This window comes from Varanus komodoensis, unplaced genomic scaffold (genome assembly GCF_004798865.1).
Source record: "Varanus komodoensis strain SLA01 unplaced genomic scaffold, ASM479886v1 scaffold4, whole genome shotgun sequence".
Lineage (NCBI taxonomy): Eukaryota > Metazoa > Chordata > Lepidosauria > Squamata > Varanidae > Varanus > Varanus komodoensis.
Window position 1 is genome coordinate 43,779,533 of NW_025335941.1, and position 72,089 is coordinate 43,851,621.

A 72,089-nucleotide genomic window follows, 5' to 3' on the forward strand; every position below is an offset into this window, starting at 1 on the left:
CCAGAAAGGCTTTCGCATACTGTGTCACTTACATGGGGAAAAAGTTCCACCTCACATCTTCCATTGTGACAGCTCTGAGACTGAATATAGGACAAAAAAAGAAAATATGTATCCTGATATATTTTCCCTGATCAATAAACACATAGATATTTGTCCACATATACCCAAGTCCCAGCCAGGGAGTGAGGAGGAAGAAACACAATCAGTGAGTAGGAATCCATCTGATCACAGAAGACAATTACTAGTCACAATGGATCACCAGAGAAATAGCTATTTACAAACCCAATATATACAGGTTTCTACACAATTTTAAAAACTCAAAACACTTTGGAAATGTTCCAAAATAAGATGATTGTACTTCTAAGATTTTATCATCAATTAAATACTAAGATGCTTAGATACTCAGATATTGAGATCTTCCCTGAAGTCACAGATTGGGAACCGTCTCTGAACAACACTTAAGGGTGCAATCCTATGCATGTTAGGACAGGAAATAAAAGACCTAGAGCTCCCAGCAGTCCCCAACCAGCCAGAGGAATGTTGGGAGATGTAGGACTTTTTTCTGACTAAACATGCATAAGACTGTGCCCTAGCTTGGCCCCATTCAGAGGAATTATACACACATTGAACACATGGAGAGGAGTGATTGCTGCAGTAAGCTCCACCCCTGATCTCCATGTGTAGACTGTGCCTTCAACACAAAGCCTACATACATACAAAATGCAGGTCCAAGATCATACATACAGAGCTTTTGCATGTAAAGCTTGCAAACACATAAACTCTGCACAAGGCACAAGCTACACATGGAGGGAAGAGATAGGACCCAACCCACAATCCCACCCCTCACATTAGGTGTACCCTGTCTACAGTCATCTACAAGAGCTAACATTATCCGACATAATATAACAGTAAACACACCATTTTTTCACAAATTTCACAGAATTAAACAGAAAAAGAAAAGACTTGTCTTTCATAAATGTTTATCAAAGCCAAGTTACTGAACACTTCACACCACAGTTACGGTTCCCTGTTGGAAACCATTATAAAGTCCAAATCCTTCACAACTGTGAATTATACTAGTTCTAACAGTAGACACAACAGCAGGAATAATATTAATGATCTTTTCCTTCTTTCTTTCTTTGAGGCTTTGCAAATCCTCGATTTGCTTTTCTCCCCCAATAAATATAAGGGGGTGGGAGAAATTAGTATCTTACATACATACAGGATGAAATTCCAGACCTGGCTTTCTTGGTTCACAGAAACTCTCTTTCAAAATAAAGCCCATTTGAAAGCAACATCTCACAATAAATGCAGCTTGCTCTTCAAAAAAGAAAAAGTCCCTATGTGAGGCCTTGTTGCAATATTTAAGAAAAGACCAGCGGCCACACTAAAACCAAAAGATGTGGGTCTGTTATGTTGGAGGCACTCGGCTTACACGCGCGCGCGCGCGCACGCACACGCACACGCACACACACACACACTTCCTCTGCAAGTGGAGAGATCCGCCTCCAACGCCTGGCAAGTTGAGAGAGTATAAAACAAGAGGGAGGGGGTGAACCGAGCCAGGAGTCCCTTCCCCCGCAACCATCCCTATTAGGCCCCAGCCCAAGGCAGCAGGAAGAGGCTGAGCTGGGTCAGGATGCCTCTGTCGAGGGGCTTCGGCGGCGGGGACTAGCCTAACTAAGAAAGGCAAAACGGCTGCAGCGGTTTTCTGAACCATTTAAGTCATGGAAGAAAAAGCGGCTCCAGGGGCGGGCAGGGCAGGCAACTGGAAAGGAGGAAGCCCGTTCACAGTAGCGCTTCATTTGAGGGAAAGCTTTGCGAGCCGCTGCTCCTCCTCCTGCCTCGCTTCAGGAGAGGATTGAAAGGGGACCCAAGCAGCGAGGGAGGGCTGCAATTCACGGCAGAGATAATATAGATATATAGGAAAAGGCGCCTCCGACAAGGTCACCCCCACCACCCTCTTCCACCACCCCACACATAAACAAATACGCGCAGCCACACCGCTGAGGAAAGGGCGGCAAGTTCAACATGCGGGGAACGGCTGAGGCAAAGGGAAGGATGGCGGCGGAGGGGGGAAAATAAGGAGGTGGGGAAGTTCCCGGGGTCGGGATCCTCTCCGTTGCCCGCCTGCCCGAACAACCGAGGAGGAAGAGGAGGCGCGAAACGCGCTCCTTGCCCACTCCTCCCAGAAAGAGAGGAGGCTTTTTTCTCCTACCTTCCCCTGGCCGGCCGGCCGCCGCTGTCCTCCCGTAAGCGTATCCGACAACGCGCAGCGAGCCCGTCCGCTCCTCTCTGGCCCGCCGGGCTAGGCTAGGGTAGCCGCCGTCCTTCCCCGCCGCAGCCAATCGCCGCCAACCCCCTCCCTCCCCTTCCGCAGCTCGCCGCTGTCCCCCCCTTTCTGGTTGGCTTCAAAATGGCGCCAACTAGTCTCCGCTTACTGCTCTTCTGCGATAGATCCTACCGCCGAACGGTAGGGAGAGGCCGGTGCCAAAGTGAGGCAGTAGCGACCCCTGCAGGAAATAGACGGAAATGAAAGGGAAGAGAAGTGGACGCCCCGCCAAACATTGAGGTGCCGCCATAAGGCACAGGAGGAGCGTTCTATTTTCTCTCCCTTCCCCCGCGCCCCGGGACAACGCCAGACTTGGGCGCGGAGGGAAGCCTCAAGGTGTGTGGCGGCAGTATGACAAAGAGGGCTCTCAGAATGTAACAAAGTGTTCAAAAAGGGAACGGCAGAAGCATTAAACTTCTGGTATCTTCTGCAACATCTTGCAGTCCTAAACGCGTTGACCTAGAAGTCTATCTTACTGTGTGTTTATTGCCATATGTATAAAGCTGCATCGCACCTACGTTCCCTCAGAAGTAGCTTCAGCCATCCTACTATGTAGTGCCTTGCTTTCTGGCCCGTTGATAAGATTGCAGCTGTATAGTGCAACCCTACGTATCTATCCAGTAGTAAGTCCCACCGTGTTCAACAGTACTTAATCGTAGTGAAGTGAGGGATTGCAGCTTTGGAAGTTGACAGGGTGCTCCTGTGTTAAATGGGGAAGTTAACAGTAAGTTACTATTCTTCCTACTTAGCCTCGTTTGAAAAGTGCATCCCATGTACCAATGGCAGGAAAACTTTTGGAGGTAAAGTATTGTAAAGATCTGTGGAAATCAAAACACCTAACTTCACTTGCATATCACCAGCTATCCAATTAGAAAAGATCACAGTCTGATGTCTTATTACAATATGCATGTCTCTAGACATTATGAAAGGGGAAACTCAGCTCATGTGAAAGGTACTGAAAAATACTGATTGTAAACTTTGTCAAAGTAATTCCAGTGTCTGCTCAATGAACTAACTGATCCATATTAATTAGAAACTTACTAGAAAATGAAGTGTTACCTTGCCCCATGAACATGCTCTGTCTATGCCCTATCATCGCTATATTAAAATATTTGACATCTCCATATAGAAATCTAACTTTCACTTCTGTCTCTAGAGATATTTCAAAAATAGTTTGGTGTAAACCAAGAAGTGACCTATCCAGACAAGTTTGCACAGCAGGACAACCCACCCCTGCAAGTAAGCCACAGACATTTGGACAAAATCATGGGTTCACCTTCCTCCTTGCTCCCAGTCTTCTCTCTCTTGCCTGCTCTAATTGTGACTGTTTCACATTCACAGTTGTTGTTTTTCCTTGGAGCCCCAGTGACAGCCACTCCACTGATGTTCAAGTAGCCCCCTGAAGTAATCATGACTAGTTCATTACCTTTTTGTTGGGATACCACAAATTTGTGCAATTTCATTTATATTGTGTATGGTGAATGAATTTGCCCTTCACAGGGCCATTTCTTGGAGTCAGGAAAAAATTCACCACTTTTATGTTTATATATTTCCCTGTCAAACCAAAAAGTTCAAATTTGCTATGTAGGTTGAAATAAATACTTGCTCTTTTGACAGCTGTTAAAAGGAAGTGGTGTAGGAGATAGATCTTCCTTTTCCAGAGTACCTAGAAGTTCAGGGAAATGTAGTGGGAATGTGAGCAGTCACAGCAATAGTTAAAAAAATAGTAGGGGATGTACTCTAGAATTATACTCTATACCACCTTTGAGGAATAAAATTCTTTACTGCTCTGTTTTTTCAATTGACAGCTCTCCAGAGTACACAAAGCAATCCCTATGCAGCCTCACTTGGTCAATGTCCATGGATGTTGCTTACTGCCCTTTGACATTAGCCAGGCAAGGATCTACATTTCAGGCAATTGTAGGTGCACATTCACGTACTTATGAAAGACTGAATGTCATGCATGCAAAATTGTCCACATCTGTACCAGCTGGAGCAGTTGTCACTGGTGGTCATATACCTGAGGTTGTCAAAAGAGGCACGAGATTGTTGACATTCTTGCCAAGTGGCCTGCTTGTTGCTTCCTGTAATCCATGATGATATCGCCTGGATTTGGATGACACGGCAATCCATAATGGCTTGTTACCCATGATGTGTGTTACTGTGCCAAGTGAACCCTCATTCACTGACCTAATTCACATGAAACAAAGGTGGTTAATAAGCTATGGTAGTTTGTAAGCACCCCAATATTGGTCAGCTGATTTCCCTAATCACCCTCACTAGGAAAAGATTGTCATGGCATCTGAACCTGAGCGTAGATGGTTGAGGTCCTTAATAAACCACCCAGTAACCTTACAACAATCAGTGGAGTCTAAGTGTTTTGTTAACCACCTCATCCACCCTTTCATTGATTTTGAACATGGGCAGGTTCATACAACATTTAAACACTAATGTTTTGCAATGGAGTTTTAAAACCGTTTTTTTTTTTTTTTTTTGGTCAGTCATGTCATCTGAACCCTATTGTGGTATTTCAGCATGGTACATTTGGTTTCAGAAACTACCAAAAGAAACAACAGTCTGTTCTAGGGTTTCTTGGTATGACAAGTGCATGTTGACAAATCCAAAATGCAACTCCGCATGGTACTGACACGAGAGCCATCACGCTCCTTGCCCACTCTTACCAAGCAGCTAACAAGAAAGAACCACTGCTAACTGCCCTTTGGCACAACGGTCGAAGGTATGCCTGCCTCCTGCCCTGAAGTTCTTCGAGCAGGAGCAGATAATGTAATCGGTGCTGGGAGAAGAGTAGCACTGCTTGTTTTCTTGATTCCTCCACTGCCACTCCTATATGAGTAAAAGTGGTAAGAATCCAACTGGGGACTGTATGCCACTGTGAATCCCCCCATGCTACCCCTCTCAGGTGGGCAGCTGGTGAGAAGCAGCTGGAATCCATTTGGGAGCTGTGTTCCTCAGACGACTGCTCCTGTGCCCCTTTGCACATGCCAAAACAAAATGCTTCACTCCCATGCAAACAAGGCAGTAGCAGGGACTAGAATTTGCTGAGCTTTGCGTACACCAGAGCAAAGCACCTCATGTGGCAGGGGTGAGAAGCAGCTGGGTGGCGGTGCCCAATTGCTCCTTTATGGACCAGCTGCTTCGTGCTCCTGACACTGGCTCATGAAGAGAGTGCAAGGAACATTACTGTGGCACATGCAAAGGCCCGAGGGGGAATCAGTTGTGTGCTGCTGCTGCTTTCCACAGCGCTCCCCAATTCCCACCATCATTTACCAGAGCATGGATCAGGCAACCCCTCCCCCTCAAGCAGCCCCCTCTAGAGCAGGAGGGAAGGGAGACTAACAAGATCCTTGTCTTCTGTGCTGTGCTTCAGGGCACAAGCCCTGTTTGCGCAGCTGAGACTGCTTGACAGCTGCAGTGAGCCACACAGTTCGCAATCATGGCTGTCAAAGTAAAGAACCTCATTCCTCCCTGTGGTACCTGCTGGAATACTGCCTAGAGGACTGAGAGGGAAGAAAATTGCAGACAGGATGAAAGTTACCATTGTTTTTCAGGCTCATCCACAGAAAAAGCACGTGTGGTGGAAACTGCACGGTACTGCTTGTCATGATGTGTGAACCAAGCCCATGACAACCCTTGCCCAGCAAAGGTAATTAGGAAAATCAGCCAACATGTGATGGGCACATGTAGGGGTGGTTAACAGCCTTCATGTTGTGCAAACCCAGTCAACATGCCAGATGTTTTTAGCCTTTTTCAACAATATCTGTGTTTCTTCTTCCTTTTGTACCCATACCGTTCCACTCCTTTTTACTCCTTCCCAGTTGCCAAGTTTTTCTCTCTGTCTCCCAGTGTTCCATGCCATTGTGTTATTTGGTTGTTGTTGAGGGGTATTTTCCCCATTAAACTTTCTTTCCTAAAGGTTTTTTTTTACTATTTGCAAACCTCAAATAGTACAAAACCTTGGGTCTGATTGCTCTATGTTGTGAAATTCCCCCGTTCTCTAAGCAACAGTCCATGGAGACTTGAATCTGTAGGATTCTTTAATAGACTACACAGGAAGATATAATTTAAAGGTTTAAAAAGAAAAAAGCTTATTGTCAAAAGTTTGAAAGCTATGACTCTCCCATTCCAAATAATTTTAAATACATGCTTCTCAATTGTAGAATATTTACTTTGAAGTATGTCCCAGTATGTTCAATGGCTTTGCTCCAAGAAAAGTAAGAAATAATCTTGTAGCCTTTGACTTCTGTCCCATGCACACTTATTTATTTATTAAAAGTATTTCTATCCCATCCACTACAGAACGTCACAGGACGGCTTACTTATGTGAGCACCTTGCATGCACAAGACAGATTTGGAAAATGCTGGGGTTTCCAATAGTATAAAGCAGGGGTCTCAAACTCAACTTACCTGGGGGCCGCTGCAAGTAGAGCTCATCCAGAGGCTGGCCCGGGTGCCGCCAGTGCTTTGAAGGCCGCAGGGCCCCTCCCCTGTGCCCCGCCCGTCCCGGCAATTGGCCCGCGGGCCGCGAGTTTGAGACCCCTGGGATAAAGGCTAGTTAGGGGCAACGCTCCCAACAGAATTTGTCCAAAACAGACCCCAGTGATGAATGACCATGGTCAGAGGACAAAGAATGCAGATTGACTGTTATCAGGGGACAGAAAACCAATGTCAGAGAGGGAGATCGGAAAGGAGTAGCTGGAATCCTGAACACTGAGTACTCCACAATGTGACCTTTGCAGCCTTCCCCATGAAAGAGACTAGTGTTATAATTTTTAAATGTTATGCCTTTCCCATTAGCTTATTCAGATCACCTGACAGCACTACATTGAAACTCTGAGCTATTTTCCTGTTTTATTCTGCATTTAAGTAGATTGTATGGTATTATGCAATTATAAAGTATATTCCATCAGTGTGCCCATGGTATACAATGTAAAGCAAGAGTGGGGAACTGTTTTTCAGCCCTAGGAGAAAAATGTAAAATGGGAAAGGTCATGGGACGAAAGGCTAGATGTGATTATTACCATTTCAAGCCTACCTAAAAGTAAGCATAAGGCATTTTCATTCTAATTCAGAAGTAAGCCAAACTGAATAATTCAGCAGCCCTTTCAGATAGTATCCAAAATACCAATTCTTTTTATGTCTACTCACAACTAAGCAGGATTCATGCCTACAAAGCACATATCTCAAAATCTCATTTGCATGCTATTTCCTTTAAATATCTTCTTATGCTTGATAAGTGATCAGAGATAATGGGGGGTGGGGGAGTCCTCTCAGGACAGATTGAGAATCCTTTGAGTTATGTCTAGAGAAGCAGAGTGTCCCCATTCCTGATACACAAAAGCATATATCTATACAGTTAAATGATAGGATTTACTGATGAAGCATCTCATGACAATTGGCTGAACTACTATGATGTCAAAGAATGTTAAATCACACACACACATGCCATAGATGGGAGCATGTTAGTTTGGCTGAAACTAAAATCCCACACCAGACCTAGAACAGAAATAGCAGTGGTGCATGTTGGAAGTCTAAATAACAGAGTAGGAGGGAATCCCAACATTTAGGGAAACTGAATAGCAAGAAACAGAAAGACAAATTGTTGGAAGCAGCATGCATAGTATGTAAGATTTCCGCACAAAACCTGTTTTATCTTCTTTTCTCAACTCTTAATCTGCTTAATTCTGTTTAGGCTTCTGTCTCTTCTACCTGTCTAGACTTCTGGTTCTATGTCTTATACACTGGTGGCAGGTAGTATGTATGAGAGTGGGAGAGAGAGAAGAAAACAGGAATGCTGGGTATGAGTGTTTAAATGAAGTATGGCAGAAAAGGAAGTGAATTCAGAAGCCTGAATCATTGGCAGCACCCCAGAAGGTGGATACAATGGGTGAGCCCATGTGACATGGCAACTCAGCCCCTGAATACCCTACACAGTGTGGGTATTGGGCTGACTGTGGGTTGTTCCTCCCTTCTTTTTGGTTGCTGCAACAGCTTTTTCCCATTTCCCCTGTTTATGATCTTATTTGCAATCTCTGCCAGTAATAACTCCAAAGTGCCCATGTGGCACCCTAGAACGGTCATCAATGGTTTACCACTTTTTAAAAATTATTTTTTCAGGTGCCAGAAATAGATGCAAGCATTTTTGTGATTTTTAAAAAAGATGATTTGTTGTTGTTGGTTAGTCATTTGGAAGTGTGCAAGTGCATACTTGTAGATGACCAAAATGAAAAGTCTTGCCTACTCAGTGTTGTGATAAATGCCTACTGTCAAAATGCTTTAGTTACCAGGCATGGACATTAGGTTTCAAATAAGTTATTTTGTTACTTAGCTTCTCATTTGACAGCTGTCAAATGGCAAGTTGTCAAGTGAGAAGCAAAGCTGCAATAATATTTTTGTTTGCAAAAGGGATATACAGAATGTGTATTCTCAGTTTCAGTGTCCTCCAACTTTTCTGTCCTGTCCAAAGGCTCTAGGTCCTCAGGAAAGGGCAAAACTTCATCCCACCCCATGTACAGGAGCACAGAGTTTTGATAGCTCTGAAAAGACAACATCTCTTTTAAAACAGTTTTTTCATCACCACAGTGTCAAACAGCGTTCTCTGACAGGGAAATAGCTGTTAAATCTGTATATTTCCCATGCATTGGGACAGATAAGTTCTAAGGCAGGCTCACAACTAGCATGATGGGCATGACATTCTGAGCCACTTCTGATAAAATAGGCTTAGATTTCAACTCTGCAAGCTTTGGGGTCCTCAATATTACATTGCAGACCACTTCAGTCAGGGGAAGTATTAGGCAGCAGGGTGGGCAGCACATGAACAGAATCCCAGACTTGTGTCCAGTGCCCAGAACCAAATACAGACATGTAAAACTCACTGACTGTTGGATGCATATCTGGCTATAGAGATGGGATCTCTGTAAATCAAGACTATTTCACCTCCCTGATCCTTTAATTGATCTTGGTGCTGCACAAGAATCCCCAGTTGACACATCGGAGAGTTGTTAACTTCAGCAATACACAACTTTTCTTATTAGCAGAACTAGCATTCATCAACACCATCTTCAGACTAGAGGGGACTACAGGCCAGTCACTGAAATTACTGAGGTTGAGATGTGGCTTGTTTAATATCTGAACAACTCTGGGTTGTTTAATCCATTACCAATCCACAGTTTCAGGGTTCACATATCTTGAAACACCCCAAGAATGGGATATTCCTCGGTTGCTGATTCAAAAGAGGAGTAAATATGAACACATCCACCTGCTTACTTCTGCACAGGCACCAAGAACCCATACTTTTAAAACGATGATTTGTCTGATTTTCCAGGAATAATCGCTTTTAGATACTTAAAGAATTTTAGTATTTAATTCTAATTCACACCCTGAGTCTAAACACATTTAATTGGAAACAAGACCCACTGATTTAGGAGAAAGTTACTTTCATGTAAAGGAGCTTAGGAAAGCAGCTGTGTAATAGCACAGATAGCTGTGGCTGATTTGATTTGATGGATTTGATTGAGAAAAGTTGCAGCATTTTATATATTTGTTTCATTATATTTGATTACAAAATGAGCAGTGAGATCCTAAGTGTGTTTACTCAGAAGTCTCAGTTCTACTAAGTGTAGTGTAGTAATTGCATAGGATTTCATAGGATTCAAGATAATGTGCTTTAAATGCTTCCTCTTGAGATGTTACATTAAAACTATTGAGATTAAAGGCAGATATCTGTAGCAGCCAGAAAGCATGTAACAAGCACACAAATGTTTCTGCTACAGCAGTTGTGATACTGTTTATAATATGCAGCCAGCTAACTTCAATAGTTTCAGTTAGCAAACAGGTATCTATACTAGTCTGTGAAACATTAACCTCTTGAGACAGTAGATACATCAGCTATGGCAAAGACATTAATACTGTTCACTCACCTTCCAGCTGCTTTTTAAATTCTTTACAACGAATAGGAATCTGTTTCTACAGAAGAACAATTAGGTTGTTTCAATAACCAACAAACATTTGATTTTAGATTGTACTGTAGTTTTAAAAATCAACTCATTCCTATTGCAAAAGGGTTATATCAACTATCCTCTTTTGTTCTTCTCCACAAAACTGTTTTCTCTTTGTGCCATTAACAGAATTTTCTAAGACTTCAGACATGTCCATATTTATTAGGAAGCAATTCTATGGCCCCTAGAAGGCTCATAGGATACTGGGGATTCCCTCTTCCAAAGCTGGAAACAGTGCTCCAACCTGGGAAGAGGAAATCAGAGATCCAATCCTGTCCACCAATACCTTGTAGCCATTGCAGAAAGAACTGTGTCTCTGAGGTCCAAAAACCGATCCCAGAGAGTGGGAAGAGAGGCATTCTGGTGGGCAGAGTGGGAAGGATATTCAGGAAGCCAGAAAACAAGCTGTCTTTAGCCTTTCTCAGCCTCCTTCCCTCCCTCTCTGAAACACAATTGCTAGATGGATTAATATGCAGGACAGGAGGATAGGGACGCAAAGAACACCCTGCTACTCCTATTGTTCCACACCGGAAGATCAGAAGCCGTGGGGAATTCATCATCAAGGGCATCATCACTAGGACCCTTAGTCTATTTCTATTTCACCTTTGGTCCAAGGAACTTAAAGTAGCATCTTCCACCATCACAATTTTATCCTTAAAGAAATCCTGACAGGAACATTAGACTAAGATCCACAGTCATCTGGGGGCCTTCAAGGCTGAGTTGGAGCTTGAACCTGGATCTCTGTAGTCTAGTCAATGGTGTAATGGGGGGGAAATGAAATGCAGAAGCCTATTGTGACAGTACGCATAGCAATATATCTGGATTGGGATGTTTTTTTCCTTGATACCTTGAAAGAAGGCAGCAGCTTAAATAACATTAATTTTATGTAGCAATTTTGGTTTTATTTATCTGAAAATTTACGCTAGCAGTGATAATAGGTACTACAGCAATTGTCGCTTAGCACAGTATAAAAGATGTCATCCATGTGCTGAAAAACAATTATAGAATGAAATTAATGTAAAAAAACAGTTATGTTTTCTGTGTGCTACCTCTGAAGTAAGTCAAAGAAAATACACATTGAAGAAGCATGCTTTTATTGTGACTAGCATTTGCAAGATTGTGCCCATTATCTCTAAATTTTATTGAATTCATTTAAACTGCAGCAATTTGGGATGGTCTCAAGAGAAGGAGAAATTGATTCTCTAACTTAAGTGCAAGTAAAATCTATTAAAATGTGTATCTGGGTAAGTTTGCACAGCATTATAAGCCATGGTGGTTTTTCTTCCCATTGTTGGTCTGAACCCTGTCATGTTATTTCAGCATGATACATTTGGTCTTCAGAAACTACCAACAGAAACAACAATTTCTTCTAGGGTTTCTCAGTGTCACAATGGCTTGCTATCTTGTTTGAATCCAGAAAACACAACCCTGTTGTGATATGAAGGTCAGAGCCAGCGAGTTGCTTGGCAAAAGTGACAACAGCCACTAGCCTCCAACTGCTGTGTTCAGTGACTCCAGAGTCCTCACCTCTCTGCATCTCCCCTGCACATGTACCTTTGCTCAGAACCCCTGAACCTCAAATCCCAGGGCCAGACACTGGACTCAGCACATGACAACTAGGTTATTAAGAAGGTTAACAATTAGATATGGCAGGTCTAAAAACACTACAATACACACACAACAAGGAAGGGAAGGGGAAGGGAAATTGGGAGAGCAGCACAATACAGAATTACATACAGTCCATGTTCCCCTGAGACCCCAGGGCCATTTGGCTACATTGGACACAAAACAACAAAGCTAATTGCTCCTATCGCTAATACAGAATTCAATACCTAGTGTAGCTGTCTGTCCAGCAAGACAGCACAGCATTCTCCAGCAACAACAGGAAATCTCTCCAAAAATAGGAGTCCTAAGCTGTCTGAACTCCCGTCATTTATCCCTGTTGGATCCATCAGATAACTCATGAGGTGATACCTCCTGACATATTTATTATTTATTTATTTATTAAAACATTTTTATGCCGCCCCATTCGCCGAAGCCTCAGGGCGGCTTACAACAATAAATTAATATAAACATTAAAAATCCAAAAAATACAGTATGAAATAAGCCGCCCTGGCCAGATAAAATCAGTTAATACTAACAGTTAAAATACCGCTTAAATAAAAAGGTTTTCGCCTGGCGCCGAAAAGCAAATAACGACGGCGCCAGGCGGACCTCTCTGGGGAGCGTGTTCCATAAGTTGGGCGCCACCGCAGAGAAAGCCCTCCTCCGAGTAGCCACCCTCCTAATTTCCTTCCCGGAGGGTTCCCGGAGAAGGGCCTCTCCCACTGATCTCAAGGGGCGGCTGGGCATATATGGACGTAAGCGCTCCTTCAGGTAACCAGGACCCAAGCCGTTTAGGGCTTTATAGGTCATTACCAACACCTTGAATTGGGCCCGGACTTCAATGGGAAGCCAGTGAAGCTGACGGAGAACTGGAGTCATGTGACCATAACGCCCAGTCCCCGTCAGCAGCCTGGCAGCTCTATTTTGAACCAACTGAAGTATCCGGACCGTCTTCAAGGGTAGCCCCACGTAGAGCGCGTTACAGAAGTCAAGGCGGGAAGTCACCAGTGCATGTGTCACTGTCGCCAGGCAGTCGTTCTCCAGGTAGGGGCGCAGCTGATGAATCAGCCGAAGCTGGAGGAAAGCGCTCCTCGCCACTGCTGTTACCTGAGCTTCTAGTGAGAGCTCCGGGTCGAGGAGCACTCCCAAGCTGCGGACCTTGTCCCTAGGAGGGAGTGCAACCCCGTTCAGGGCAAGGGTCACTTCACCCTCTCCAAAGCCTGATCCGCCAACCAACAGGACCTCCGTCTTGTCTGGATTGAGCTTCAGTTTATTGGCCCTCATCCAGCCCATTACCTCGGCCAGGCACCGGTTCAGTACAGCCACTGCCTCACCTGGATTGGTGAGAAGCACTTGCCCTGTTGCCTCCAAATCTCTAGCTTTCTTTGAGAGTTTGAAATTACTTGTCCTTGGATGTAATTTACAGTACCCTGTGTTTTCCTATTGCTGGCCCTATCTGGCCCTCTCACAGCCTTGGCACCTAGCTCTCCTTGAATCACTACCTGGTCTGAGCCAACCTTTGTCTGACCCACTTGTTAACCCTTTCCCTGCTGAGAGGGGCCCTGGATGCCTTTTGTTAAAACAACAACAGCCATTTTGCAAGGCTGTCAGAAACAACACTACTTCCTATCCTAAAGATCTTTTTTGGAGCAGGAGCAGACAATAAGCTGTGCAGTGGCACAGGAAGGTGTAGCACTGCTCAGCTGATTCCCCTGCTGCCCCCTCCCACCTCACACACACCCCTACCCCTAGTTGGGGGCAGTGCCACTCAGCTGATTCCTCTACTTGCACCTCTTTCTCACTCTTGCCTGAGAGGCATCCCTAACCCAGAAGAAAAAGGAGACACCTCTCTCTGAAATGGGAGCAAGAAAAGGAGGCAACTGTTGTCTCCTCATTACTGCTGCTTGCAAGAAAAGCTCTCAAGTATGGACTTGTTTGGGATGCCTCTCTCTCAAATGGGAACAAGAAAGGTGCCAAACAGGTGATCAGCTAAGTGGCATTGCCCCCACATTGGCACCACCACCTAACTGCTTTTCCCCTTCCCACCTGTGAGCTTGAGGGGCTTCTCTCAGGTGCAGGTGTGTGGAGCAGCAAGGATGCCGCTGCTTCCCACGGCATTACCCAGTGGATCCCCCACCTTTGTCTGAGTATAGATCAGGTCCCCCCTTCTGCTCCAGCAGTTTTCTCTGGAACAGGAGGCGAGGGTGCACTGTCTTCTCTGCTGCCCTTCAGGGCATGAGTTCTGTTTGTGCAGCTGGGACTGCTTGCCAGGCATGGCAAACTAAATTCAGCTCACAACAGCCATTGTCAAAGGGAGCAAATGCATCCTCCTCACAGTATCTCTTGGGATACTGGCTAGAGCAGTGAGAAGGAAGGAGATGCTGGGAGGATTTACCACCATGAGCCTGATCATCTGTCAGGTATAGCAATGTAAAAAAACTGTGAACCTTGATAACCGGGTTATTTGATGTGACATGTGAACCCAGCCTCTGTCTTTAATACCACCAATCAGCTACAGAGCAGAATTGTCATAATGAACTGAGAAATCTAGTTGCATGTCACCTCCAGCAGATGGTGCAGTTAAAAAATTTCAGGTCTTCTACAAAATAAAAAAAGCTCTAAAGTGTACTTTTAAAAAACAATTTGAAGATTGGCTGCTGCCCTTGCCATGGTAATTAGACTGCCAAAGGAGAAGAGTGAACAATGCCGATGTGTAAAAGTGGATGTAGATATCACGTGAAATAAATCTGAACGCAATAATTTTATTTATTTGTTCGTATGAAATGTGTTATAAACATATGAAACATATACCAATCATTGCATCAAATCTATGTTTATACTGAACTAAATGTGCATATGGAAAATTCAATAAACAATTTGTGTAATTAAAGACATGCTTGAGTTATTTACACTATAGGCAGCTTTTGGAGTCTGCCTGCTCTCCTTCTGGCATGCTTTTGGCATGTGGAATAAAGATGCAAGGTATTATCTTATGGCAGAAAAGCAGTTTTAATCAGATGCCTTTGTGTCTGTTTTGCATTTATTTATATATACAGCCCAATAGCCAAGGCTCTCTGCACTGTTAACGCAAGTTTAAAACACTCAAACAACAAAGGCTTAATATAAGACAATAAAAACCACAGCAATTGCAAACTGAATCAGCACAAAGGTATAGCAATGGTACAGGATAAAATGCAATCTTAACACTAACATTAGAAAGTTAACTTCTAAAATACTGGAAAAACAAAAAGGTTTTCATCAGGCTCCCAGAAGAATACAGATTAGGTGCCAGGTGCACCTCTACAGCTGGGATGCCACAACTGAAAGACCTTTCTCCTGACATGACCTGCCCCACTTCTGTTGGAGGGTATTCCTGGAGAAGAACGCCCAAAGATGACCTCAGGGTCCAGGTAGGTACATTTGGGACAAGGCATTCCTTTAGAAAACCTGGCCTCAAGCCAGACTTTGAATGTTAGTACTAGCACTTTTGAATCAGGTATGGACATCTATATTTCTATGAATTTCTATGAACACTTCCCCTACTCCCATTCATTCCCAGAAGCTGGAGAGCCTGAAGATAGCTCGCTCTGTGTTCCAGTTATGCCAGTATAATTGAACAGTTTACAAAACCCGTAAATAAATACATTGCAGTAAGAAAGTTTTAGCTTGTTCATACTTAGAGGAAGCAATGTTAATTTGCCACTATTGCAGAGCAGTGGAGATGTGGGGGGAATGAGTTCTTGAGTGGCAGAAGCTGCTGCTTCTCAGAGCCATTTAAAACAAACAAGTGAAGTTTGACATTTCACGCCCAGTCCCACTACACTGTTTTGAATGTTGATAGCCAGGATTTAGAAATTTTATAAATAATTTGTTAAAAACTGTTTTTTTAAACAAAAGTTCTTGCTTTAAAATGAACAGTAATATCTCTGAACATTTCATTCTGGAAATATAACTAATGAAGTACCACAGATTCTGAAAGCATTCTGCTCATATACTTCTGGTGAAGTAGAAAAGTAGTTCATATTAAGCCAAAATATGATAGAATATGGCAGCGGAAAAATTCATACAAACACACACCTCATTAATTGTATAAACATTGTAGGAGTTTTAGTGACCGAGTTGCCTGTTAGTACAGGTTAAGTATGGGTTGTTGTTGAATCTTAGGTTGCTGTTAAATGTGAACCCTGCACGATGTCTTGATTATGGATTGTTAAGTACAGACAACTCACAGTTTACAATATAACAACTTTTTTAGTATTTTGCAGCAAAAACCAAGAAAGAATTTTGCCCCTTATTACTTATGTATTTATTAAAATATTTATATGCTACATTTCAGGATATCAATCCTATTAAGGAGGCTTAGAAGTAGAACAATAAACATAATCATATTTTTAAATCATTGGGATCGTTCTCTCATTGACCATCATTCGGTTCTGATTTGCCAATAATTATTTTATATAATCAGTATATAGTATATTGTATTGCTTTATGGCTTGTGCTTGAAATTTTACAGATTGTATCCTGCCCTGAGATTCATTGAAATGAGAGAGGTGGACACAAATAAATTAAGTAGTACCTTCCTCCATGGATATTTCTAATGGAACTTCTCTATTTTCAAAGTTAAATGTTCAAGTTTTCTCCTACCAAATTCTTCAGAGTTATCATACATTAAGGAACCATATTTATAGCAGCTACAGCCATATCATTTGTGGAATGCTATTTATAATTCTCATTAAGGAAAATTGAATTACTCTAGGACATTACTGATTTTCCTTTTATCAGACAAATGAACATTAAGGAACTTCTAAAGTGAAAGACATCTGAGTCAGGAAACAAGACAGGGCTCTTGAGGGATTCCAAGTCTAATTACTGGAATGGAAAAGTACAGGTAAGCAAACAAATTCTGCAGTCCTAAACACAATCTTTTGGGTAAGCATCAGTTGTATCCTCCTGAAAGTATTGAATAATTGCATTTAGAATTTAAATATAAGTTACTTGAGAATCTTTTCCTGGAGAAAGAAATAATCCTGTCATAGCATTTAACTATTGTGCTCTAGAACTTCAACCCCCATTGCAAGTGTACAAGAGGCAAACTAGGCCAGCCTAAGCACAGAGAAGTATTTGCTTCAGGCAGCTGATTCTGAGTATCAAAAAAGGGCAGCAAACTGTTAAGTGATTTGTTATTGTTGTATATTTAAGGTGTGGGAGATGCACTACGGGATGCTTCATAGAATCACAGAATCAAAGAATAGTAGAGTTGGAAGGGACCAAGAAGGCCATTGGGGCCAACCTGTTTCAGTACACCATTTATACCATCCCACTCAAATGACTTCCACTTTCTTTTTGAAAGTGTCTAGTGTGGGAGAGCCCACAACCTCTCTAAGCATCTGGTTCCACTGTCTTATTTCTCTGACACTTAGAAAAATTTCCCTGATATCTAGCCTGAATCTGGTTTGTAACAACTTGAGGTGATTATTCTGTGTCCTATGCTCTGATTTGAGTGAGAAGAGATCTTCCCTTCCTCTTTCTTGCAGCCTTTTAGGTAGAGTGATATCACATCCCCCTTCATTCTTCTCAGCGCTGAATATTCCCAGTTCTCTCAGTCTTTCCTCATAGAGCAATGTATCCAAATGATGGATCATTTTCTTGCCCTCATCTGAACACTTTCCCATTTTTCTTCATCTTTCTTCTGCCTAGAAGTGGACACAATATTCTAGATTAAGTCTGACTAGTGAAGAGTATAGGGCATCTATTACTTCTCATGATTTCTATTAATGAATCCTGAAATAGCATTTGCCCTTTTTATAGCTACATTGCATTGTTGGCTCATATTTAGCCTTCTGTCCACAAAAACTCCAAGGTCTTTTTCTTTTTCAGTCTGTTGAGCCATGTATTCCCCATCTTGTATCAATGCATCTGGTTTCTTTTTCCTAGGTAGGGAACTTGGCAATTGTCCCTACTGAATCAAATTCTGTTGATTTCAGCCCAGCATTCAGGCTTATCTAGGTCACCCTGGATCTTCTTTCTGTCTTCCAGGATGTTTGCTATTCCACTCAGTTTTGTATCATCTGCAAATCTGATTATTGTGCCCTGTACTTCCTCATCTAGATCATTAATAAAGATATTGAAAAGTACTGGCCCTAGGACTGAACCTTGTGGCACCCCACTAGTTCCCTTCATCCAGCTAGAGAATATGGCATTGATGAACGCTCTTTAATAGCCAATTTTGGATCCACCTAATAGTTGTTCTATCAATTCCACTTTCTGCTAGTTGGTTTATCAGGATGTCACCCCCCGTCCCCACCGCTGCTTACTTTCTCCTGCAAGGACCAAAGGTGGTTTACAAAGTTTTTCTCCACTTCTTTTTATCCTTACAACAACCCTGTGAGGTAGGTTAGGCTGAGAGAATGTGAAACTAGCATTCACACGCCACACAACTATTCGTTGTTCGTTATTAATGTTCTATATATTCCAGGAAGTGTTTCTGGTATTGAAAGAAGCTCTTCTGAGACCCAACCCATTTTCACTGTATTCAGCACTAGCTAATCAGCCCTTTTTTAAAAAAGTGTGTAGGTGATAAATGCTTTGTTTATCCTCCAGCCTATTTTAGCTTTCACCATATCTCATGCACGGCACCTGATATTCCCGCTAGGGTTTTCGGGAGATGTAGTTCCTCATTACTAGCAGTGAGAACTACAAGCTCCGACGCAATATGCGGCATATGCGCATGCGCGGCGAGATTGGAGGCCACCATTTTGGCAAGCGGAGGTTCGGGGATTATTGGGTTGTCTCTTAGTTCAGCTGGGTGGTATGGCGGTTTCTATTTGATTGCCTAGACGTTTGGAAAGAGAGTGGAGCCTTTTTCTTGAGGTTAGTTTCTTGCAAGGGAAGCTTGATTTGGAGCGACGATGCTAAAAGGAGCGTGCGGGGGGGAGGGAGAATGGTTGACTTCCACAGTCTGTGGGGTGGGGGACAGCTGTCGATGGGTTTTATATGAGGATCGTTAAAGTGGTGTACCTGTAACGGTTTCTTTGGGGTGCGTTCTTCTACCTGAGGTACACAGCCGTCAGGGAAGGAGGTAGCGGATTTATAGTGTTTTCTGTTGGGTTGGTGGGGGGACTCCTGACAGGCAGGAAAAAATCCACGGAAGCGCAGCACTTCGGGTGCGGTAGGGGTTAGGCATGCGCAGGAACGCTGTGTGGAAAGAAAGCCGGAGCGGCTCACACCATGAAGCCGGCCTCTCAGGGTCGTTAGGCAGCTGGTGGTAGTCCCTGGGAAAAGGCCGCGCTTAAAATAGCATGCTGACTCAGTGTCTCATTCTTATCTCGCGGTGAGGAGGGAGGGCATTTAAAAGCAACAACAACATGACTGTTGGGTGTTTTGCTCCTAGCGCAAGCAGAAGCTATTGTTTGGTTGATGTTTTTAATAATTGTAGTGGTCTTTTAGTCCCGCACTGATAGAACTTAAAGTTGATATATAGTTAATGGACAGTAGTACCACTAAAATGTGAAAGCAACTTGATGTTAAAACATTTTGTTCGTTGAAAAACATGTTCATTGTGGTCCCTTCTTCATAACGTGATTAATTTTACAGTGTAAGAACAGAAAAGTCATACTGGGTGGGACCATGTTTACATATAGGCCGGCATTCTGTTTATAAAGGCAGACTGACTGTGGGAAACCCATAAGTAGGACATGAGTGCAATAGAACCCTCCTGCCCATGTTCTGCTGCAAATGATACAGGCAAACTACTTCTGATACTGTGTGCAGTATATAGCCAGCTGGGCTCATAGCCACTGATGATCCCAGGTGCTAGTGCAGGTTGAAAAATACCATCCTATGGAGTTTCACCAAGCAGCACATATTGTACACCTATATTATGATTCTGTTCACTATAGTTCTGTCATGATGTATTTAAATTATTATGTGTAGCCAGTGGATAGTACAACTGAAATGCAAAAGCAGCTTATAGCTAATACCTTTTTGTAAATTGAAAAACTATTTTTCATAATATCTGATTAATTTTATACTGAAATCCTACTTCTACTCAGAAGTAAGTTCTAATGTATTCAGTGAGACTCACTTTTGGGTAAATATATATAGGGCTGCAATCCTAATCATGAAGTGACTAAGAGTAATAGCTTGTATCATGCTGTCAACTTGGGGAAGAGTAATTGGTATCATGCTGAAAACGTATTATTTTATTGTTTTAAGATGCTTCATGCTGAGTGTAAGCCAAGATACCTTGAAAGTCAGGATGCATCAGTAACTGAGCCTTGTTCTAAAAGGATGAAATCAACAGAAGAACCTTATGGTAAATCATACGATGGATTGCAAAGACTTCATGAGGAAATACATATTAAAAAAACCCATAGTGGATTTATTCCATTGTCCCTACCTGATGATCATGAGGTACAACAAGAAAAAGAACCTGCAGAAGTTGTGGACCAATTTAACAAGGCATTCCCTGGTAAAAAAATAGTGTCATCAGAGCCTTCAAATTCAGTAAACAAGAGTGAAGGAGAGACTGAACTGTATAGCACAAGCAAAGCATTTATTGGACCTCTTTATAAAAATGAAACCAGTACCCTACATGATCAAAAGAAATTTGACAGCAGTTCTCCCAAACGGTCAAACACAACACTTGGTAGAAGTAATAAGAAAATAGTGGCACCAAAACAGGCTCTTCCCTGTGATGTACCGAAATTAGAAGATGAATTGTCCCAGTTTTATAGTGAAATTTCTCAGCTTGAAAGCAATGAAAACTGTTTGGACAGTGCCTTGCAGGGTACTGAAACAAACTCCCATAAACAACCTGTGGAACACAATAAATGGAATCAAAAAGTTTGTGAAAGCTCTCAGGAATGGCCCTGTAAAACATTTCTTAAGAATGGTGATGGATATTCATTTTATAATGAATCAAATAATCACAGAACAGGCAGAGAACAATATCACTCTGGTAACTCAGGTCACAGAAGTGGCTTTCAACGATGTTGTGACCATGAAAGAAATGTAAGGGAAGCTGAACAGTTATGTAATAGACATGAAGGTTCTAGATTCTACAACAGTTCTTTGGCTCAGCTTAGACCTAGTTGGCAACACACACATCCATTTATTGTACCCTACAGCCCAATACCTCCTCAGTTCCCTGCTCATTTTAGTTTTCAGGAACCTAATTCCTCATTACTTCATTCAGATATTTTCCAACACTCAAATGTGGGACCATTTAAAAACTCCCATATAAACATGAGCAGTTCAATATCGGATCAAAATAGCGAGTATGCTAATCATTTTGGTACTCATACTGCGCAGACCACCAGAAGTGGATATAATGTGCCTGATGAACATGTGGTTAATGGTTTCTGTGAAACCCGACCATGTTGGGAAGACATTCGATCATACCAGACTGAAGGATCAAACATAGTTTCTCAGCAGTTTCCTGAGGACAAGCTATGTGAGTCACAAAAGCTACTTCTAATTTTAAGAGGTCTTCCAGGCTCAGGGAAGACAACATTGTCTCAGTAAGTACATGCTGATATTACCTTAAAAATAAAGCATGTGAATATTTCATGTCATAGGTTCTTCTGTTTAGTGCTCAATATATAATAAAGTTTTATTGAGAACAGTGAAAACAGTCCAAGTTACACAAGATTTTATTGTACCTTGTTTTGCTTTTTCAGTAATAAAGTTGTTACGGTGTTGTATACATGTTTTTAGGGTGCAATTATGGTGGTGTATAATTCCTCCCTATTGCATCTGCAGAATTCACATTCATCCTTGTCTCTGAGTTTGCTCTTGCAAACTGGCAGACACAACCTTTTTCGTTCTGGGCAGGGGTGTAGGGAGGGCTCTTCAAGCTTAGAGACCCAGCTATGATGTCAGAGTGCTCTTCTGAATTCATAGCTAAGTCTCAAAAAATCTTATGCTTGTCTAGACACTGTCTGATTCCATAATATTGTGCTGTAAATTATGTTTTTTTCTTGATTTTGAAATGTTGGAATGATTTTGAAAGTTGATTTTAAATAATGGAGATATTTAAAAACCATAAACCATTAATAACTTATTTTTGATTGAGGATTAGATGGCTAGGATCCTTGTTGCCCTGGTTTCAAAATTCCATTATGGATTATTTGGTGTTGAATGCTCTTGTCTATACTTTCCCCATTTATAAAATGAAATCATTATTCAGTGCAAGGTTGAACAAATTGGGGTGTAAAGAATTCTTGTTTTCTTATGTGGAAAAACCTAGAAGTAAAGATGCTATGTGCAAACAAGTCTTGTGTCACCTAAAGGTAAATTATGGCATAAGCTCTTGTGGACTGCAAACTGTGAATGCTGTGTCAGTTGCTTGTTGTTTGAACTGCTTTTCTGAATTACATTTTTTACTTGATTAAAAAAAGGCTCTTTAGCCGCCCCGAGGCTTTTTGCGAATGGGGCGGCATATAAATGTTCCAAATAAATAAATAAACAAACAAACCTAGCAAAATGTAAAACTAAAACTAGTTTATATGTAGTATATGATTACAATTGATGATGTAGCATCACATTTACTATTTCTGGCTATTTATTTCCTATTCATAAAATATCTATATCAGAACTTGCAGTTTCTTTGCAGGAACAAATAGATTTGGTCTATAGCACTGGATTGTGAATTACACACTACCACACAAATGTACCTGTGTTTGATCATTTAGTGACTGGCAATATTATGTAACAAGTCTGGGGAATAACTTGAATTAAAATAGTAACAAATCTGTAATTATGAAAATTCCTGTGCAAGTTCCTATCTGGGGTAGGCACATGTATTCTCTTATTACTGTGATTTAGAGTTCAAACATACTGCTTCTGTTGGAATACAAATAATATTGCTGAAGCCTGAGAAAGCAGGTTAGGTTCTTGGAATGTTAGACTGGTTGTGCTCTTAGACAAAGGGTTCCTAGCACTACCACTCCAAAGACATTGTGTAGCTATTCCATTTTTTCTTATGTAATGGATTTTCTTTGGTAAAGAAAAGACAGAAAAAGTAGTGTGAAAACAGGAGGGGGCTGTGACTGGCGGACCATTGTGTGGATCCCCACACAAGTCTGTGAATAAGTTAGAACAATAGCTATCTCAGAAGTATCGTCTGGAAGCAGCTCAGGAAATGAGAGAGGCTTGATTTGTTGGTCAGTTAGAGTTTTTATATTATATTTTTGTCCATTCTTTTGAAGCCTTACAAATTTAAACCATGAGTTTGATTCAGAATTTACCAGAATGAAATAGCAGCTACCATATAAAAGAATCTAAGGCTCATTGGGCTTTCTTGTCTTTAGTGCTGTATTTAAAAATGCTGATTGTCAGATAAAATGTTCTAAGTGAATAACTGATCCTGCAGTGCTTCATTTCAAATAATTAAGTGTGATAGTTCATTTGGTTTAGCAAAGGTAGAAATTCATGTCTAGTGTTCTCTGGAATATTCTCTCATGGAAAAATACATGTGGTGACTTGAAAAAAGTAGCATTAAGCAGTGAGCATAGCAATGAGTAGGTGAGTCTTCATCATGAACTTTTAAAATATTCCTTATATGAATGCCCTGTGCTTCACGGAAAATAATGAAATGTAGCAGGGGAAAAGTGAAGTTTAGAAATTGCTATGCTTATACTGACAGCCAGAAATACCTCTGAAATTGAGTATAGATAAACTTTCCAGCATAAAATTTTCTGCTTTCCCTAAACAAGATTTAGCTATCTTGTAATAGTCTTGCTTTTTCCTTTAACAGTATTCTGCTTGGTCAGAGTCGTGATGGTATTGTATTCAGCACTGATGATTACTTTCGTCAGAACAATGGATGTTGGTCATATAATGTCTGTCAACTTGGTGCTGCTCATGACTGGAACCAGAAGAGAGGTGTGAATACAATTAGATTTGTTTGTGTTGAGTGCTGTTACAGTGAAAAATTACACAAAATGTAGGAATGTATTCATATAAGAGTTTGCCACAGAAGATCCATTGACACATGCAAGGAATCAGTGAATTATTCCTACATGAAGTAGATACATTTCTCTTTCGGTCTTAGTTTCTCAAGGCCTGGTTGCAAGATGTAATACAGAAAATGTCACCTTTATCCTTTGTGGTTGTTTAGGAGGAAGACTTTTCAACAAATTTCCTCCATGTTTTCTTTTTTTATTTTTTTTTACATTGGTGGGAGGAATTTTATTTGTGTAAATTCTTTACACAGCTATAAACGTCAAAGGAATCCTGTCGAATCTTATATCACTTACATAATCACTTGACTATGTACTAATATTAGTTTTGGGCAACTGTAGATTTTGGTGTTATATAGACTCAAGATGGCTATAGAAACATTTTGGCTCTAATAAAATTGAGATGTGGCTTAAGAGAATTTTGTTATATGAAAAGGGTTATTATTTTTATGGAAAAAAATAAAACTTCAGAACTGCCTTTCTAAAGCCAATCAAAGCATTTCACCTCTCTCTCTCAGTCAAATAAAGTAGTGAAGCATTAAAAGCAGCCTTAAAAACTAATATTTTAACATAATTTTTAAGCAGTGTCCAGACGTTTTGTACTGATTCACTCCCTGACTGCAGAAAGAACAGGGACCCATCACAACTTTGAAGGAATGTCTTTCAGAACACACAAAAAGGCTGTTCCTTGTGTGTCTAACAAGCAGTCCTCTGCAAGTGGGAATGTCTTCAAAACAGCCTCATCTGTTGATCTTAATAACAAAGCATAGTCATGCCAAGAAACTGAGTTCCCTAGATAGCCAGACCCTAATGGCTGAGAGCTCTGAAAGTTTAAAATAAATGCTATGAGTTGAAAAACATGGCTAACAGTGCATATCTTGAGTAAAATGGATTATGCAGTAGCTCCTTCCTCCTGCCCTTCAGGATGATGATAGTGTGCACAATATTACCGCATTTTACCCCATTTGAACTTCTGGGTGCTGTTCAGCAGTAGTGGAAAGCATTGTTGTAATCTTAAATGTGACCAAGGCTTTGTTAGGTTTTGGCAGATCAAGCCTTTGCTGCCACCTGAAATAGGATCCAGGAGGACCCTAAGCTATGAACCTGATCTTCCAGGAACAGTGGAACTCCATCAAGAACAAAGCTGAATTTTAATCCCCACCCAAGCTTTTTTCTGACCAGTGGCACCTCTTCTTGTCTGGGTTTAATCTCAGCTTGTTCACCATCCTCCAGTCCATAACTGAATTTGGCCAATATTAAAGGAAGTTGATGACTTCCTTCAAGTCAAGTGACAAGTAAAATAGTTGAGTATTATTAGCATACCAATAGCTTCTCAGTGATGTCTTGCAGTGATTTCATGTATGTGTTAAATAATAACAAAGGGAACCTGGCAGACTCATGTGGGAATCCATAAGCTAGAGGTTGCTCTGCTTAACAGTAGTCTGCCAACACTAACTTCTGGACAGGAAGGATAGATACCAAACTAATATACTATCCCCAAGGCCCAAGCCTGACAGGCAATCTAGAAGGATACTATGGCTGATGGTTTTGAAAGCCTCAGAGAGGTCCAAGCTAATGGTATAGTTCTCATCCCAAATTGTGACTTTTGTACCCCAGGTTCACATTCTGTACTGTAATTTACATATAAGTAGTCTTACCAATTTGTACTTTTACAACATTTTCACGGAGTACCTAGTCTAAAATATCCCTGAAATTCAGCTCTTGAAAAAATGAAAAAATAAAATAAAATTGCCTGAGTGACACTCCTGAAACACTATAGGTATAGCTGGGCATGGTGAGTTTGAGACCCCAAGTAAAGGTCCCAAAAAAAGGTGCAAAGCAAGGTTCAAGATAAAATTGCCAGCAGACAGAACGAAAATCAATTGAGGGAAAGCCATATATGATTTTTTAAATTTAGCAGGACAAAAATATTGTTACATAGAGAGAAGTCAATTGTCTTCCTACTACTGTTATACAGATTTTCTTGGGTTGCATAGCCTCTGGAAGAATTAAAACGTAAATTACTTGTTCTTGTTGGCAACTGAAAGCCATTCTTTTGCTGATTGCAACCCCTCAAGCAAAAATTCAAGCTAGAATAAAGGTTTTTAGGATTTTGCATTTTTATAACCTCAGGCATTTTCTTCTGGGGTTCTGAAGTCATCCCAGAACTGATACCTGTTGGGTTTTTTTTTTCTTTTTCTTTTTCTTTCTTTCTTTTTTCTTTTTTTTTTTTTTTTTTGAGGGGGGGAGACGACTTTTAATTTATCTAACTTTATTACTTGATGAAAATTCTGTTTATTAGTGGTATTTATATAACTGAGTTATTAATATAATCTTTATTTCAGCAAAACAAGCAATGGACCAGGGAAGATCCCCAATTATAATAGACAACACTAATACACAAGCCTGGGAAATGAAGCCTTATGTAGAAGCGGTAAATAAAGCAGCTTCTTTCTTGGTGGGCAAAGCTAATTTGTCTGCAAATGATTTAAATATTACTTTTGTCATATGCTACATGTTATACTATCATCAACTTGTTCTGTTGAGGATTCAATGAATCTTAAGATTTTTTACAAGGAAAAAACCCTGGTGTTTATTTAACTTAGAATGCAATCCTGTACATGTGTTCTGATAAGTGAGACCAACCGCATTTGAGATTGCAGCCTTAATCACAAAAAAGTTACTATTCTTTTTATAACAAAGCTGTTTGTTTGCTTAGGCCCTAGAAAAAGGCTACCGAGTGGAATTTCGTGAACCAGACACATGGTGGAAGTTTAACCCTGAGGAATTAGAAAAGTAAGATTTATATTTTAATTGTTTGAAAAAAATATTTCTAATGTTTGATTTGTTATGTTATTGTGCTACCATATACAGCTCCTGCATAGCTCCCTATATGTATTTATCTTTTCTCCCTATTCCAACATGAGGTTTGATATCAGATTCTGTGGGATATAGAATGCAAGCTGTCCTTGACAACTGATGTATCGGGTCTTAATGAGATCTGGGTTCTACACAGATGCTAGCTAGACCCTCTTTTTTACTTTTTTGGTTCTTTCTTCTTCCTGATATTTGGTGGAACTGAATAGCTTTTTGAAAATAATTTTAAATCTGCCTCTAGGCATAGATTTTGTGTAATTTCATAACTTGGAACCCATAAAATCACAGCAGAGAATGCTGTATTCCTGCTTCCTGCTTTTCTGCAGCTCCTGAAACTTACCCCTGAGGTGTGTGGGATGTGACATGGAGGGTTCTGCAGCAAAGAGAAATTGGTGTAAATTAGGGATTTGCTCTTTTCTGAACAGAAGTGCCTTCTGCTTATGCTGTCATTTCATTGGATCCAAGCTGCTAGTTATAATTCTTTGAGAATGCAGCAAGTGGAAGCAATTATTAGGTGTGCTTATATATCTAGACATACAAGCTAGGCTTTATAGGATTTAAAGCCTTTGACTTGGAGGGGCTATTTTATCATTTAAATGAAAATCTTGGAACTTTAGTATGTTATCTCTTCTATCTTGAAGTCAAATGTGATTATGCTTGCTACTTAGCATTTTAATATACATTAAATTTAATAGTACCAAAGTCCCTGTCTCAAGTCAGTTGATAACACATTCCACATTTAGTCCCAGGGATTACTAAAAATTAAATCCAAGGATGACCCCTCTCTGGTTTAGGATATCTATGATCTTTTTTCTTTTTTTTTCTTTTTGTGTATGACTGAAATATGCATTCATCCAGCTTGTATCAGGGTAACTTAAGTCACCTATTAGTACAAATATATCTCATTTGTATGCCTCCCTGCTTTCATTCTCTATCTCAAGATTACTCTAGCATTGTGTTCAGGGGGCAATAGCATGTCCTCAGTGCTAGATTATTCCTGGGGCTTATCATTGATACTTCAGCAATTCTGTAGAGGCCTGTGCCTTCTGAAGTTTCTAGTGCAATTGATGTGCAGAGTGCCACCACTCTCACTGCACCATTCCTTTTACTTTCTGTAAGTAACTTATTTTATATTGTTAACTTGTTTTATATTGTTAATTTATAGTATTTTAATTGATTTATTTGTGAGCTGCCCTGAGGCTTCGGCGAATGGGGCGGCATAGACATTTTCTAAATAAAATAAAAATAAAATAAAATAAAATAAATCTCATACTGGAAACTTCTCAACTTTCTTCCAGGGATCTGCCCTGTCCCTTTTTCGTGCTTCAGATCTCTTGTACAAACCCAGCTTGTGTTAAAAAGATCTCTTTTGCCTATCAGTTCTAAAACCCTCTTCCATTCACATATATCTTTGCCTCTGCATAGTAGGCTGTGCTTCTAGAAATCCTAGCATTTGTCCTCCTACATACCAAACTAAATTTTACTTTCAGTTTTGCTTGATTAGATTTTCCCATGTCACTGGCATGCACAACAATCGCTGATTCCACTCCAATGCTACTTACTAGGGACATCCTCAACCTTTGTATAAGGCAGACATATGTTCTCTCTTCTGGTCACAAACCCAGCTGTAAATCACCAAGAGCTCCATTGATGCTTTGGTCTCATTCTGTTGTTAAATCACCTACCAGTTTCACGTCTTAATGCCCCAGCGCTTTGTCACTGGGATTCTCCCTTGTGCTCATACAGCTGGCCTCCTTCACAGCCCTGTTCTGCTTCCTGGACTACTGCTCAACATTTTTGCTAAACTTGCACATAAAACTCCTTCATTCCGGATTGCAGCTCCCTAGGACAGGTATACTGCTTAAACAGCTTTATAGCTACACAGCAAAAGGATGTGGTGGCTCAGTGGGTTAAACTGCTGAGCTGCTGGGCTGGTTGACTGAAAGGTTGACAGTTCGAATCCACAGATGGGGTGAGTCCTGTACTCTGTCCCAGCTTCTGCCAATCTTGCAGTTCAAAACATACAAATGCAAGTAGATAAAAAGGTACCACTTTGGTGGGAAGGTAACAGTGTTCCGCGCACCTCGGTGTTTAGTCATGCTGGCCACATGACCACAGAAACTGTCTGCGGACAAACGCTGGCTCCCTCGGCTAGGAAACAGAGATGAGCACTGCCCCCAAGAGTCAGACATGACTGAACTTTAATGTCATGGGGAAACTTTTACCTTTTACCTATACTATAGGTCCTATAGCTACACAGCCCAAACTAATTCAGTGATTCATCTCAAGCAGCAGAAAGCTTTCTGACCATAACAGTATGCTAGAGCTCATGGCAGCAGGTATGGGGGTAGCAGGTTAAACAGATACAGTGGTACCTTGGCTCACAAATGCATCAGTTCACGACTAAATCAGGTTGCGGACAGAAATTTCAGGAAAAAAAATTCCTCAGGTCGTGAACTCCGCATTGGGTGATGATCACGATTGCTCCTGTCTTCCCTACACGGGTGCAATTGCGGTCATATTTGGGGGAGAGATTGTTGTGATTGCACCCATCTTCCCTGCCCGAGCGTGACCGCAATTGTGCCCATCTATGGTTGCGATGACGGTTGCGCTCGGGCAGGGAACATGGGCGTGATCGTGGTCATGCTCTGGGGGAGATGGCTACAATCATGCTTGGGGGGAGGGGAGATGGCCGCGATCTTTGTTGTTCTTTGTCACTTTGCTTCAAATTTTTGTGATTAAAAAAATAGTTGCAGAACGGATTAACCTTATTTACATTGAACCTTATGGGGAAATTTGACTTGGTTCACAACCAATTTGGGTCATGACCAGAGTTGTGGAACAGATTAAGTTCGTGAGCCAAGGTACCACTGTACAACATCAGAACACTAAGGTGCCTCTAGTAAACAGCCACTATTTCATTCCCTTCTAGGCCCCATTACCCTTTCCATATAAAACTCGTGTTTGTTGCACCCTTTTGTTTGCTCTGGATTGCCACAGTCTGCTGGAGGTGGTTCATCATTTTGCTTATTAATGGAAAACTGCTATAGGGAAACTGCTAGTTTGAGTAAAGGAATGACAGGAGGAAGGAGCTACTGCTAATCCATTTTACTCAAAATTGTTTGATGTCTGCTGTCTTTTTTACCTGTGGGTGAAAAAATATGGGAACTAGCTTGGCCCTGATATGTTTTTTGAAACAGACAGTCTGAAAGTATTTTGAAAGATTGTGTAAGTTGATCAGAGATGAACTTAACTTCTTGTTTTTGTAGGAGGAACCAACATGGGGTCATTCGTGAGAAGATTGTTCAAATGCTGGAAAGATATGAATATCAAATTTCCATACCAATTGTCATGAATTCTGTTCTGCCTTTACACAAAATTTCACAAACACCACCTCCACAAAGAAGACAGAGGTGGGGAGGCTGTTCAGACTCTTGGAATACTTTCAGTGTATTAAATAGTCGCTAATAATGTATCAAATAATTCAGGGTATGCTTAACTGAGGCCAGTTCCTCTCAAAAAGGCTACAATTCAGCACAGAGTTAGTGAATTCCATTCTGTTGAAATCAGTGGTCTTAAGTGTACCAAACTTCATGGAATTATTGTGAGACAATTCAAGTGACTTTCTTTTAAGGTTTAAATAGTTTCAGTGTAGATAATTACCTAATGGTGACTGTTTATAAAAATGTAATTAGTTAATAAAATTGAATGGTAATTTTTTAAAAAATATATATTTGTACTAATCTTGGTTTTAATGAAACCCTTTGATAAGGTGGATATACCGTGTGGTTTATTGTAGTTTAACATGGTTTTTGTTTAAATGGAAACTGCTGAGCAGTGGGTTTTTTTGTTTTGTTTTTTGAAGAACTCTAAATAGAAATAATGAATTCTTAATAAGTGCAGGTAACTAGAAGAATATCTTTTAATATAGGTATTATTTTCTCCACCTTTAATTGACATTCCAATTGTATAAGTGGTTATTTCATTTAGCAGTTCACATACGAATCTAGTGTTGACATTAACTCCAAGTTCTTGCCTTTCCATTTTTTAATCCTTGAGGTTTGTCTATACAGACAGTAAGCTAAAAAAATGTTAAGATTTTTCAGTTAAACCCTGACTTCAGTACATCTGCATGCAGAATGTAGTTTTATATGAAAACTTGCTAAGCTTGCTTTTGAATTTTGAATTTGAAGATTTATATTGTCATTTTCTAAGTTCAAACTGCTGTGCTATATGAAAACTTGCTTTTTTGGTGTGGTTATAGTTTTGTTACGAAAGAAGCAATCAGGTAAATATGTTAAAATCTGGAACTGTATGCATATATATGGACTTTAACACACTTAATGAAAACCACTTCGGAATCATATATAGGCAATAGTCAGTTCATTAGTAGGTTGAGGCTGAGCTGGCATTGGGTTTTTGATATTTTTTTAACCGTGCAGAGAAGCTTTACTAGATGTTTGCCTTCTTAAAAAATCTCAAATTATGTGCTCCCTTAACATTGTTTGAGCAATGCAGTGTCAGTGTAATACAATAAGTGTATTGACTTTGAACATTGTTGTTTTTTACTTCAATGAAAATATTAAAAATACTAATGTGATCATTAGGGATCTTCTGTTCTAGATTAAAAGGGAGCTGTATAGATCTATAGATGCTAAAAGGTTTGACAGTAAAAAAAAATAAAATAAAACAGCTTATTTCAGTTTTGCAATTTTTTTTTATGAGGCCCTTGCCATCCCATTTCACCACTGTTATTCCAAGTGCCTGCCTTTGCTCTTTAAAATACAGGAGACCTCCCCACCATACTGCTTGTTTTTTTTCTGTTAAAAATGTTTTTCCCTCCTTCTTTTTTGCTCTTCAGCATGGGAAATGAAACCTATTTGCCTCTGTACTGTATTCATGTGATCTTTAAATATTTGGGTTTCATATGAATTTCTAAACTTCATTTTTTAAAATTTGCCCAGCATGTAATTTATTTGGCATGTTTGCTCTTGTAGCAAGTGTTGTGATTTACTGACCATGTACAGTGGTACCTCGGTTCATGAACTTAATTCGTTCCACGATTCTGGTCATGACCCAAATTGGTCGCGAACCAAGTAAAATTTCCCCATTAGGTTCAATGTAAATAAGGTTAAACTGTTCAATATTTTTTTTTAACTATAAAAATATGAGCCACATCCCCGAGCTGTGGGCCAAGCCACTGTTGCCTCGCTGAGCCCAGTGGTGGATGGGCCGGAGTGGGAGTGAGGCCGCAGCTCCTGTGCCTCCACCACGGCATTGTCAGGGCAAGCCGCCGCCACCAAGCAGCTGTCATGCTTCTTCCCCTCGCAGCGGGGAGAGGCAGGAGGCGCCCCACTTGGCCAGCCACCGCCTCGTCTCTCGCCTCCCCTCGCCTTGGCCCATGAAAAGCAGCCCTTACCTCCCTCCTCGCAGCCCTTTCCCAGCCAGGGGAACTGCCCCGCACTCACCTCTCCAGCCTCCCACTCCTGCTCCCCTCCTGGAGCCAGGCAAGAACCTGCAAGGGGGGGCCTTCCTCCTGCTTGGAAGTGGGGCAGCAGCGAGGAGCCAGGAAGGCCTCGACCAAGATGAGCATTCCCTCCTGGCTCCCCCTCGTGGTGGGTGGGGATAAGGTCATTGTTTGGAGTGTTCGTGCCGGGGAGACAGCTGTGATTGCAATCGTGTTCGCTTGGGAACATGGCTGTGATCGTGGTCATCACCCATTGTGGAGTTCGTGAACGGAGGCAAAATTTTGCCAAAAGTTTTGTTTGTGATCTGATTTGGTCATGAACTGAGGGTATTCGTGAACCAAGGTACCACCGTATAAGAAGAGAAATACTAACTATAACATAAACTTCTCCAGTGTCAAGCTCCATTGAGAATAGATAAGTGTGGCCAAAGAGCACAGGACTTGTAAGCATATAGCCAGTAAAGCACATGTTTTAAGATATATTACATCTATCCTAATTGAAGAACACAACAAGGGTGTTGCAAAAATGAGTCATGGTTCAAGTTAAGAAGAGGCTGAAGATCAAATAGATTTGTACAGTGGACATTTCTTGTTCTGTTCTTGTTCTCTCAACCTCACCAATTAATATAGACTCATGTAAGAGACATTCTTTCTGTATTGTTCTGAATTTGCCAAGATCTCATAGATATGTCAGCCTTGCATTGGTGGAAGCGTATTTTCAACAGGATGTTGGAGAAGTAGAAAAAGTTGAGTAGTTATAGCTGAATAGTGCAGGACAGTATTTGGGAGAGGGGCTGGATTGCCCTCCCACCAGGCCCTCTACAGGCTGGAAGATTTTGGTGGATATTGCTGCACGGGCTGCCATCAGCTCACCCTTGAGCATTTTAGTCTTTCTCCATGCTGGTCATGGGGGGGGGGGGCATTGTGCCCCTGGGAGGAGTGGCTACTATGCATGGCACTAGCTGAGTTCCTGTCTTTGTGTGGTGCCCCCCAAAGTGCAGTTGCTGTTTCCAGTGCTGGCAGGGTCTCCTGCCACCCACATCTCCACTGTTATCTCTGCTCTGAGATTGGAGATAACTGAAAATTTCCCTCAAGGAAGGAAGCCTAGGAAGCTCTGATTGGAGGCTTTACCACACCACTTACAGGAACCCTAGGGTTTGGTGAGTTGGGGATTCCATAAAATTTTGTTAACAAAGTTAAGATAATCTGACTGGGATCCAGACTCATTCCACCTGCGTGCGGAAACTGTTAAGCCCTCCCCTTGGGCCCAACCTTGCATACCTTCTAAAAAAACTCAAGAAGGTCCTCTTGGAATTGTGGATTACAACTATTAGCAGCCCCAACCAGCATGACCAACTTACAGTGATAGTAGGAATTGTAGTCTATTACATCTAGAATGCACCAGGTTGCATGCCAGGGTATAAGACATAGGGAGCGAGTCTCCAAAGGACTAATGCCTTCTCTTATGCATGAGCTTCCACTGTACCACTTGAATGGGGGTGGGGGATACTGCTGTGAGTCTTTTTGGGAAGAATGGCTCAAAATAGTTCCATTTTTTAAAAGCCAAACAGCTTAAAAACTAACATCTACCAAAAGCATACCATAGTACTCAGTGGTTGAACTTGGAAAAGCAGAAACATTAAAGATAAAAATCCTGATCCAGAAATGCTGAAACAGAAGACATCCATTGTTACTTGTAACACGCTGATGGTTTGTAAAGGTATTGAATGTGATTATTTATTCTCACCCATGTCAAGAGACTGATAGGAAAGTTCACTGTCATCTGTCCTGTTGTCTATGGACTTGTTGCCCCACTGGTGTAAATTGATTTAATTTTTACCTTTTGCCCTAGTGCAGCAGCCTCCAGTTATTAAATGTACATACAGAACATGGATCTCTGGATCCATCCTGCTTTGCCCGATTCAGTGAAGATCAGTGTAGACTTGCAAATGAAGATTACATGGTTCTATGTGCACAGAATCTTACAATATAGAGGTGTTCACTAGATCAGATGGAATAAGGATAGATTTGTTATATAGTCATATGCTAAGGCCCTCAGTTTCTTCTGTTTGATGCGAACAATATTGTCTGCTGAGATGCACTTTTGTTGAGGTATTTTTCATTGTTGAGCATTGATTATTGAAGGTTTTTGCTAGCATGACTTTATGTTCCCTTTTGCTTTTTTTTTGTTTTTTTTTTAAAGATAAACAGAAAGGGTCAAAGGCTGCTATAATTCAGACTCAAAAGTTAGGAATAAAATCTAGATATTTAATGTCTGCTGACTTCTGTGTGACCTATTTTAATTTGTATTATTAAATGTACATGTAAGTGTTTTTAATAGAAATGTTATTAAATCTAACATTTTGAATTATAATTTTGTTGTGTAAATATTCTTCAGAAAGTGAATATAAAGTTTCATAACTTTAATATGTTAATATCTTTAACAATGTATACATATGTCTTTTAATTTCTGCACTAATATTTTGGAGATATATATACTTTTTCATTTATTTTGTAACTGTTTCACAACTGGTAAGTGAAATATGTAGTGGGCTTTGGCTGTAGCTCCTCCTGTTCATACTTGTGATGCATTGGTATGAGTATACATGGGTGGATATTCCTGTTAGAACAGAATAGTAGAGTAGAGTTGGAAGGGGCCAGGCCGTCAGGTCCAATCCCCTGCTATAGCAGGATACTAAGTTACACTGTCGCTTTCAGATGACTGTCCAGACGCTTTGTGATTGTCTCTAGCGAGGGAGAACCTGCAACTTCCCCAGTAATAGGTTCCATTGCCATACTGCCCTGACAGGAAATTCTTCCAGGTGTCTAGTCTGAATCTGGTTTCTTTTAACTTAAGCCTGTTATTCTGTGACCTGCACTCTGGAATGGACAAGAAGAGATCTTGTCCTTGCCCTTTGGGACAGTCTTTCAGATACTTGTAGAGTGCTATCATATCACTTTCCAGCCTTCTTGTCTTGAGACTGAACATGCATAGTTCTCTCAATCTTTCCTCATGATTTAGTCATGATTTATCAATAATTTGAACAGTTCTAGCAGGCATGGAGTATTACTGATCCTGGACATGAATAAAGTCTTGTTTAATATTTCCCTCATGTTGCCAAAAATTGTAATCAAAGAAGAAATTGCTTTCTGGGATGAATTGAGCAGTTGGGCAAACAGCACTTTCCAGGTTTGAATTTATTAAAGATGGGGTAGCAGTGAGCAAGGATGAAATACCTGATCTTGTAAGAGAAGGGGAATTGCCAAGGCCCCCTAACATCCTAAACTTCTGATGCATGAAATGGGTAGTTGATATAAGTAATGGCTGGTAGAGAACTATGTCATTTAAGGAAATGGTTTAGCAAAGTAATAAGATTAGTATTTTAACTAATAACACTTTTATAATAGACTTTTTTGTTCATTTAATCACATTATCCTGCCTTTCCATCTAAAAGATATTCAAAGCATCTAACAACATAAACAAATTAAAATGTCTCAAAAGGGACATTAAAAAGTAAAAATAACACCAGGCAATGCTAAAATACTAAAATCAAGTTAATCAGGTAAATTAAATGTCTGCCAGAATAAATATCTTGAGCAAATGGTTAAAAGGGGGAATATGGATGAATTTCTCCACTGGCTGCTTGCAGCACCTACTGCTGCTCTATTGCCTCCCCCTCAAAAGTACTTGCTATGGAGTACCAAAAAGGTTAATTTTTTGTGTTCATTGTTGTTGTTGTTGCTAGTTGCGAAGTTGCGTCCAACCCATAGCAACCCCATGGACAACACTCCTCCAGGCCTTGCTGTCCTCCACCATCCCCTGGAGTCCACTTAAGCTCACACCAACTGCTTCAGTGACTCCATGTAGCCACCTCATTCTTTGCCATCCCCTTCTTTTGCTGTCAATTGTTCCCAGCATTAGGGTGAGTCCTTCCTTCTCATTAGGTGGCCAGAGTATTTGAGTTTCATTTTCAGTATCTGGCCTTCTAATGAGCACTCAGGGTTGGTCTCCTTGCAGTCCAAAGGACTCACAGGAGTCTTCTCCCACACCACAATTCAAAGGCCTCAATTCTTCAGCGCTCAGCCTTCCTTATGGTCCGGCTTTCACAGCCATACGTTGCAACTGGGAAAACCGTAGCCTTGACTATATGCACTTTTGTTGGCAGGGTGATGTCTCTGCTTTTTACTATGCTGTCTAGATTTGCCTTAGCTTTCCTCCCAAGGAGCAAGTGTTTTTCAGCTTTTTAAAAATTGAAAACATTCAGTCAGTAGCAAATGCAAGTAAAGAGCAAAGCAGTTATATGCTAAGTCCCATTCAGCACATCCATTCCAAATTTCAGCTTCCTATCTTTTTATTTTAAAAAAATGCTTGGGATGACAAAATCATCCAGAAGCTCCATTGGAATGGCTGGGTAGGGTGCTTATGTGGCCCAAAGCAAAGACCTCTGAAAAAGGTGCATGAAACAAGGTTCAGTTGAGATAATCTTGGTCTCATTTTAAAGCTAATACTCTAAGCTAAAATCTCCAACAGATAGAATGAACGATTAAAGGAAGGCCATAATAATGATTTTTTTAAAGTTAGTAGGCCAAAATCAGTGTTAGGTGGAGAAAAACTGATGTTCTTGCTCTCATACAGGTTTGCTTAGGTTCCATAGCCTGAGGAAGAATTAAAACATAAATTGTCTGTGCTTGCTGTTAGCCATCCTTATGCTGATTACAACTCTTTGAGGAAAAAGTCAAGCCAGAACAAAGGTTTTTAAGATATTACATTTTTATAGTCCTAGTCAGTCTTTCCTAGGGTTATAAAGTCAAGCACAGGATGAGGGTTTAATGGTGCGCCCTTAAGCCTTTGGGAACTGGATGCATTTTTAATGCTTAAAATTGCTGGCACGAGACAATTTATATTTATATTCTCCTGGAGAAGAGGAGACTCAGAGGTGATCTGTTGGCAACATACAGGTATGTGAGGGGGTGTCACACGGAGGTGGGTAGAGAAGGGCAAGACGCGCTCCAACGGGGAACCAAGGTTCAATTTAGATGCCAGGAAGTACTTCCTGACAGTCAGGACCCCAAGGGTATGGAATGGGCTTCCATGGGAGGTGGTTGAGGCCCCATTGGTGAGGGTGTTCAAAAATAGGCTGGACATGCACATGGTGGACATGTCATGAGCGGAGCTGGCTGGAACCGGGGGTCTGACTAGATGGCCCGGGAGACCCCTTCTGACTTGCTCTGTTTCTATGTTTATATATAAATAGGAAGGACTGGGTAAGAGGGAATAAATTGGAATGCTCTCCCCAAGGAGATTCACCTGGTGCCTTCCTTATTTTCTTTTTGGTGCCAGGCAAACACCTCCCTTTTAAAAAATATTTTAATATTTAATGCCATAAGACATTTGTTTTGTATTTTCTGCCTGTATTCTATTATTTTCAATGTGGTGTTGGTTTTTATTGTGTTTTTATTATGTTTTTATCTTGTAAGTGTGAGCTGCCCAGAGGTGCTGTGGCACAATTGGGCAGCATGCAAATGTTTTAAATACATACATATATACGTACGTACGTATGTATGTACATACATAAGTTCTGGCATCCTACAATCTCGATAGAAATAAGCTGCTATCTTTGTATAATATATAGGATTATATGGAATATATGGTCTCATTTAAGGTATCAAGCTTTTTATACAAGCTTGTTTGGACTGGTTATTCTAAAGTTCACGTGTAGAAACCACTGTAGCCAAGCCATTTTGCAGCTGTTTTGTGGCACTTTGAGGGCTGACATTTTGGAGTCTGACTATCAGATACATAAAGCTTTACATACGCAGTACCCATTTTGGTTCAAGAGATATATTCAGTTCAAATGAGATTCACACTGGGCTTATTTATATATCACAGTGAACCAGTCTAGTTGCCATTTTGTATCAACAAGCCATAGTGGAGGCTTGCTATGGCTTATCATGCCTTGCAAACACTCTGCGAAGTAAATTGGGCAGAGCAGGGAGCTGCCCTAACCACCATGATGCTAAAACAGCCCATGGATTGTGCTAGGTTCACATGACAGCAAGCTGTGGCATACCTCTCTTATGGCTTGCATATGCAAAATGGTAAGTTAGCATGCAGAATGGAGATAAACTAACCCTTACAGATTACTGTGTTGTGTGAACTAGGTAGCAAGCTTAATTCTGTTGGGATACTTAATAGGGAAATAAGGAAAAGCCTTCATAAGCTGTGACAGGTTGTGAAATTTCCCCAGTGTTTCTGAGGCATGGAACGCAGTGCCAGCTGACCAAATGCCTCTAAGAAATGTGGAGATATAGTCTCTGTATCACTATACTGCAGATTAGATTAACTGTATCTTGACATATTTTAAGCATTCAGCAGTCAGTAATAACATTAATTGGACAATGCAGTTGAGGTGCAATCCTGCCAGAGTAAAGCAAGCAGGATTTTTTATTTGAATTATTGTTATTGGGAGTTTAAGATGCTTAACTTGCTGGATCATGCACCTGGTGACTGGTCAGGTTTTTTTTAAGAACTCAAACACTTCTGAGCACTTGGTTCTTACTAGCTCTAAGAAAGTGGAATCACTCTGGTATTGTTTATTTGTTATTTTATTTCTATACCATCTACAGCTGTCTGAGCAGTTCCAATATTTGTCATTCTTCTTACGTATGTACTTGTAAGATGAAATAGGCAAGTTACTGCATGTATGGAACTTGATGAATCCAAATTAGTGCAGAAGACAAGTCTTGAGTATGTGGCATCAGTATCCAATCAAATTATATCATCACTGTTCTTACAATTATTCATTGTAACCTCAGGAAATCTGAACCTTGTCGCTTCTTCACAGTGCTTGGACCAGATATTCCATCTCTTTGGACAATTGACAAGGAGACAAGAAAGTTTATTTTGAAGATTTCAACATGATACACACAATCAGATATGAAAGCAGGGGAAGTTTTTATTTCTATAGCTTAAGTTCTCTGGGGAATTTGCAACAGCACAAAAATGTAATAGAATTAGAAAGTGTATAATAGTAAAACATAATAAAAAGTATACAAGAAAATTTAGAAGCCAGCTTTAGAATTGAAACAAGTACAATAACTAGCACAGATTATGGCATAAGATTTGTTACACAGAAGACATAGCACCCCAATATTTTATTTGGGCTTATAAAATGCTTTCAAAGAAGACAGTCTTAATCTGGCACTGAAAGGATAATAAAGTTGGTGCCAGGTGGGCCTAAGTTGGGGAGCTTGTTCTGTAATCGTGGGCCACCTCTAAGATGGATTGCCACTTAGTTGTCACTAACTGAGCCCTTCATGGAAGTGGCAGTCAGAGGCAGGCCCCATTTCTTGGTCATTGTGTCCCGGTAGATTACTTGGAGAGGTGTTCTATCCAGTATTGCAGTCCTACGCCATGTAGGGCTTTATAGGTTAAAATCAGCACCTTGAATTGGGTTCAGAAACATGAGTAGACAATGCTAGCAGGTCAGAATTGTTCTTGTGTGTTCAGATTTTCTGGTCCCTGCTACTAATTTAGCTGCTACATTTTGCACAAACTGCAGCTTCTGTACAGTCAAGGGCAGCCCATATGGAGTGTCAAGTGTCCAGTGTCAAGATCACCAGAGTAGATTTCTGAAACCCAGCTATCATTGTACAAATAGGGGTGTATATGGGCCACCAGCTAATGTGAGTGGAAAACACTCCAAGCCTGAAGCATCAAAGATGACTCGGGGAGGATTCCCCAACCTACAAACCTGCTTTTTCAGCAGAAGAGCAGCCCCTTTCAGAACAGTCAGAGGAAAGTTAGTGGATGGCTCCTGCTGGCCAGAGGAGCCATCCACTAACACCTTCTCAGTCTTACCTGGATTCAACTTCAGTCTGGCAGTCAGTTTGTGCAACCTAGCACCATTTAGCACATCCCAAGCCTCACCTGCATAAAATGAAAAGAAGAAATAGTGTTGTGTGTCATCAGCATACTGATAGCAAAATACTCCACATCTGTTCTCCAGCTTGAACCCTGACTGAAATGGATCCAGATGATTAGTCTCATTCAGAGTTCCTGCAGCACATTGGCTACCACCCACTCAAGAACCTTGCCCAGGAAGGGATGTTTGCCACCAGCCTAAAAATCTTCCAGGCTGAGAGAGAATTCGGAAGTGGCCTCACCACTGTTTCAGGTGACAGGATACCATTCTCCCCACTGGCCTCACCACTGTTTCCTCCCCACTAGATTTTATAAGCCAAGAAAGGCAAAGATCCAATATGGGTGCTGATTGTAAATAATACTCTTTGCCTCGATTAACAACCCTATGCATATTCAATCAGAAGTAATTACAATTGCATTTAATGGGTTTTATTCAATTAAAAATTGTTCAAATTTTAAACTGCAAATTAAATACAGGATGTCTTTAGTGTAGGTTAATCCTCTCTTCACTTTGTCTGGTACAATGTGAGTTTTGTTTGAGTGGATTTATTTTTTTCCCCATCTTTGGTCACCAGAGAACAAAATAAAGAGAAAGATAGGATTATATAAGTAAAGCTGGACATTTAATGTAGGCATGTTTTGCCTGGGGTTGGAAACAAAATTGAATTAAGTTTTGCATTTTTGATTTTTCAAAATGGGAGAATCAAGTCATGTTTGTCCTAACTACTAGGTATAACCTGAAACCAGTTCATTTCTATCTGCCTCTTCATCTTAAGACTTTTATCATGCAGACTTCATTGAAGCAAGATCAAATCAGACTTTCTTCCTTCTACCCACTCCCCACATGAAATTTTTTGTAACTTCTTGTCTGATGAAGAGTTCTTGAGTATTTTGTGCATGCTTCCCCCCCTCAATAAAGGTGTATTGCCTGACTCTCTGAATTTTGGATTTTTCTTTTGTACTAACTTGGCAAATATATATATGTATGTATGTCATTCTTCATTCATAGAATAGTCAGAAATAACTGGGAGATAAATAAGGTAATGTGAAATTATAGCAATATTAAAAAGTCCTTGATATGATGGGCCCAGGGAAGATAGTTCATAGCCAACAGAAAACTGCTCTGTGTGAACTAATCCAAGCTAACACCTCTTTCATTTTCAAAATTGTTGTTATACATTTGAATTTTCCTTCAAGTACACAGAATGAAAAGCTGGGAGAAATGGTTATGGCTCTGTTTTAACAATTGTTAAGGATATGGATGAGATAATGTATCAGATTTGGTTTTGCCATGTTCCTTATTTTCCAACCCATAGGTTTGTTTCAGCTTATACACATCTATGTGCAAATTTGACCCCCAAAACCTACATGAATATTCTTCTACTTTTTGTGCAGTTTTGCACCTACCTTTCCTCATGAGTGGATATTTTTTCTTTGCAAGTGATTACCTTAATAAGTTCTATGCATTCTTCTTTATGCAGACTTCCCAAACCTGGTGCTCAACAAATGCTATGCACTTCCATCAGTCTTATCCAGGATGCCAATGGATATTTTTTTAGTTTTGTGAGTTGTTCAAAGTTCTGAAAAGTGCACAGTTCAGTGCATCTGGGTGTTCCAATTTGTGTATAAACCCATGTAAACAGGGTTCATATGAAAATTAGGACTGCAAATTTCTCATCCATTCCTATTAATAAGGCCATAGTCCACATAAAAATGTTATTAAATAGGTAATCCTATGCATGTTTACTAAGAAGACCTATTGAGTTCAATTGAGAAGTATACTTAGGATTGCAGCCTTTGTCACAAATCTGGCAAATCAAAGGAAGTGACCTCTTATTTTGTAGGTCAGGATATTTTCCCGAGCTTGCTCAATATTGACAGAGTTCAGCATTTCACATTACCTGCTATCTGTTCCTTTTTTAACTGGAAACATCTAGGAGTGAACTTGAGATGCTTTAACAGGATCAATGTTTCTTCCCCATATATTCTATATAACGCTTAGTAATAGAGAAAAATAGTTGTCCACTAGTACCATTAATCTGATGTAAACTTGAGTTTTTCTCTATATTTTATTACACTGCCTTTCAGGAGAAAAAAAGTGATTCACACAAAATACTAATCACACAATTACAACTACAAATAGAAGTAATGAATTAGAATTAGCATTAGAATTTCACTCTAGACTACCAAGCCATCTAAGGCAACTCAGTATGATATAAAAGCTGCAATTCTTTTATGTATTGGACAGGGTACAGAAGTTATAAAATAAATAAATAAATTCTAAGCATGGCTTGCCCAAGAGTAAGCCCTACTGAACTCCATGGAGTTTACTTCTGAATGCACTTTTACAGGATTACATTGTAAATAAAATAGCAGTGATAGTTACAAATAAATCTTAGAATAAAGATCAGTATCATTGTTTCATTTAAAGCAGATAAGAACAGTTATATATTTAATGCCCATGTATATGTGATCCAAGAATGAAGAACTTATGGGAGTTCCATCAAAGCTATGACAAGAGGCCTTGCCTCTTGTGCTTTCCAATAGCTAGCTTAAAAAGTATTGAATGCCATAAGTCCAGCTGCCTTTTATGTTTCAAAGAGCTTAAATACATACTTCTGTCCCGGAAGAATGCACTTTATTTTTTCATTAGGAACACCTTTTATTTTTATGTTCAGTTGTGACTTCTTAGAATGCTATTAACATACCTTTGTCTTGCCATGCCAGCACAAATTGCTTTTCTATACTTGCTCACTTAGTTGTCAGTATACTACACTTTAGATATTTATGTATTGGGCTTTAAATGCAAGAATTTTTTCTTTAAAAAATGGAACTGCTACATATTTTAAAATGTAGAGCTATGATAAGAATTTACTCAGCATGTCCATGGTTGGCTCCTATAATCTTTAATGGACTATTCCATTAAAGAGATCCAGTGTAGCATAAAGGTTCAAGTGCTGGATTGGGGATCTGGGAGAGATGAGTTAAAGTCCCTGCTTTACCATAAAGCTCACTTGGTGACTTTGGGCCAGTCATGGACTCATAGCCTAGCTAACCTTACAGGTTACTGTGCAGATAAAATAGAGTGAAGAGGGACTAAGTGGCTTTGGGTTCCTTGCAAGAGGAAGAAAGGGGATAAATAAGATATAAATGCAATATAATAATATTCAAAAGTAAATAGATTATAAACCACTATCCTGTTAACTTTGTAATTTATGCTTTATTAAGATTCTTAATAATGTGTTCATATTTAGTTCTTTATTCTGTTTAGGGAATCAGTGGTAAAGAAGAAGCATAGATTACACAAGATGAAACAGAAGAGGAAACGAAAAAGAAACAGAAAAATGAAAGGTGCCACTATTAAAGCAATGGAAAAAAAGTCAAATGGACAGTTAACTCCAAGTGATGAAGACACATCACAGAGTGAACAAGACGAATCAGAAGACAGTGAAAAATCAGTTGTGACTGGGCATCTGAATGTGCCTAAAGATGTTGGTGAGGATGGCTCTGCTATTGATAATGATTTAAAACCCCCTGAATTGCAAAAAGGGTTTCTTGATTCCAGTATGGTGGATCCAATAACTTTAGGTAATTCAGTCAAGACAGATGCTCTTGTAAGAATCAACAGTCAGCCTCTGATCAGCTTGCCATCTGTTCCCAATGAAAACATTCATGAGCAAAAATACAATGATCATTTGCCAGACATATTTGTAGAGAGCAAGAGCAACATTTTGGACTGTAACAGTGAAACATCTCTAAAAATGGACCACAGTGGAAAAGAAAATGGTGCTTGCCTGAGTAATATGGAAAACAAAGATACATCTCCTAATGTCATGCCTGAACTTGGCTTGGAAAGGAAATTGCTGAGTCATGAGGAAGCAACCATTCCTCATCAACATGAGACATCAAAAAATGAGAAAAATACTTGGGCATTCTTTTCTTTTGATTCTACTGACAATCAGCCCCCTGCTGACTCAGCTAAAAGTGAATCCTATTTGATGTGGCAGGAAGATACATTTAATATCATTTATGAGCAAAGGCCAAAGAAGATTAGAAGGCCTAAGCAGGTCATCTCTGGAAAAACTGCAGAATTAACTGATGATAAATCTAATAAAGAATTCAGGAGAGGAGATGCAGAAATGTTATGTGAAAAGGATGGTCTAACTGATTGTGCTTTGCCATCACCACTGACTGAGAGCATCTATAATGTACCATGCATTGAAACAAATGAATTACCCCCTGAATCTGAAACTAAAGTCAGTATACCAAATGAAGCAAGATCATTATCATCAGCAAGAAAACAGAGAAGGTGCAAAAGAATATTCAAGCTGGCCCCAAACTTCGATATACCCAGGCAGATTCCTGCTAGAAAGGATGAGGCAGTCTTAAAATATGTACATGTATTGACAGAGCAAGAAGACATTTCAAATGAAGAAACTGGAAAAGAGAATAAGCAAAGCCTTGGTTGCTTTGAGTGTCCATCGCTTTCTAGTCATGATGTAGTAGTAACATCTTCTCATCTAGATGTAGAACTTCTCTGCTATAACTGTTCCAACCAACCTACAGAACAATGTCAATTGATGGACTTTTCAGCAGAAGCGGCCACTGTTCCTATCCAGATATGTACTTCTGCTTCGTGTAAAGCTTCCATACCTACTGAAGAACAAATCGTTGCTTTTGATCAAACTTTGTTAGTTAACACAGAGAAAGAAAGAATGAAAATACCTCCAGATGCTTCAACTACTCAGCCAGATATTTTGTGTTCAGTTAAAACAATCACTGAATACCTTACAGACCCTGCTGCTGAAAACTTAGAAAATATACAGCAAGTTAATGAAACTGAAAATACAAAGTATTCTCAAATCAAAGAAGATAAAGCTCATTTAAATACTAAACCCAATTTTTTGGGGCTTCCTTTATCACAAGGATTTGCAGTTCAGCTAGTAGAACTTTTTGGTTCCCCAGGAATTCCATTGGGTAATTGCTACTTTTTTAAAGAAAAAGAAAAGAAAAATATTTAGTACAATAGCCTGGCAGAAACTTACTGCATGTTTTGGGTCTTTGTTAGTATCATATCCAATGTAAAGCATATTTAGCTAATTTAGAATAATAATTAAGGCAGGATATATTTTTTCAGATATAGACTCCAAACAGCATGAAAGCTTGCTGATGAACTTTGGACTTCTTTATCTTCTGTGTTCTTCTAATATTTTGTTTTTAAATAGAACTAAAATGCTAGTGTACTATTGTATTGTAGCTTAAAACTGATGAGGCCTCAACATATAACTTTATTAATAACATTAAATACATTTGTTTAATTAAATTGTCAGGGAGGTCAAGGAAAGCACAAAGTCTGATTGTTTAATGTATGACTCTAATTATATTATCTAATTTTGCATTATGGTTGCAAAATGTATAATCGCAGAGATGGAAATATCACAGCAAGCGAAATTGCATTGCACTGTGTTCTTCTGTGTTCGATTTATATATCAAATATCAAGAAGTCTAAAAACATACTAATTTATTATGGCAGATCAGCTCTCTGCATTTGGCTTCTTAACTGAATGCAATTATAGTTTTCCTGTGCCCCTCACTTCACATATACTCAAGCCACCTTAAACGTCAGAAGCAGGTCTCTCCCTGCCACTTTTCTCTCTCTAGCAGACAAAACATGTATTACTCTCTACAAGTGTACAGACAGCATAAAGGTTACAGTCCCTTTGTTATGTGGAAGTACTGTCTCCCTATGTGAAGAGCTGAATCCAAACAAGAACATTCCGCTCCTTTGCTCCTTTTTGGAAAAGACTGCCCTTCACTCTAGGGGTGGGTTGTGCTGCTTGAGGGCTAGGTGGCGGGAGTGGTTAAGTGGCCTTCTCACTTGGCCTGATTCCTCTTGGTAGGGTCCAAGAACTCTCCCTTGATCTCTATCCCTCCTTGTTCTATAAGGTCTCCCTCCTGTTCCAAGGGAGCTTGGTTCTCATATCCTGGCTGAGTAATGTGGTATGGTGACCTTGACAATTCAGAGGCCTATGTTAATTCCTGCACATCCCCTCCTGTTCCAAATCGGAACTAGCTAGCTGGGGAGACAGTCACCTGGGAGGGCTGGGCCACCTCTCTACCTTATGGTTGCTAAATTATGTTTTAACCTTCAACACAATAGAGGATCCAGTTAGCCCCACCCTCTTTAAACTGGAAGCCTTTACCACTGCCTACAGCCCAATCTAGCACAAGAAATGTAGCACCCAGTAAATCCAGTTACTGTTTTTAGTAACTTGCTCCCATGGTAGTTCAGGGTGGGTGGGTGTGGCACACACAGAAACATTTAAGCACTACCCATTACTGTGCCTTATGCTAATAGCATGGAAATCATCAGGATTGGCCCAAGCCATTCTACTACCCAAGATGGACAAGTGAACCCTCTGTTACTTTTCTCTGCATGCATACCTGCCACCACTGCCCGTCACTTCTCCTCCTCCCTCTGTTTAAGTAGCAAAGTACACCTGGTTCTGGAAAACAGTCACAGCAGGCAATAGCTTTTTAATCCCCACAAATGCAGAGTGAAGTTTGGCAAATGTACTTTGGCTGCTTATAATGGATTGGTTTGAACTTTAAAAGGGAGTGAGCGACATATGCTCTTCCCGATGTTTTTACATGCAACTCCCATCACCTTTAAGCAATGTAGCCAGTGGTGAGGGATTATAGGAGTTGTGGGCCACAAGCTGCCCATTTTTGCTTGTATCACCACTAGAATAGGGTAAGTTGCTCGTGGTGGATAGGAGGGTGCAAGTTGTGAATGACATGGTGGCACCGGGCGATGTGCCCTGAGCCCAGCCCATCTGGTGCTGCCACTGTAGCTACCACTCCAGATCACCCCCACTTTGCCCTGCTTGATGAGTACAACTCAACCTAACCCTAGCAGCACCAGTATTTCAGAGCAGGAACTGAATTCCTGCTACTCTCCAGAGAGCTAGGATTTTCATCAGGTGGCACCAATTCAAACTTCTTGGGGTGAGGGAAGCAATGGGAGATTTGAAATGCTAAGCTACCTGTTGTGCAGTTTAATGCTCAACTGTGATGGCTTTGCTTACAGTGAATGGCAAGGGGGCATGCTTGTTCCACTGCCGCCACCACCACCACTGAAAGTAAGGTTCATTGCATATACGTAGTAAACTATCCGTGAATACCAACAACTCCCTTTGTCCCATCCATATTATAAGAGCTGCTTGATAGAACAGACCAAAAGTCCATCTAGTGCAGTAGTCACCCAAATGTCATAGTCAATCTCAGAAATGGCTTTTCCCTGGTATCTGGAAGTTTATTGCTTTTGAACACAGACATTCCATCTAGTTATCATGGCTACTAGCTGGTGACAGGCCTTATCCTCTATGATTTTGTAGGCAGTGAATGTAATATGTCAGTGATCTGTTGCAATAAAAACATTAAAGAACTGTAACTTGGGCATTGAATGCAGAAGATCCCAGGTGGAGTGCCTCGCATCTATATCCTAAAGTATCTCACGTGGCAGGACCTCCAACCTCTGCATCTTGGAGAGCAGCTACTTACTGAACTAAAGGTGCATCAGTCTAGACAATCCATATGTTCATAGGCAGTAGCAGATGTTGTCCATATAGATGGTGTATGGAGAGCAACTATACCATAACACCTACCCATTTTCTATACTGTATTATACCATACAGTATAGTTCCATCTATGCAGATATAAGTTTCTATTCTTCACATGGGAATGTTCCTCTATTAATTCTTGACATCAAGTGATAACTGCATCTGTGAATGAACTACTAGCATTCTACCACCATATATTCAGATTTCTTAATATAACCTCTGAAACAATATTTTTAATCAGGTTAGATGTACATATTTGGCAGCCATTCACCAAGTATGAGTTACCAGAGCATGAGAGAGCAAAGTGACATAAGCATGTGTGAACCTAGAATACAGAATAGAATTAGAGTTGGAAGGGGCCGTCAAGGCCAACCCCCTTGCTCTGCTTCCACATGTAGTCATCCATCCCACTTCTTGACCACTCCTTTCCAGCTTAGCAAAGGTGACGCAACATGCCAGAGCCATTTATAGCTATGTGGGCAGATCTGTGTTTTAGATTGTATTTTAGATTACATGTTCAGGGTTGACACCAATTCTGGTGCTCACAGTGATGTAACTAGCATATTAAGTTACTGCTAACTGAAATTGCATTATTGTTATGCGTACTAATGTTAAAGTATAGAATTCTGTCAGAATCATGTGTTTTTTTACAGTGAGTCAGTCAGATAACCACTTTGTGCAAAATCCTGTTTTATAGATGCTTTACTACCAGACGATTATGTAGTTCCCCTTGACTGGGCAACATCAAAGGAGATCTATTTACAGTGGAAGACTTCTGTGGAGGTATGAATGTTCTCTATCTGCTTTGACACACAGATTACCACTAATAGTTGTTAAATTCACTGCTCCACAACCATTGGATAAAACTGATTTAAGTAGTGAGGAAACAGGCACTGCTTGCTCCTTCTGTTAGGATCAGCTCTACAATCTTGAAGGGCTTTCTCCTTATGGAAAAAGGATAATTATGGTTTTCTGTGGCTGGAGGATAAACATTACATCTCCCCTTTAATTTTATTTTAGAAGAAGCAGAAAAACAATGTACTGAAAGAAAACAGTTCCTTGCCTGGTGAGTACAAGCACTTCCTTAGTAAATGGGGGAAAGTAATGTGAGAGTACTTAATTATCACCAACTGCAAAATCTTCATGTGTTTTTGGAGTATTTTTATGTTCAGATATTTGTCTAGATTTTATTTCTTGTAAGATGACTGAAAAATGAGGAGAACATTTTACTTCAATTGTTCTTTCAATGTGGAAAAGTTTTTTAATTTACTCTACTGAACTTGAAATAGGCCATTTATTCTCACCTCCACATTATAATAATTTATTTTTGTAGCAAATTATCTACTGAAAGTTGTTAGTAGCAATGTTGAGAGAAAGAGGAACATTTCTTGTTGATTCCCCATCATATCCTGCCCACATGAGGCATCTTTACAAGTCTATGCTTACCTGATGCTTACAGTACAGGACCATAATGTAAATACTTCTGGTCAACTGCATATTGCAGGTGGAATTTGTGTGTAAATGTACCCACATGTGCAGGGAAGGATGCACATATACATATATGAAAGGCTACAGATCTGTAGAAGAGACTGTTAGCCCAGGCGGTACAGGGAAGACTTGAGGTCAACAAGACTACTTGTGAAGACTACTGTGATTCCATATTTATAGCAAAATACACATCAAACATGGTATATTGATCAAATATGGCATTCTAAAAATTCTTTGCTATACTTACCCCGTCACTGATTGTATTATTTCACAGGCCTTAGCTTTTGATGTATTAGGCTGGACATTCATGACATAATTAACCCCAAACCTAGAAGGTTAGAAATAATTTATCTTTGGCTATGTAGGGAGTACAAGGACATATAACTCTCCTGGAAAGCTGCTCTCCTTTGTAGGAATAAGCAAAAGATACTGCAGCAATGAATAGTCAGTCAGGATTGCATTGAACAATAGGTTGATTAGGAGATGGAAAGCAGAAGTACTCCCTGTTCCTCATGGAGGAAGGCCCAGGCCAACACATAAGGGTCAAGGCTACATAAGATCCTACTTTAGGTTACTCATGTTATCTCTTTCTTTGTAGCTGATGGAACTGCCTTGGATTATTCAAATAAAGATAGTCAAGAGAGGCAAGAATCTTCTGAAGTAAACTCGCAAAGGCACTTGAGAGAAGCATCATTACTTTGATCAATTCTTTTTAGATGCCTTCTCTAAGCAACAGTGGTGGCCTGTCCTGAATTTTTTCAGAAAAATTAATGTCAACATTTTGTGCTGAAAGGTAACAATGCTAAACATGGAACCCATTTGCTCTCTTGTGTTATGATAGCCTTGTTAACTGTAGGTTGATCAATCAGTTCTGCATTTAAGTCTCCATAGACTGGATATACAAATGCATCTATTTCTTACTGCTCTTGAGAGTCTACAGAGAGGGTATTTGGACTGGAATGAGAAATAGCAGGGGGAAATGGTAAAAAGTATTATTGTTTAACTTATATACCACCATTCATACCTATCCGCATTAAGACTGGTTTGATATAATTAAATGTTGATGGTATGTAACCTTAGGCATCTTGGTTTCATTTGAGAGCTTTGCACATTACAGCTAGTTGTTAAAACAGAGAGTGCAACGCATACCTTTACATGATCTCCCCAAAAATGAGATCCTCTATCCCTTTTTCCCATACCTACTGCACATGTTTCTAGTGCTTAGATTTGCTGGTCCAGTTGCATGTGGCATTTATAAAAATACCGTTTAAGAAGAATGAAAAGTGAAATTTGGTACATGAACCAGTTAATGTTGTTATGGGTGGTGGTGAAAGTTGACAATAACAAAATATCAGACATTTTTGAAAATTTGTAATAGCGTAATGTCTACAGTCCAAGTGAAGGTTCTCTGGCATCTTACTGCCCTGGTTACCAGTCATATAGCCTGAGTGTGCTCTCTCCTTTGTTCCTCATATTCAGCCTGCAGTCAAGTCATATCACTTCTTCCTTTACAAAAAGACTGTCTTTTCTGTGTGTCACCTTAGCAAGAATTCTTGTTCATGTTTCAGTCATCTTGCACCACTATAATCCTGCTCTCTCTCCTTGATTCCTTTGTGTACTGCTGCCAGATTGTTCTGATTACATGTTGTTGTTTGTTCTGTACCATCAAGTCTATTTCAATTTGTGGTGACCCTATGAGTGAAAGTTCTCCAAAATGTCCTGCCCATGACAGCCCTGCTCAACTCTTCCAAGTTCAAGGCTGTGGCTTCCTTTATGGATTCAATCTATTCTCCCTGAGAGCCAGTGTGGTGTAGTGGTTAAAAGCATGGGTTTGGGACTCAGGTGATCTGTGCTCTGGTAGCTGCTCAGCCATGGAGCCAACTGGGTGACTTTGGGCCTGTCACAGACGGGTTTATTGTTGTGGGAATAAGATTAAGAGTAGTAGGAGGAGAATGATGTAAGCTTGAGTTCTTAGAAAAAGACAGGATATAAATCTAATAAATAAAAATAATATTTGGTCTTTTAATGCTTCTCCTTTCAACTTGCCAAGCATGATTGACTTCTCCAGTGAGTCTTGCCTTCTCATGATGTGTCCTAAATTTGACAGCCTCATTTTTTTCTGAAGTATGACAGCCTCAGTTTTAACTTCTAGGGAAAGCTCTGGCTTGATTTGATCTAGGACACACTTGTATATTTTTCTGATGGTCCAGGGTATTCACAAGGCTCTCTTCCAGCACTGTGTTTCAATGTATCAGTTTTCTCCTGTCAGCTTTCTTCACTGCCCAGCTTTCATACCCACATACAGTGACTGGGAATATAATAGTATGGATGATCTTGGACTTTGTCTCCAGTAAAACATCCCTATACATGATGATATTTTCTAGTTCCTTCAGTGCTGCTCTTCCAAGTCAGTCTTTTCTGAATTTCTTACCCTTTGAATTGATGCCGGAGCTAAGGGATGCAAAATTGTTCACAAGTTTAATTTCTTCATTGTTAACAGTAAAATTCTGTAATTCTTCTGTGGTCATGATTTTTTGCTTTCATAATGTTCAGCTGCTGTCCTGCTTTTGTACTTTCTTCTTTCATTTTCATCAGGAGTTGTTTCAAATCATCATTCTGCCAGTAGTATCATATCATCGGTACATCTTAAATTATTGATGTGCCTTCCACCAATTTTCACTCCTTCCTCTGATTCTAATACAGTTGAAGATACATTCTGTGTACAGGTTGAATAGCTAGGAAAATAAAATACACCCATGTCTGTCACCTTTGCTTATGGGAAACCATTCCATTTCTCCATATTCTGTCCTAACAGTAGTTTCTTGTCCATGGTAAAGGTTATGATGAATTAGGACAATGAAGTGCTTAAGCACTCCCATTTCTTTCAGGACCGTCCATAGCTTCTCACACAGTCCACATAGTCAAAGGCTTTGCTGTAGCCTATAAAGCACAGACTTTTTCTGGAAATCTTTGGTGTGTTCCAGTAGCCAGTGCAGATTTACAATACGATCTTAAGTGCCTCTTCCTTGAATGTCAGGTATTTCTCACTGAATTAATAGTATTCTTTCTTGCAACACTTTGAGCATCACTTTGCTAGTGTGGAAAATTAGTGCAATGGACTTATGGTTGCTGCACTCTTTTGCATCTCCTTTCTTAGGGATTGGAACATATATTGAAAGTTTCCAGTCTGTGAACCATTGTTTTGTTTTCCATATTCATGTGCATGTTCTTGTTAGGATTTGAACTGATTAATTTTATGCAGCTTGGAATAGTTCTATTAGTATCCTGTCTACTCCAGGTGCTTTTCTATTTACAAGTGCTTTCAGAGCAGCTTTCACTTTGCTTTCTAATGTTTTCACTTGTTGCTGCTCCTTAACACCCTACAATGGTTTCCTGACTGCTTTCAGATCCTGCATAAGGCCTTTTTCCTTACCTTCAAAGCCCTCTCCCCCATCTTTTCATCCTCTTTGCTCTTTCAGTACCACCATATGATTGTCCTCTTCTCCTGTCAAAAGGGCTCTATTCTTTCCCCCTTGCTGTTTGCTTGAAATTGCCATCTGTAACATCTGTATAAAATTTGCCCACTTCAGATCCCTTGTCTGAACTCAACTTTTCATTAAAGCCTTTGCTACAACTCCCCATGTCATGCCTTTGCTTAACTGTAACGAAACCTAAGCACATGTAACTGTAACTATTACATATGCCATATGGCTTCCTGTTTATCCCAACTCCATTTTTCTCCTTTTCTCTTATGTTGAATTTTAGAGACTCAGGACTTCGAAAAGCATTAAGCAAACTGGAATAAACATAACAAATTATACTGAAATAGTATACAATGTCTGAAAGAAGAAAAAACTAAATAAAGAAGTAATGCTTGCCAGTTGGCAAGTCAAAACCAAGAGGCCCATAAAAAACAAAGGCTACCTTACTTAATTTCAAATATTGTGCAGGTGCATAGTATAGTTTGAGTGGATATGGATATTATAAAGCTTTAATTGGCACCAAAAGTCATAACATTTTGGTTTGAAGCTTCACTAGATTTGTTTTCTTTTGTATTACAGAATTTATTCAATTTTGCCTTTGCTGCGGATGGACTTCAGTTAACAGCCAGCTAGAATAAATGCAAACAATTAGAACAATGAGAATTCAAACTCTAAATGTTGCTGAATTCATGATCCAGTCATGCTGCTGTTTTTCATCCACATAGCCTCTGAATTTTGTTTTGAAATAAAGTTAAACTTGAACAATTTTTTGTTATTATCACTTTGAAATGTGATTTCTCACAACAAGAAATGAGGACTATTTGCATACAAACAGACCTTTGCAACTTTTTCTGTTTAGTTTCTGAGTCCCACTTTATGCAGTGCAACTTACATCTAGGTAAGTGTGCATATAATTGCAGCTTTAATGACAAATTTACATGCCACATGCGTACAATTAGAACGGAAGGAAAATGAATTCTTAACACTTCTGAGTTGGCCATTTTTGCTGTGAAAATTAACCCCCCATACCTATTCCAGAGTGAGCAATAGAAGAATGTCAGCTTTCAGAGGGGTAGCACCATTGCAATAAAATATCAATAATAACATTAATAAAATAATACAATTAAATATTGCAACACATAGGCAAAACAAAACACTATTTATAAATAAGTTAAGATTAAAACCAGTGCTGTCATACAGTATATCACAGAAGTGAGTACACCCCTCACATTTTGTAAATATTTTATTATATCTTTTCATGTGACAACCCTGAAGAAATGACACTTCACTACAATGTAAAGTAGTGCGTATACAGCTTGTATAACTGTAATGCTGTCCCCTCAAAATAACACACAGCCATTAATGTCTAAACCGCTGGCAACAAAAGTGAGTATACCCCTAAGTGAAACTGTCCAAATTGGGTCCAAAGTGTCAATATTTTGTGTGACCACCATTATTTTCCAGCACTGCCTTAACCCTCTTGGGCATGGAGTTCACCAGAGCTTCACAGGTTGCTACTGGAGTCCTCTTCCACTCCTCCATTATGACATCATGGAGCCGGTGGATGTTAGAGACCTTGCACTCCTCCACCCTCCGTTTCAGGATGCCCCACGGATGCTCGATAGGGTTTAGGTCTGGAGACATGCTTGGCCAGTCCATCATCTTTACCCTCAGCTTCTTTAGCAAGGCAGTGGTTGTCTTGGAGGTGTGTTTGGGGTCATTATCATGTTGGAATACTGCCCTGTGGCCCAGTCTCTGAAGGGAGGGGATCATGCTCTTCTTCAGTATGTCACAGTACATGTTGGCATTCATGGTTCCCTCAATGAACTGTAGCTCCCCAAGGCCCGGCAGCACTCATGCAGCCCCAGACCATGACACTCCCACCACCATGCTTGACTGTAGGCAAGACACACTTGTCTTTGTACTCCTCACCTGGTTGTTGCCACACGCGCTTGACACCATCTGAACCAAATAAGTTTATCTTGGTCTCATCAGAGCACAGGACATGGTTCCACTAATCCATGTCCTTAGTCTGCTTGTCTTCAGCAAACTGTTTGCGAGCTTTCTTGTGCATCATCTTTAGAAGAGGCTTCCTTTTGGGACGACAGCCCTGCAGACCAATTTGATGCAGTGTGCGGTGTATGGTCTGAGCGCTGACAGGCTGACCCACCACCCCTTCAAGCTCTGCAGCAATGCTGGCAGCACTCATACGTCTATTTCCCAAAGCCAACCTCTGGATATGACACTGAGCATGTGCACTCAACTTCTTTGGTCGACCATGGCGAGGCCTGTTCTAAGTGGAACCTGTCCTGTTAAACCGCTGTATGGTCTTGGCCACCGTGCTGCAGCTCAGTTTCAGGGTCTTGGCAATCTTCTTATAGCCTAGGCTGTCTAGAGCAACAATTCTTTTTTTCAGATCCTCAGAGAGTTCTTTGCCATGAGGTGCCATGTTGAACTTCCAGTGACCAGTATGAGAGAGTGAGAGCAATAACACTAAATTTAACACACCTGCTCCCCATTCACACCTGAGACCTTGTAACACTAACAAGTCACATGACACCGGGGAGGGAAAATGGCGAATAATGCCCAATTTGGACAGTTTCACTTAGGGGTGTACTCACTTTTGTTGCCAGCAGTTTAGACATTAATGGCTGTGTGTTGAGTTATTTTGAGGGGACAGCAAATTTACACTGTTATACAAGCTGTACACTCACTACTTTACATTGTAGCAAAGTGTCATTTCTTCAGGGTTGTCACATGAAAAGATACAATAAAATATTTACAAAATGTGAGGGGTGTACTCACTTCTGTGATATACTGTATATACAGTTTAAGTAGTGCCATAAGTGCGTTGAAAAAGGAACGTTTTCATCAGGTGCCTAAAACTCAATAAGGTAGGTGCCTGACAACTCTCTGATAGCAAAGCATTCCATAATTGGGGAGCCACCCCAGAAAAGGCCCTCCCTCTCACCTCCTCCCCCTTAACCTCCTTAGGGAGAGGAACCTGTAGGAGGCCCTCCATTGATGATCCTAGACAACAGGCAAGTGCATACATCTGAAGTGTTTTTCTTCCCTTATGCAGATAATGCTTATTTCTCAAGCTTTCCCAGATCTATTAATACTAGGTTCTAAAATAGAATGGTATTTTGCTCCTTCTTATAGGATACTTTAATGTCAGCTTAACTTAGGTTGCAGTCATGTACACACTTGGAAGCATATCTTGTTGAACTAGATCATGGGTCCTCAAACTACAGCCCATGGGCTGGATCCAGCCGGCCATGTTCATTTATCTGGCCCGCCTCAGAGCTTTTGGATTCGCTCAGAGAAAACAATCTCCAAGTGAGTCCGAAAGCTCTGAGCCAGCACAGGTGTTCTTCGAAACTGAGCAGAGAGCCGGCGCACGCGCCAAATTCCAACAGCTCAACTGCGTGTACACTGGCTCTTGCCCCCCTCTCCCTTATTGCATGCATATACAGAGCAGGAATACGGAGCAAGAAACAGAAGAGGGCAGAAGAGAGAGAAAGACAAAGACATTAAAAAAGGATTGAAGGTAAGAAAAATATAACTTTTTGAATCTGTTTTTAATTATGTGTGCTACAGTCTCAGAAAGAAGCCCTTACCTCCCTCTTTGTGGCCCTCTCCCGGCTGGGGGAGCTGCCCCGTGCTTGCCTGTCCAGCCTCCCGCTTCCCCTCCCCCTCCCAGAGCTGGGGGAGCACCGGCGAGGGGACCTTCCTTCGGCTCAGAAGCGGGGCTGTGGTGAGGAGCCAGGAAGGCCTCAACCAAGGCGAGTGTGCCCTCATGGCTCCCCCTCGTGTTGTGCTTTCCCTTTTGGCAGGTGGTGTGGAATCATTTTGGGCTTTGCTGCAGCCCAAGCAAGTGGAGCAAATATTTTTAATTAATTTTTTATTATTTTTAAAATTAATGTTAATTTTAATTATTTTAAATTTATTTTAATTTTAATTATTTTTAAATTTATTTTAATTTTAATTATTTTTAAATTTATTTTAATTATAATTTTTCAAACTATAGTCCGGTCCCTCGACAGTCTGAGGGTCAGTGAACTGGCCCTGATTAAAATGTTTGTGGACTCCTGAACTAGATGGAACATAGTTCTGAATAAACCTGCATTGGAGTGGGCAGTTAATGACAAAACTTACAGCTGAGTTCAGCACTGAGTACTGGGTCACACTGGCAACTGCATTAGCCTGTGGGGCAGGACATCACTAATGAAATAAACCCTGCTCCCAGATTAGATGAGTGGTGTGAATAGACTAAGGCCTCTGAGAATAAGAATTGCTCCTTCTGAAACTTACAGGAAACTAGGCTGCAGGAAATATTTCCTTTATTTGTGGCGGCCAGCCTCCAGCCTTGGGAGATCCACACTGCAGGAAACTGCACTTAAAATATAGCCCCATTCTCATGTACATGAGACTTAAACCCAAGTACACAATGAAGCAGTATAACAGATTGCCTCTCAGAGAGACCTGAATTTACCTGGACACTATATTCACCATCTGACCCTCAGGAGTCTCCTCTGAGGGAGACTGAGAGGGGAAGCCGCCTCAGTTGTGCAATTATTTATTCCATTTTTATACTGTCTAATAACTGAAGTTCTCTGGGCAGTTAACTAAAGTTAAAAGTTTTAAAAGACATATGTAAACAAAGTTAATTTAAAATGACAAACCACAATAGTAGTCACAATTGAATCAGCGCAGAAGCATAGCAGCAGTACAGAATAAAATGCAATACACAAAAACAAAGTTAAGAAGCTAAAATGTAAAACTGTTAAAATGCTGGAAAAATATCTTCACCTGACACCAAAAATAAAAATAAGGTGCCAGGCAACCTCTTTGAGGAGCTCATTCCACAACCAGGGTGTCACAACCAAAAAGGCCATCCTCCTGGTAGCCACTGTCAGAAAATCCTGGAATTTCAATTTGTGAGGTGGAAATAAAACTCTCAGGTTCGTAGGAAAGATCAAGCATTCAGACCATCTGTGGCTTTATTGTTTGGCCCAGGTTCCCATGGTAGACTCATGATAATGCATTACAGGGCAGGCAGAGGTAAACTCACTGCAACGTTTCAATACAACTACAGGGTATTTTATACCCTCCTGGTCACGTACACAGGTACAGAGCAATTGATGACAGCATGCAGACATTACAATAAGATTCTGAGGTCATCACATACAGAACAGATAAAGGAAGATCAGCCAATCATACAGTGACAATGAGATTACAATATTTCTAACTGCAGTGTATTGACACTTTAGTTGAGTAACTTGAACCCATCTCCAGGTCTGCTTAGACATGTAAATTCAAGCTACTGAGAAACTATTCATGAACTCATAAGCTCATCCAGACTCAGACCCTAAGTAATGCATCCACACCATTCTGAATGGCCAGGGCACATGAAGCCCTCTGGGCTAGCAAAAGATACTTCCTGGTAAACTGTGAATTCCAACGAGGATTATTTAATAATTGTGAAGGTATACAATGTATATTTGGACTAAATGGCCTGTCTACTGTAGCTTACAGCTAAAGGTGAGAGAAAGGAGCAGGGGAGGAATGCCATTTTAAACAGTGACTTAGCTTGGTTTGAGAAGGAGTACAGGATTGATTCCATAATGCAAAAGCACACAGAAGCAATGTTTTTTCTGACAGGATTTATCCAAATTTTCCCAACACCACTCATCTCCCTTCCTTTGGAAGGAACTTCCAGAGAAGGACCCCCAAAGATGACCTCAGGGTCTTGTCGGTACATATGGAATGAGGTAGTCCTTCATATAATCTGGCCCCAAGTTGTTTAAGACTTGGAATGTAAGTACCAGCACTTTGAATCAGGTCCAGAGTTCAACCGGGAATCAGTGCAGTTGGAAGAGGGCCAGTATAACATGTTCTTGTGAATGTTCAGAAAATTCAGATAAATCCTGGTAGAAAAAGGTTACTTATATGTGCCTTTGTTTTATAAAATCAAACCTGCAACATTTCTGTGCTTCTTCCTCAGAAAGTTATTTATTGTAAGCTGTCCCAAGACATTGTAGTGAATGGGTTAGAAAAGCTTTTAATAAATAATAAAGTACCAGAATTCCAAGGAAGGTTTCTGTTTAGTGTTATTTTCAAAGCTGTCCCCTTAAGGGATGGCTACTACCTTTGGTTGGAAAAGCCTTTGCAGAATGGGGCTCCCAAGAAAAGTTAACCCCTATTGACAGAAGGGGATGGCAGAGAATGAGGTGGCTAGATGGAGTCACTGAAGCAGTGGGTGTGAGCTTGAGTGGACTCCGGGGGATGGTGGAGGACAGGAAGGCCTGAAGGAATGTTTTCCATGCAACAACAACAACAAATTCTTGGGCTAACAGCAAACAAAGCTGATAAAAAAATAGAAATGTTATAATAATAATAATAATAATAATAATAATAATAATAATAATAATAATAATAAAGCAGCCAGACAGGTTTTTCTAGCAGTATTGCAATCACCCTCATTTGCATGCCAAGACCCACAATAATCCCTGTGCCTCAGTAATTTTTATGTTAATCACTTGTAATCAACTCTATTGTATTAAGTCTACTCTGCAGATCTTTTTCACTGTGTTCCCCTTATTTCATCATTACCTGCTTTGCTTGTACATGTGAGTCAGAACCTATTAAGCACTCTGTGTATGTTCTAAAAGCTTGTAGTTGACTGTGAGGACCTCTACCTGATAGCATGCTGTCCTAAGAAAACTGCAGGGGGCCTGGGTGATCTCACCAATAAAAATGCTGGGGTTCAAGGCAATTCAATCTTCCCTGAAGGTCACAATATTTGCAAATACAAAAAAGAGGTTACCAGAGTATGGATAACTGTAGCTAGGCTTTCTCTGTCCAGATAGGGTTCTAGTTAGTAGATCAGCTTATGCTGATAAAAGATGCACCATGCCACCACATCTGTTGTGCCTCAAGTGACAACTCAAGAGTCCAGGAGCACCAAGCTGAACCTTGCCTTTTGGGGAGTGGGGTAACCCCATACAGAATAGGTTGAATATCACCCAACTGGCCAGCTGAACCACCTACTGACAGCACCTCTGTCTTGTCTGGATTGAGACTGTTGTTGGCCCTCATCCAATCTATTACCATGCAGACACTGCTTCTGAGCAGCCCTTGCTCCCCCATTGAGACCCACCTGGCCCCAACTTTTGCTACTTGCTCCTCTTCAAATTGAAATTGCCCTCTTCTCCAAGGTCCTTAAAGACCTACAGAGGGCTTAAAAATAGAACATTGGTTTTCTTAAAGCAATTGAATGTTTTTATTTTTTGTATATTTATAGTTTATGCTGCTTTCACTATATTGTGATCTCCTTTTTGTGACACAGTGCGAACTGTCCAGAAACCGGTACAGAAAAGAGGTAAAACGAAAACACCACAGAATGGCGCGGGGCCCTGCTCCGCGGAGGCCCTTGCAGCCGCCTCGCTTAAAAGAGCGCAGAGGAAGGGCCTTCCCGCGGTGCCCGGCAAATATCTCCGTCCTCGCGGCGCCCTATCCGCCGCGGTGGAACCCAGAGAGCTCCCGCCAGGCCCCGCCCTTCCCGGTTGCGCTCGGGTAGCAGCTTCCTCTACGCAAAGGCAGCAGGAGGCTGGGCAAGCTTCGTCAACGGGCTGCTTCTGCCACCTCGGCCGTCGGGGCGGGGGAGCCGGACTTCGTGTATTCCGTACCTGGAGACTGCCGCCCTCTTGGGGCGGGGGCGGGGGAAGCCGGCCCCGCCCGTCCCAGTCACGAGGCGAGAGCAGAGTAGATGCTCTGTGGCTCAGCGGCGCTTCTGCAGCGGCGGCTGCAGTCGTTCTGCTATGGAGGACAGTCTGGTCCGCGCTTTCGGAGGCCTGAGCCTCCAGCAGCGTCGTGCCCAAGACAGGCGCCCTCCTCGCAGGCGCCGTTTCAGCAAAAGCCTCTACTTGCTCCGAGGCCTGCCCGGTTCCGGGAAAAGTACCCTGGCCAGGTAAACATGTTTCTCCACTCACGTAAGGTAGCCGTGACCTATTTTGTAGGAGCACTTCTTCGGTACCGAATCTTTCTATAGGTGATGGGGCTTGAAGACCCTGAGGAATCGTACTTTGATAACCTGGACGTTTTACCTCCATAGGGAATAATGTAGGAACTGTTTGCTCAGCAGTGCGACAGTGGAACTCTGGACATGTTCAGAGAACCACTGTTGATTTGCATTTTCTAGGAGTAAGTCCTGACATCCAGAATAGGTTCTGACGTGAAGGAAGTCCTGCTTCTAATGCAAAGGAACGAGAAGAAAGGGGAGGGATGTACTTTATTTTGCTGGCAGGGCTCCCATATGTCTGTAACCGGTAGATATTAAGGACACAGCCCTTTGCATGTTTTTCTGCGTATTTAGGCAGAAAAAAGTGTGAGGTGGTTGGGAATGCTGGGAGTTACAGCACTTTTTTCTGTCTAAACATGGGTAGAATTGCACATTAAATTAGTATATTTCCACTTCTTGGTATTACATATATACTGAAAAGATGCATATTGAATGTTTGCTTGTCACTTAAGCTGTCAAGGAACAGGAATACTGCTGGAAGGAGTTGGTGCTGTTAAGGGTAGGTGGTTAAAAGGTCTCAGATTAAAAAAAATAAGAACAGAATTGGGGGAGTGGTAGGATGGGGTACAGATACAGAGCTGTCTGGAAGCTAATCTGTTTTCTTTGCCAGCAACAATATTTCTATTCTTTCATTTATAATTAGCCTTTCACTATTTCACATGTAATCTTGCCAACATAAAACATAACATTTAAATGGAATGGAACCAGGAATGGTGTATTTTTACTCTGATCCCAGTGTTTGAACATCAAGGATTGCCTTCAAGACTGTATTTGTATGGATCTTCAGGTTGCCTTGATTCGGCCCTGTCAGAACAGAGGCTAATAAGATAACGAGGTTACTTACAGTGAGGGCAAAAACCATTGCACCGAAAGCACAACCACTCAGCTTTTAAAATTGCTCTAGATTTCATCCTCACTTGTCATTCCGTCATGAGGATCAATCTGGAAAGATTGGCTATGATCAGTTTGAGGAAGCAAAACTTTTATGTACTGTGCATTCTTCTTTTTGCTGCCTCATGTTTAATTCAGGGCTCTGAGTGTGCTGAGCAGAAGCCTATAATCTAGTAGAACCTATTTACTCTTTAAGTCAAGGCTGCACAATTTAAGACCCACCAGTGCACCTATCAACCAAGCACTGTGGCAGGGAAGTTGGCGGGGAGGGGGCACCACTGCTTTTTGTAAGCACAGTCTGTTCTTCAGAAAGACAGCAAAAACAGGAAGGAGATAAGATGTGCCCTTTGTGTACCCGTCCTGGATGCCATTTACTAATTTAATTATTGACCAAGATTATACACTGCTGTGTAGCTATACCTTGCTGAGCTGTGAACAATTAAAAAAGCAGTAAGACAGAATAAAACAATTGAAAATCCAGTTAATGCCAATAAAACTGTGGCTTGTCATTCAGGAGAAATTTGTTTAAATAAAAATGTGTTTTGGACTACATTTGGTTTGCATACACAGTTTCTTTAAGTCTCAGATTCTGCCAGATGAAATAGGACACTAATGCCTGAAGCAATTTTGGCAAGTTGGGTATCCTTTCATAACAATAATGGTAAATTGAATTGAATTAAAATATAATCGTGATATGACTGCCGTTCATTGTTTCAAAGAAAGGGCCTTGTTCTGCTGTTGCTTTTAAAGAGCTTTCAGTTTCATTTCCAGCAAGAGTGTATGGCAGGGTCAGTTCCTTTCTTTAAAAAAAATGCTTATTGACTCAAACTGTGCTTCCAGGAAACAAATCATGCAAATAGATTGTCCTAAGCACAGGAGCTCTGGTTTTGCAAGTTTTGCGCAATGTCTTACCCTATGCTTATTGACTTGGCTTTTAGGAGAATGCCTGCACAAAATCTTACACCATGTTTATGGCACCATAAGCACTTAATCATAAGAAGGTTGCAGGGGCAGAGACAACTTGTGATCCTTCAGATATTTTGGCTTACAACTTCCATCCCTTCTTATCTTTGGGTATACTGCTTTGGAGTGAAGAGGCAAAATAACTGGAAGGCCAGGAGCTCACCCCTTGTTTTGTTTTCTTTCTCGTGTAGCAGATAATGTTAACCCTCTCTTTCCATACATAGAAGCTCCAGCATGCACAGACTTCTGTTTTCAGCGCTTTTGCATAGATTGACTGTACCCAAGCACTGAAGTTATTGTAGATGACATTACATGGGGGAGTTCAATACACATCAGAACATAGATTTACTTTTGAGGTAGTGAGCAAATTGTGTGTGATAATATCTGTTCATTTCAATGTGTGTTCCATATGCTACAGCTGGGGATGGCATGTGTCCAAGGATAAGAAAGAAATGTGATCAGAAGAGATTATAAAAATAATGTTACTTGCTCTTTTAACTACTTGCATAATTTTGTTTGCAAAGTCTGGCATTTTTAGACTTCAGGATATTTTGAATGGAGTCTTATTTTCACACATTTTTCTGATAGAGGAAGCACAATATGCAGCAAGTTTGTGAAGTATAACACCAGGGCAATGAGAGCAGTATGAAAAGCAGCCCTTCAGGGGATCTGGTCTGGGCCTACACTGAACGCTAGCTCTCATACAGTTAAGAAATCTTAACCTATACATCAGAGTGTAGAAGAACACTGTGCACCCCTTTGCAAGTCAGTAATTTATAGATAAAAATTGAGCCCTTTAATACTACCCCTTTCCCTATATTTACCTGAGAATGAATTCACTGAAAAGTCTCTCAAAACGGCATCCATATATACAGAGAAGAATCCATGGTTTGTTATAGGGTTGTTGGACTTGTTGTGTTGCCCCAATCTGAGGGACTGACTCGATCATGGGTTGTGGGAAGAGGCTAGTGAGCCAATGGCAAAGCAGTAAAAGCTCCTTGCTGCTCCTGCAGGGCTAGTCTGGGGTCACCCACCTAACTAACGTCCAAGTGGCATGGTGGAGTGAACATTTTTGACTTGGTGCCCCCTGCCATGGTTGCAAGCTGTTTTTGTTCATCACAGCTTTTTTCTGTTTCCCAGCCCCGCTTTAGCATTGCTTTTCGTAGTGTCTTGAGTGGACAACAAGTGATAGATCCTTCAAAGTGTTTAAGTGGCACACCGAAGGAGCTGTCAGTGGGTGGTCATTCCTTTTTAAACCATTTTTAGTGCAAGGAATTTGCATATTTGTACATTTTTAAAAAGTATTACTTTAGTCACTAAAAGTATTACTTTAGTGTAGTAGGCAGCCACCATGGGAATTGATCCAGAGAGGCTCTTATTTTGCAGTTGGTTTGCCTCATTCTTACAGTGGGTGTCCAGTCAATGTTAACACTCATTTGCAACCTGTTATTTCCCATTGCTGTTTTGGTCTTTTTTCTTACCACAGGAAATAGGTTAAGGAAAAAAATGGAATAGTGCATTTTGTGTATTTTGATTGGTAGTGTTAGGAACCCTCCAACTGGAAGCACTTGCTATAACTGCAAACACTTTTATTGGGAGGTGTTGTGGCTAGTGGTAGAGTACCTGCTTTGGATACAAATGATTCCTGGTTTGATTCCCCCACATCTCCAGCAGTGGCTAGAAACATTCTTGCTGGAAACACTGCTGAACTGCTGCCAGTTAGTGTCAACAGAGTAGATGGAGCAGTCTTCTGACTATAATGTGGCTTTGTATGTTCCTAAGTCAGTGGAAGCCTCAAGATGAATGTATCTTCCACACCCACCAGTGCCTCAACTGTCTCTATTACTTAGTTAAATCCTGACTAACTCTGCAGTCAATTATGTCACACAACATAATCCAACATAATCCAACTAGGGAACACACAAGTTGTATAACAAGTCACACTCCCATCTCTTTAGAACAGGGATGAGGCCCTCCAAGAAGTTATTGGGCTGCAAGTAATCATCCCTCCCCATTAGCTGTCTTGGCCAGGGCTCTTGGGAGTTGCAGTCCTACCGCATATTTGCTATCCTTGTTTTAGGACCCAGAAATTGCTCATAGTGCTGAAATGGAGCCTTGCTGATGGATCACTTTGCACAAACTGTAGGAGGAGCCAAAACAGTATGAAGGGCAGATACATAACAGTTGTCTTCACTGAACTCTTGCAGGTATCCTGTCTCAAGAGCTCAGACTTCAAAACCCACCAGGAATATTAACCTGGCCCCTGCAATTGCAGCTACAAGAACAAGGTACCTTAGACAGGTAAGCAGTAGCCTATGCTTCAGAGTATGGTACCTAAACACTCCCCCCCACCACAAACTTTCGGAACTGCACAAACCATACCCATGGCTACTCAATATTTCTACCCCAACCACTGTGGGACTCTGTTGTGGAATGATGTACAGTGTCTCCAGTGCAGAATATATGGTGGAAGTATTCAGTTTTTAAAAAGTGAGTGCTTGTTTTTTCCAAATGCGTGTAAGCTCAGTCTTTGTGCTACTCAAGAAAATGCAGAACACATTGACAAGCACTGGGAACCTCCACCCATTGCAGAGGTAAGCAACCTGGTGCTATCCATATGCTTTGGACTATAATTCACATCAGCACTAGCCACCTTGGGTAATAGTCAGGTCTAATGGAAGATGTAGTCCAAAGCTGCAGGAGGGGACCAGTCACCAACAAACAAACTGCTCATAGCACTCCACTAGAAATCTCTATAGTGGATATAGGTGAGTGTTACTTTCACAAATATATTATCTCCACAAAAGTAGAGCTTAAGGTGAAGTGTGTAAAACAGAAAAGCATCAAGTAGCAATATTCTATGCTTCTCTCACTCCTTTGCTAAGCATTCCCAATCTGGAGGTTACTAGAAGCTACCACATAGAGGAAGAGTGTTTTAATACACACTGAGCTGCAGGAACTCTCAGTTGAGGCTGCTATCCATTGCTTGCTGCTATCCAAATATTTCTCTTGTTTCCTCACAGGTAGTTTTCCACATATGCAGAGGCCATGCGGACAAAAAGAGATGCCTATGGCAGTGGCAGCTAATAAGAAGCAAGCTTTTTTTTTGTGAGGTTGCTGTATTTTTGTTCTGGCAAGGCTTCTGTGCTTTTTCAAGAGCAAAACAGATGGAAGCATACCAGGTGTGCCATTACCCAGCGTGGAGATGCCGTGCTGGGAATAACTGCATCTCTTGCTCCTGTCTCTGTCATATAGCTCCCTCAGGCACAACGGAGGAACGGAAAGGTTAGAACCCCCATTCTTGTTAGATGCTAGCAGGACTTGTTTCCCCAGGTCTGTTTAATAAAATCTACATTGTTCAATTAAAAACTTCAAGTATGTGGATCCCTGTACATTATTTCCCTGTTGCTACATGTATTGGGTCTTTCCATTATGGAGCGTGCAGACCAGAATGTGGGGAACAGTGAATTCACAGTCAGAGCTGTCTTTTCTGGACCAGTATCTCTGGATATTGTTGATGTTGATAAACCTAACAGCTGGGCTGCATGCAGTAGAGGAAAATAATAAGACAGTTCTCAGGGTGGAGGGAGGTACAAATGCCTGCAGAGTTTCTAATGACCATGAGTTGGTCCTCAGTGGATGAGATGATGCAAAATGGGAGGAATTGGGACATAAGCAATTCAGAAAAGACCCAGAGAGGGGACTGGTCCATGTACTGATAACCCACTAAGCTGTGGCCCTGACCAGTGTTTTCAGACTTGCCATACGGCCAGATCATATTGTAGTGGAGCGGGAGGGGAACAAAGGGACTTTCTGGGAGCATGTTGTGGGCTTAACTCCTGGAACCACACAAAGAAATGATGAGCCTTTCTTCTGTCTGGTCCTGTGGCTATGGATAAATGGAACTCCCGTAAGTCACTGAAATATAGCTGATGGTAAGAATCCTGTGAGTTGTAGTTTGAAATATCTGGAGGGTGCCAGGCTGGGGAAGATGCTGTAATGCCATCCTTGGTTATGCAGAAGTGAGAGCTGGGGGACTGCCATCCTAATATGCTGATCTATGAGCAAATCCCATTGGACTCGGTGGAACTTCTGAGAAATACATAGGATTCCATTCTGTTTCTGTCTTGGTTGTGCATTCAGTGTAGAATGGAAGTGTGTCCTAAGTAAAAACATGGGGTTGTTTGGAATGTAAATTGATGGTACAGTCAGTGAATAACATTGTGATTACTGGATGGCAGCAAAGCTTCCAGGGATGCTGCGCAAGTTTGGGTGTTTCTGCGCTAACTTCTGGTTTTACGTCTGTTGCGCTTTTCTCTTTTCCACTGCGTGTGCTTGGAGTCATGACTGCATTATATCAATATTGATCTTGTTTTACTAGTTACCTCACATAAGCAAGACCATAAGATATTTCTGTAGATTGTTAGTTTTCAGGCTGGTAAACTAACAATCCAGCAACTTTCATACGTGCTAGGAAATGTTGCAGCTTGGAGATTGTCTGCTGACTATCTCTGGAAATAAGTAGTCTCCTTTTTCCATCATAGCTCATAAGAAATGATTTAGCAACACAGTGCAGTCTAGCAGCAAAACTGGTGATTGTTTTGCCGTATTGTGCAGATGTATTTATTTAAAGTTTTTATATGCTGTCCCATTACTAAAAGTATCTGGAGAGCTTACAAAGAACAAAAAAAGGAACAAAACAAACCATAACAACAACACGCAACACACTGCATCTGATAAATAATGATAAAAACAAGGATAAAACCAATTAATTGTTAAAATTTTGGGAAAATAAAAAGATAAGCTACCCTGGATGATCCCAGAGGCTGGGATGAATGCGTAGGGGAAGCAACTTTACTTTTGCTCCAAACATGGGAGAGGCAATTTTTGAGCCCAAATGTTCATTATCTCTAACCCATGAGCTTATGGAAGGTTTTTCCCTACCCATCCCTTGCAGTGGCCTTTTCATGTGGAAACTGTTACATGATTCTTCACTGCTTTTTATGAAGAAAATCCAGTGATTTCTTGTAGCAGAAATGTTTTGTGAGTTACTTTAAAGACTTGATGCCTTTGTCTTGTCTATTGGGCCCCAAGGTTACTTTTGAGGTGATGTGTGAACTTTAGAAGTTGCATTATTGCTTTGCCTACATGTGCAGTTTATCTTCTAGAACAAAATTAAAATAGATAATGCAAGAAGGTAGCAGAACTGGAGAATGTTCTGCAGTATTGGGTAGCTGCAACTACCCTTGAGACAGCAACTGACTCTGGTGCGATCTTTCTCTCACTAATTTCAGGGGAGGGAAACAAGCAAAAAACAGTGTAGAAGATTTAATACTTTCCTAGCTTGCTAGTTTCAGTTTGAATCAGAGCTGTGTGCATTTATACTAGAATGAAGCAAATGGAAATCTCAGCTATTCAAATAGCATTCTGTAGTTTGGCTCACATGATATGTAGAGTCCCTGGAGTTTTCTCTTTCCTTTGCAGTTATAAGCATGGCTAAATAATGTGTTGCATATGGTATTGTGACAAACCTTTTTTTTTGCCCAAGGATTTTATAAGAAGGAATTCCAGTAGTTAGATCACCAGATGATCACTCCCATCTACTTTTCCCTAGCACAAGATGTCACCAAGAAAAGTAGGAGTTCTGGTATTAAAAACAGACTTCTAGTTTTAGAAACATTCAGCAAATTCACATGACATGACAGTCCAACCTGTGAATAAGATACATAGTCTGCAAACCAATAAAAACAGCAACAAGGCTTTCATGGGGCTCCAAAATCTTTAATTTCACTGAGCTCAAACTCCGAATAACTCAAATTCTTACTGTTTTATGAATAATACCTTGTCAAAAACTGCTGATATTCACAAAACCCTCTGTCTATGCTAATTAGGGAACTGTTAATTTGCCATCTATTTAGAGTTTTTCCTCATGTTAACATGATTATAAGCAAACATGCAGGCTGATGTGAGAGCAATGGGAAAATTAGATTCCGCTATAAGACAGATCAGGGGTCAACATTCCAGATGGGGTACCGGAAGTTGCATTTTTCTCTACAGTTGATGCGTTTATGTTGATTACATCTATGCAGCACTCAGTGGTTGTCAGGTCAGTTGAAACTCAACAGATAAAACTCTGGAATATATTCCAAAGGTGATATAATAAAATTATACAATATAAAATTATATAAGGGGATATAATACTATATCCAAAGAGATATAAAATGTATATAGTGTTCTCTCCAACTTGTGTTACTTCATATTCCATGCAATCTTTTAAAATAATAGAGTTGGCTTTTCTATGGCGAGCAAAACCCCACCTCCATTTGTGCCTTTGTTAATTTGAAAATTTCAAGAGCACTGTGATCATTTGGGCCCCATTCAAAATGTATGAGGTGGTTAGGAAACAAAAAGACCCATTTCTTATCTATTCTCTCACTCTCATTTTGTCTTTTAGGCAACTGAAACATGAATTTCCCAGTGCATTCATTTTTAGTACTGATGACTTCTTCATCACAGATGAAGGCACCTACATTTTTGATCCTAATGCTCTGGAAGAAGCACACCAGTGGAACCAGAGAAGAGGCAAGTACAAACCTTCCTAACATTGAATGCTAGACTTTGGCTTCTATTTACTCTTTGCCTGTCATCTCAGGCCCTCAGTATAAGTTTGAACTACTCTGAATGGAAATAGTTTCCATAGAGGATTAAAGTAACACAGCGCTCAACAGTAATTCTAATCCTACAAAGGAAACTGCTCATTATCCTTGAATTGATGTATGGTTCTTTGGTACTTATATGAAAGCTAACATAAATAAGCCAGGTGTGACAATGACTTGTACAATTTATGTTCTCTAATCAATTTTCATTCCTGCTCTTATTAGAAACCTAGAGGACAAAGGTTTACCTTAAGGTATTTTATACTAAAAATAAGCATGCCTATTGCTACAACAAATCTCAACTTTTTTGCCCATCATGTTTCTAGCTCTGTATCATTCCCATGCTTTTTCTTCCCTATATCTTTTTAACATTTTGGCATGTTCATGCGAAACTTGATTTATTTTGCTAACTCTCCTGAAAACGTTGAAGTATCTACTAGAAAGGCAAGAATAGAAGCCCTCAGAATCTCCTTTCCCTATCATGCAAATTAATTTAGGATTAATGTCCATTATGTACAAAATATAGAACAGGAATGACCAACTGGTAGCCTAGCATCTGTCTCTGTCCCAGAAAATTTTATTTAGACACTTACAGGCATATCAAATTGTCATTGAGTGGTTCAAGAGTACATATTTCAGCTTAATGAGCAGTTTGGCCTTGCATACCACAGAGTACTCACACTCCATGAGATTCTTGCTTGTTCTGGCCCTTAGATGTTCCTTCTTGGCACACTGCAGTTAACCCAATATGTTTTCGTTTAATGATCATTTCTGACCTCTTCTGAACCAGTTAACCATAATTACCAGGATAGGAATAAACTAGAATCTTTTTTTTAAAACAAATTTTATTATTTTCTCTATAAATCCAATTAGATTGAGGAATGAACTAGAATCTTAAACCAACGCCAAAATACAGTTTATGATGTTAGCTTGCTCTGATACTGGTAATCATAGTTTTGTAGTTCAGAATAATAGTTATGCATAATTGAAGACTTCCTGAGTTAATTGTGGCAAGCTGAGAAGGAAGGAGGAAAGGAGTGGTGCACAGAAAGAATGTGTGAGCACAAGGCTTGTGTTGCATGTATCTTGACTTCATAAGCCAAAATAATGTACAGCTAAAATGGGCCATTGTGTGGGTCTCCTCATGGATTTCTATGTAAAGGAAAGAAGGTTGCGTGAAGATTGCTTTCAAATGTTTTATGCATTTTTGTTGCCACTTTATATATGAGGCCCTGTTTGTTTATTTATTTATGATGCTGACGACTGTACACATTTACTTTAACAAATTCTAATCTACTTCTTCGTGGTGTGCATAAAATAACAAGTACAACATAATAATAGTGAAATAACAACGGCAAAAGAAAGAAAAATAATTCAGTAAGCAAAGAAATCAATATAAAATCAGTCTGGATTAAAATGTCGCATTTTAAAATTTAAATGATTAATTTTTTGCCCAAAAGAAAACAAAGTCAGTATCAGGTATATCTTCATCAGGATGGCATTCCAAAGCCGAGGCCCCTCCATGGAGTGGGCCACCATAACGTAGAACAGCTTTTCACATCCTGGTGCCTTCCAGATGTCTTGGGCTCTAGCTCTCAATATTTCTGTCACCATGGCCATCCACATCGTTCCCAGCTTTTTGGCTATACGACATCCTGAATTCTTTTATCCAGGATCAATGTCCCTTCTGTGTATGAAATGAACTTTAACCCATGTATTATATCAACATGGATGGAAAATAAGAAACTGAAAATACACACAAAATGTGATAAGACTCAGCTCTGTATCTTCAAAGGAATTCTTGCTCACTATATTTACAACCATGTATTTGTCTCACATTTGATCCCAAAAGATGATCTGGATAAAGTACAAGATGACTGGTTCAACTGATTGTCTAGTCTTCTAAAACTTTTACATTATTATATTACAGCACGTAAAGCAATGAAGAATGGGAAATCCCCAGTTATTATTGATAATACCAACATCCACGCATGGGAAATGAAGCCATATGTGATAATGGTAGGGAAAATTATGACCTGTTGTCATTCTTCATATTTAGCCATGACCTCAAGAGGTGAGCAGCAGACTCAATAGCAGCTATAGCTATTGATCTAGGAAGAAAAGTTAAAACAGTCTCTAAGATGCATTACCTTTCCTCTGCAGAAATCCATTTTGTCCAAGCCCTAGAACATTTGGTTTTCTACTGTACTTGAGGCTTCCTTCGTGTTGGATTACATGTAGATATTCCCATTATTATGCCAACAAAAAGATCCCAAACAATGTGCAAGTCTTTGAGATTAGGCAGGTAGGCAAATTTTAGTTGATGACAAAATCTCAAAAACTTGCATATATTTTGTGCTAAATTTTGGAGGGGTTTTTGTATGGACAGCACAACTATTTTTGCTTTTTGTATTTCACTATTCTCTTTTGAAAAGCTGACACACTAATTCTGATTCCTATTAAGTTAGGGCTGCAGAAATATATGGGGTTTGTGTGTGTGTAGAATTTTCCCCACCAGTCTCTATGAGGCCAGATGCTGTCAGTGCACATGACCATGGACAGTCATACTCCCATCCTCTGGCCATTTTGCCCTTCTCTTTGTTGGGAAGGGAACAGAGACTCTGTCAAGGACAAAGGAAGCATTCTGAATAGTGAGCATGTCCCTGCCTTTGCATGGTTTTAATTGACCCACAGGTGGAAGTATGTGCCACATAAAGCCTC

The 72,089-nt window shown here is 40.5% G+C and overlaps 3 protein-coding genes across 13 annotated transcripts in view; 2 read left to right on the top strand and 1 right to left on the bottom strand.

Annotated features, from left to right (window-relative positions):
* PDS5B (PDS5 cohesin associated factor B) overlaps positions 1 to 2,346 on the bottom strand; it is a 114,979-nt gene extending 112,633 nt beyond the window's left edge. For both annotated transcript variants that reach the window (XM_044441621.1, XM_044441623.1), the window contains exon 1: positions 2,219 to 2,346. The gene's annotated coding sequence lies outside the window, so the exon portion shown is untranslated. The remainder of the gene's footprint in view (positions 1 to 2,218) is intronic.
* A 16,344-nt stretch (positions 2,347 to 18,690) lies between these two features.
* Positions 18,691 to 53,541, top strand: LOC123029082 (NEDD4-binding protein 2-like 2). 9 transcript variants are annotated; one of them, XM_044441624.1, is made up of 11 exons: positions 18,691 to 18,822; positions 20,167 to 21,473; positions 23,711 to 23,838; positions 26,261 to 26,349; positions 26,635 to 26,711; positions 30,062 to 30,205; positions 43,455 to 45,160; positions 48,503 to 48,588; positions 48,826 to 48,871; positions 49,892 to 50,086; positions 53,355 to 53,541. In XM_044441624.1, exons 2-10 carry the CDS (start codon positions 20,167 to 20,169, stop codon positions 49,993 to 49,995), a joined length of 3,687 nt encoding a protein of 1,228 aa, XP_044297559.1. In that variant the 5' UTR covers positions 18,691 to 18,822; the 3' UTR covers positions 49,996 to 50,086; positions 53,355 to 53,541. The 9 variants fall into 9 exon arrangements, with proteins under 9 accessions (XP_044297559.1, XP_044297562.1, XP_044297560.1 ...); XM_044441627.1 differs by having other exon boundaries at positions 43,455 to 43,678; XM_044441626.1 differs by lacking the exon at positions 18,691 to 18,822 and having other exon boundaries at positions 20,167 to 20,266; positions 21,265 to 21,473.
* Positions 53,542 to 60,397: 6,856 nt separating this feature from the next.
* N4BP2L1 (NEDD4 binding protein 2 like 1) overlaps positions 60,398 to 72,089 on the top strand; it is a 17,644-nt gene continuing 5,952 nt past the window's right edge. Inside the window, exons 1-4 of one of the 2 annotated variants that reach the window (XM_044441643.1) lie at positions 60,398 to 60,747; positions 64,920 to 65,013; positions 65,736 to 65,997; positions 69,167 to 69,294. In XM_044441643.1, coding sequence (XP_044297578.1) covers positions 60,599 to 60,747; positions 64,920 to 65,013; positions 65,736 to 65,997; positions 69,167 to 69,174 — 513 coding nt within the window. In that variant the 5' untranslated portion in view covers positions 60,398 to 60,598 and the 3' untranslated portion in view covers positions 69,175 to 69,294. Of the gene's footprint in view, positions 60,748 to 64,919; positions 65,014 to 65,735; positions 65,998 to 69,166; positions 69,295 to 71,298; positions 71,388 to 72,089 lie in introns of those variants that run through there. The other variant, XM_044441642.1, reaches the window with a different exon arrangement.

Bases quoted from the DNA above. Each gene is read 5' to 3' on its own strand.
- LOC123029082 (XM_044441624.1), top strand. From the start codon at position 20,167: ATGCTTCATGCTGAGTGTAAGCCAAGATACCTTGAAAGTCAGGATGCA. The intron at 48,589-48,825 runs GTATGAATGTTC...ATTTTATTTTAG, and splicing joins AGTGGAAGACTTCTGTGGAG to AAGAAGCAGAAAAACAATGT. The intron at 48,872-49,891 runs GTGAGTACAAGC...CTTTCTTTGTAG, and splicing joins AGAAAACAGTTCCTTGCCTG to CTGATGGAACTGCCTTGGAT.